Below are 71694 nucleotides of genomic sequence, written 5' to 3' on the forward strand. Positions count from 1 at the left end.
GACACAGATTCCCCCTTCAAAAGTCGGTCTATTATGTGTCCACTGTCCTCACTCCTTGCAAATCACGGTACCCGCATTATCAAAAGATCGCGTACGCGGTATTCATGGCATCCCGGAAGCTACGACACTACTTTCAAGAGTGTTCAATAACAGTAGCCTCGGAAGTACCACTTAACGATATTATAAACAACCGTGACTCAACGGGCCGGATTGCAAAATGGGCCATTGAGCTCCTCCCGTTCAACATAACTTATAAGCCACGGCGAGCCATCAAGTCGCAAGTCTTGGCCGACTTCGTCGCAGAATGGACGGAGGCCAAACTCCCTAAAGAGTACGGCACATATTCAAATTGGATCATGCATTTCGACGGCTCCAAGATGTTGGCCGGACTGGGCGCTGGCATCGTTTTGACGTCCCCCACAGGAGACACAGTTCAATACGTACTCCAGATTATGTACACGGACTCCAACAACGCAGCCGAATATGAGGCCCTTTTACATGGTCTCCGGATGGCAGTATCCATGGGCATTTAACGCCTAGAGGTGTGCGGGGACTCGAACCTCGCAATATCCCAAATAAATGGAGAATTTGATGCCAAGGATCCAAAAATGGCAGCTTACTGTAACGCCGTCCTAAAAATGTCAGCTCGGTTCGAGGGGCTTGAATTTCACCATATAGCCCAGGAAAATAATCAGGCGGCAGATGTCCTGGCACGCATCGGCGCAAAACGCGATGTAGTCCCCCCCAACATTTTCTTGGAAAGGCCGTTCAAGCCATCCGTAGTATGGGAAGGGGAGCCGAACAATAACACCCCGGACCCAACCGCACTGCCTGACACCGAACATTCTGACACAATCGGAGGCTCTGCCAATGAAATAACACCTTCAGCCCACGTAATAATGGTTGTCATCGCCCCATGGACAGAACCATTCCTCGCCTACCTCACTAGGCAGGAACTCTCCGAGGACCAAAATGAGGCACGCTGCATAGTGCGGCGATCCAAAGCCTACAGAGTCCACGAGGGAGAGCTTTATAAGAAAAGCACTACCGGACTCCTTCAAAGGTGCATCTCCGAAGAGGAGGGGCGGAACCTTCTGGCTGAAATTCATGCCGGACTGGGCGGTCATCACGCTGCAGCTCGGTCCCTTGTAAGCAAAGCCTTCCATGCAGGCTTTTATTGGCCGACGGCCCGGGCAGACGCTCAGGACTTAGTCCAACGATGCACCGGTTGCCAGCTCTTTGCAAACCAAAGCCATATGCCACCCACCGCCCTCCGAACTATCCCCATTACTTGGCCCTTCGCGGTCTGGGGGCTTGACATGGTTGGACCCCTTAAAGGCGGAACCCACAAGCAAAAATACTTATTGGTCATGGTGGATAAATTCACCAAATGGATAGAAGCCAAGCCTGTTAAGATGGCCGAATCCGGACCGGTGATAGACTTTATATCCAGGGTCGTACACCATTACGGCGTTCCCCACAGCATCATCACTGATAACGGCACGAACTTCACGGTTGACAAGGTAAAACTCTGGTGCAAAAACATGGGCATCAAGCTCGATTATGCTTCCGTCTATCACCCACAAACTAACGGCCAGGTCGAACGTGCAAATGGTCTTATCATGAGCGGCATTAAACCCAGATTAGTGCAGTCCCTCAAGGAATCTAACACGCACTGGGTAGAGGAGCTTGACTCTGTACTCTAGGGGCTGCGGACCACGCCGAATCGCACCACCGGATACACACCATTCTTTATGGTGTACGGCGCAGAGGCAGTTCTGCCCTGCGACATAATTCATGACTCACCTCGAGTGCGCATGTATGAAGAAAGAGAAGCCGAGCTCGATCGGCAAGACAGCTTAGACGCATTGGAAGAGGAGCGTGACATGGCAAAAGCCCGTTCCGCATTCTATCAACAGCAGGCTCGAAGATACCAAAGCAGAGAAGTACGGGCCAAAAATTACAACGTTGGCGAATTAGTTCAACGACTACAGGACAAGAAAAAGGACAAACTCAAGCCCAAGTGGGAAGGTCCCTTCATAATTGACCAAGTCCTAACTGGTGGAGTGTACCGCCTGTGAGATGCATCGGATAACCGACTCGAGCCGAACCCATGGAACGCAGCCCGTCTTCGAAGATTCTATGCCTAGCGTTGGACTCTGTGTTCGTCTCCTTCCTCTGTCCATTTTTTTATATATTTCCTGTCTTACATTTCTCTTCTTCTCTCTCCCTCTCTTTCTTATAGCCTTTAAAGGCTCATAAAGTGATGCGCTATCCGCGCTCATTAAACCTAGGGGCTTCTTTAAACAGAAGCTTATTTATACGGGCTTCATACCCAACACATGTGTCACACTTTCGCATGTACCTTTTATTCACCATTATATGCATCGATATGACTTGAGTTTTGGCCAAGCTGGGTTGCCTGGCTCCTGTGCTTACCCCTACGTTCCCGATTGTTCGGCTAGGTGGTAAAGGGAGCACCTCTGCGATTGTTACTGCCGGGTCAGCCGGATGTGTACCTCAGACTGGGTGAAGCCGAAAGCTAGCGTTCTTAAGGGAATATTCGGTCGGTGAACTAAAGATGATTTTTTTTTTTTATTTATCTATATGCCCCAGATGTTTTTCCTGCGTTTCTTTTCGCAGCATGGACATGCACTTTAGGGCATGCCTCCCAGGGAAAGGAACCCCTAACAGAACTATTCTCCCTGGAAGATGTTTCTTACTAACCATGTAATATAACATAACTAGTCGGGCACTGGTCTGTTCACGCACTAATGACCCCTACGCCTAGTCTCCATGCATTCCCCGGTTCGTATATAACTGCATGGGAATTCGGACACACTCCGGACCGTCAGGTCCTGAGGCTGAAGCGAAAAGGTCGGCCATGACAACCGATCTACAATCCGGCTAGAAGGCATCATAAATGTCAATTACATTACATAGTCATTTTGACTGATTGTATTCCTCTTCAATACCATCTAGCAGGCTATCTAATTTACAGTACTGCTGGGAATAATTCGCGGCCAACTCTACTTGGCTGTATACTAAGCTTACAGGGATCTCCTTCCCATCGGGCCCTACAGGACCGACCTCGGCCATATGGTTGGGGTCAGCCTTTGCGTACCGCGTCTTCACCATGGCCCAGGCCTCCCTAGCGCCTTGATGGCAGACTGATATCTTCCACAATCGGAAGCGCCGCCATGCTCCCTTTTGCTTCTCGCAAGCTCTCCAAGACCTTCGGGCATGGAGACGGGTGGCCACAGGACCTGGGCGACGCCTCGCATCGCCTGCCAAACTCGATCGAGCAGTTGCGAGAGCTCGGGAAGAAGGTCACCCGTAGAACCAGGCATCTCCTCTGCAGGACGATCTGTGAGCACACCTACAGACATTGCTCTATTAGTTGACTTCCCCGCCGAACTTTCTTTCAAAAGGTTCGTTCAAGCACTTACTAAATATGCCGCGCCGAAGCCGCTGATTCTCCTTCACGGAGTCTGACAGCTGGGCACGAACATCCTTCAGCTCGACGCACAGCTTGGTGTTGGCATCTCGGAGATCGTTCTTCTCCCCCATCACCTTTAACAGCACCCTCTCACTAGCCTTTAGCTGGCGTAGGAGGTGTTGCCTTTCCGGATTCAATCCGATGCCATCTGCAATTTCATTTGTCAGATTCACACCAAAGCCGTGCTTCGCAAAATACTTCTTTCGAAGTGTATATTACCAGAGGGGGTCTCCTTAGGCTCCCCTGCCGCGGCTAGTGCGGCCTCAAGTTGGGCTTTGCACTCTTCCAGCTCCTTAGACAGTTGGGAATTCTTTTCTGTAAGAACCTGCATAACAAATGATCCTTAAATCAGTTATTTTAACTGTTTCAAGTCTCGGGGGCTACTGGTATATATATAATTACCAAAATTTTCTTACCCGTATGTCTTTTACATATTGCTCTGTGGCTCTGGTTAGACCATTTTGAGTGGCACGGAGGTACGCATCTCCCGACTTAAAGGCATCTAACGCCTCTTGGGAGAAACAAGCGTCACGAAGAATTGTCCGGCGACGCCTGTGGTTCATGGCACTCTCCACCTCAGAGTTGGTGGCAGACAACCTGTCCACATCCTCCATCGGAGGAGCGTCCGGTGCGCGCCTTGTGTTCGGCCCCGCTTCCGGGCCAGGCTTTGGAGCCTGGCTGGTGGAGGCGCGATTGGCGGTCTCTCCGAATATAGTTCGGCGAGGTCTTTTTGTCCTAAAGAGAGCACAAGTGTTAATATGCCCTGAAAGTACGGCACCTGGGATAAGGGGGTGCGCCATACCTTTGCGCTGACGCCCCGGTCCGGACTGCACCTCTTTTCTGCCCACGGGGCCCTGCGGCCCCTCGTTGGCTTGTCGCCGCAGGTTCGGCCTCCCGTTTCTGGGAGGCCGGGATTAGCGCTGGATAATCGGTCGTAATGGCCACTAGGGCGTTGTCCTTGCTCAATTGATGGAACACTCCATCAATCAGATCCACTGAAAACTCCGGATCCTCTTGCGAGTCCGGGTCGAGGGACCGTCCTGGGTCCTCGGGTTGTGGAGGAGGGTTGTTTATTTCTTTAACAGCCTGGCGCAGTTCCTGCGTCGAAATCACTAAGATTAAATATTTAACAGTGGGGATATAAAACGGATGGGGAAGATGTGATCACTCACCCAGCTTGGAGGATTGTACATGGAAAATCCACCCTTTGGGTCAACACGGAGAAAATCCTCCTCTTCTCCCTTGTACAAAGCGGACAAGGTCTTTATTAGAGCCGTAGCCAAATCCGGCCCCTTACGGCCGTAGCGGGTGGTGTCGTCCTCCCCGTTGAAATCCCACATGGGGTGGCCTCTATACTGTAGCGGTTGCACCCCCGCATGATGCATGCAGCCATGACCCCGATCATGGTTAGTCCGGAATGAGCTAACAATCTTATCTGGCCCATTAGGTAAACAACACCCCTGTCACTTTCCCTCTGAGGGCTCCGTGGGCGCCAGCTTAGGTGCTTCTTTAAGGGAGCACTGTTGAATTCAGGGAGGCCGATCCGGACAGGATCCAGCAGCGGGACATCTTCTATGTAAAACCATTCCGAGGGCCAGTCTTCGGACGCCTTCTTTGGGGTTCCAAACAGATAGCCAGTCCCGGCGATGCGCCATACTTTGTCTCCACCCACTTGATACATAGACCCCTTCTTGGAACAAGGCACGAGGCAAAATAGCTCCCTCCACAGTCTGAAATGAGCTTCAACACCCAAGAACAGCTCGCAGAGGGCTACAAAGCCCGCGATATGCAATACTGAGGTGGGCGTGAGATGATGTAGCTGGAGGCCGTAGAACTCCAGCAGCCCCCGGAGAAATGGATGGATTGGAAATCCGAGCCACCTTATTAAATAAGGGACGAGGCACACCCGCTCTCCTTTGGAGGGATTAGGGGCGCTCTCCGCTTGCTCTCCGCCGTTGTAGACGGCAAGACCTGATCGAACCGGGATCATATAGGCCGGGGGGAGAAATCCCTTGGTCTGGAGCATCACTAACTCGCTATGCGGGGCGGAGCATCTTTCCCAATATCCAGGCTTAGGGCTGGAAGGGCGGGAGGAGGAGTCGCGACGGCTGGCCATGGTGGAATGGATCTTTGTCGAATGCACTCTGATGAACACTCGGGGAGGGGGAAGGTGTGGTTTGGATCTAAATCCTCGTCTCCTTAAATAGGTCAGCTTGTTTGCGCAGCTAGGGGTGTGAATGTAAAAACGCTCAGACCTTTTATATTCGTTTGACACGTGGGGAGCGGCCATTATTGGGCACAGAAGCCAAGGAGCGCAACATCTACAAGAAACCGGACTTTATTCAACAGGTACATGGAATTTGGAGGAGAACCCACCTTGCAATGCCAAAGACAATCTGCGCGTCGGACTCATCGTCATTGAAGCCTGGTTCGGGGGCTACTTAGGGAGTCCTGGATTAGGGGGTGTCCGGATGGCCGGACTATACCTTCATCCGGACTCCAGGATTATGAAGATACAAGATTGAAGACTCCGGCCCGTGTCCGGAAGGGACTTTCCTTGGCATGGAAGGCAAGCTTGGCGATACAAATATTTATATCTCCTACCCTTGTAACCGACTCTATGTAACCCTAACCCTATCGGGTGTCTATATAAACCGGAGGGTTCTAGTCCGTAGGACAACATACACATCAACAATCATACCATAGGCTAGCTTGGGTTTAGCCTCCTCGATCTCGTGGTAGATCTACTCTTGTACTACCCATATCATCAATATTAATCAAGCAGGACGTAGGGTTTTACCTCCATCGAGAGGGCCCGAACCTGGGTAAAACTTCGTGCCCCTTGCCTCCTGTTACCATCCGGCCTAGACGCATAGTTCGGGACCCCCTACCCGAGATCTGCCGGTTTTGACACCGACAGGATCCATTCCTCATTCTGGGTGCCTATGGCCACGCTCAATTTTTTCGGAGCGGTCTCTGTTTGGTTACAGTCCATTCAGAATCGCCTCTCTAAATTCGATTGGGAGGCATTTGGAGCTCTTCTATGCACTCGCTTTGGTCGTGATAAACACCAACTCCTAATCCGTCAGTTTTACACTGTTCGTCAAACGTCCACCGTGGCTGAATACATTGAGCGATTTGAATTAATTGTTAATCATTTAGCTTCATATTCAGAAACCATTCATCCTTACTTTTACCTGACTCGTTTTGTCGAGGGCTTGAGGGCGGACATTAGAGCAGTGGTGCTGATCCAGTGGCCACCGGACTTGGATACAACCTGCTCACTGGCTCTGTTACAAGAAGAAGTCATGGACTCGGCGCATCCAGCGCATCCACCATGGGGCGCGCCGCGCGGCGCTGATGTTCCTCCACGACCCAGCTCGCCGCTGCCATTACCTCTTCCACCGCGACCGCCACCTGCACCGACTTCGACGCCTACAACGGATCATAGAGGGGTGGAAGGCGCGCACGCTGACAATTCCAAGGTCAAGGCGCTTCGTGAATATCGCCGTGCTCGCGGACTCTGCTTCAAGTTCGGAGAGCGGTGGGGGCACGATCACACGTGCCCCACTACGGTGCAGCTCCACGTGGTGGAGGAACTCTTGGAGCTCTTCGGCATCAATGTTGTTCCAGACAATGAGCAGCCGGAGGTCGCAATGGCCATTTCCAAGCATGCCCTCATTGGAGATAAGTCACCCAAGGCGTTTCAGCTACACGTGTGGCTCCAAGGTCATGAGATTCTCATCCTGGTGGACTCGGGCAGCTCTACCTCATTTGTGGATGCCGCCCTAGCCACCCAATTGTCAGGCGATACTCCTTTAGCTCGTGTTGGGCGTGTCAAGGTTGCCGGTGAGGGCGAATTGCAGTGTCAGGCAGCCATTCCTAAATGCAAATGGTCATCACAAGGCCATGAATTCACCACAGGCTTCAAGGTATTGTCTCTGGGCATGTACGATGCAATTCTGGGAATGGATTGGCTCGAAGAGCATAGTCCAATGACAGTGGATTGGAAAGGGAAACACATTGCTATTCCTGATGCAGCCGGGACTGTTCACCTTCATGGACACCCATCAACTGCTTCGTGTGAAGTGATCAACAACATGCAGCTCAACAACTTGTGTCGTCAGGGCGCTGTCTCGCATATGGTGCAGCTGTATCACGTCACTCTGGGTTCTGGCGAGGAACAATAAGCTACACCTGAATGTATCCAAGCTGTCCTGAACCAGTACCCTGAAGTTTTTGAAGAACCTACTGGTCCGCCACCCAAACGCAGCTGTGATCACCACATCCTCTGATTCCGGGTGCACAACCAGTCAATATTCGACCATACCGTCACAAACCAGAGCACAAGACCGAAATTGAAGAATATGTAGCTGAGCTGCTCAAACAAGGCGTTATCAGGAAGAGCACAAGCCCGTTTGCATCCCCAGTGATACTAGTAAAGAAAAAAGATGGTACTTGGCGTTTGTGTATCGACTACCGTCATCTGAATGCCATGACTTCCATTGCCAAATTCCCAATTCCAGTGATTGAAGAACTACTCGATGAACTCCACGGAGCTGTCTGGTTTTCCAAGCTTGATCTCCGAGCCGGATACCACCAAATTCGCATTGCAGAAAGAGACGAATTCAAGACAGCTTTTCAAACACATTATGGGCTTTTTGAATTCTTGGTGCTCTCTTACGGCCTGGCTGGTGGTCCAACCATGTTCAACGATGCAGTGACGGGCACCCTCCAACCCCTCCTGCGCAAGTGTGTTCTATTGTTCTTCGATGATATCCTCGTCTTCAGCCGCACGCTCGAAGACCATACAGCACACCTTGCGCAAGTTCTTCAGCTGCTAAAAAGGGACCAATGGAAGGTCAAAGCATCGAAATGTTGTTTTGGTCAGAAGAAGTTGTCGTACTTGGGACATGTTATCAGTGCTGACGGAGTAGCGACAGAACCCAGCAAGATTCAGATCCTCTCTGACTGGCCTACACCAACAGACATTAAAGAAGTGTGCCGCTTCCTCGGACTCGCGGGCTACTACCGCCGGTTCGTGCGTCACTTTGGAATCATGGCTCGGCCTCTATTCAACTTACTGAAAAAGGGGACCCCATTTGTGTGGACACAAACGACCGAAGAAGCATTCCAGCTGCTTAAACAGGGACTCATCACAGCACCGGTGCTTGCCCTCACGGATTTCTCGAAACCATTTGTGGTTGAGACTGACGCATGTGATGCGGGTGTGGGAGCAATCCTCCAACAGCAAGGACACCCCATTGCGTACATGAGCAAGGCGCTCTGCCCCCGGTTCAGAGGTTTGTCAACTTACGAGAAGGAGTATCTCGCTGTTGTGGTAGCTGTTAACCAATGGCGTCCCTATCTGCAACACAGTGAATTTGTGATTCAAACTGATCAGAAAAGCCTTGTGCACCTTGAAGAACAACGAATCACGACCCCGTGGCAGCAGAAAGCGTTCAATAAGCTGTTGGGGCTACGCTATACAATCAGGTACAAAAAGGGAGTAGACAATGGAGCAGCAGATGCCCTCTCTCGAGCCACTCACTCTGAGCAGCTACAGACACTCTCTACATGCCAACCAAGCTGGATGGAAGATGTGATTAATAGTTACAATGCTAATCCCCAAGCACAAAAGCTGCTGGAACAACTGGCCATCCGAGCTGACCCCAAAGGCCGTTTCACCTTGGAGCAAGGCATTCTGAGATTCAGAGGAAGAATTTGGCTTGGGGGTTCTACGTCAATACAACAACAAGTGATTGTTGCCTTCCATGACACGCCTATCGATGGTCACTCCGGATTCCCGGTCACTTGGCGGCGTGTGCGCCAGCTGTTTGCGTGGCCTAAAATGAAGACACATATTCAACATTATGTCAGATGTTGCAACACCTGTCAGCAAGCTAAACCTGATCGAGCAGCTTACCCTGGATTGCTAGAACCTCTTCCAGTTTCAAAAGAATCTTGGGAAATGATCAGTATGGACTTCATCGACGGGCTGCCTCAATCACGAAGTGTCAACTGCATTCTGGTCATTGTGGACAAACTGACAAAATTTGCTCATTTTCTGCCTCTGGCACATCCCTACACAGCTTCAAAAGTGGCTCTGCTGTATATGAATCAGGTCTACCGACTCCACGGATTCCCTGGTCCAATCATCTTTGATCGCGACCCGGTTTTTACTAGCCACTTCTGGCAGGAATTGTTCAAGTATGCTGGCACAGGGCTCCGCATGAGCTCAGCCAATCACCCGCAGACGGATGGCCAAACTGAACGTGTCAACCAGTGCCTGGAAACCTTTCTTCGATGCTTCACACACGCCTATCCTTGACGCTGGAGCTTTTGGATCCCACTAGCTCAATTTTGGTACAATTCGTCATATCATTCAGCTATTGGTATGTCACCCTTCAGAGCTATGTATGGGCATGAACCACGCCAATAGGGCATTACTGCAACCAATGCCTGCTCGGTTCCAGCCTTGCGTTCGTGGCTTGATGAACGTGCAGTAGTTCAGGAGCTACTGCAACAGCACCTCCACCGTGCTCGACAATGCATGAAGCAGCAAGCAGATAAGAAGCGGTCAGTCCGAACCTTCTCTGTGGGTGATCATGTCTACCTGAAGTTGCAGCCTTATGTTCAAACATCAGTGGTTGCACGCGCCTGTCACAAACTGGCTTTCCAATTCTTCGAACCCTACAAAATCATCAACTGCATCAACCCTGTGGCATATAAACTTCAGCTGCCGGAGCGCTCACAAGTGCACCCTGTGTTCCACATTTCCCAATTGCGCAAGGCTCTCCTCCTAGGTACATCAGCATCTCAAGATCTACCTGTGCACTCTACCATTCCTGCCGTGCCTGCAGCGATTATTGATCAGCGTTGGCGCAAGCGTCGTGGTGCCATGGTGGAGCAAGTCCTCATACGCTGGTCCAACCCAGCAGCCGTCGCTGACTCATGGGAGGATCGTGTGGCGCTCCAAGCTCGCTTCCCATCTGCAGAGGCTTGGGGTCAAGCCTCAGCTCAAGAAAGGGGGGATGTCAGCGCCCCTGGCAACGGGACCCCTCCTGTCAGCTCGCCCGCGCCTCCAAGGCTGACACGTCCTCGCAAGCCCTGCCCAAGAGTCAGTGGGCCTAAGTGGGTGTGACCAGGCCCAGCCCTTATGTGCTCATACTTATAACGATGAGGCAGAATAGAAGGGCATCCAGTGGATCACGAAACCTGGCGGTGGCGGCTCTCCTACATGTTCCCCTTTCCTCTTGTATGAACCCTAGCTCGATGGAAATTGCTTGTAATCACCACTACTCTGTACTCTGAGAGATTGCTACCAGTTCAATATATCGATCCCTATCCTTGCTCCTAACACTATGCAACCAGCCAGCCACATGGCCAGGCCAACAAACGCGGCGACGGATGGAGCTGTTCGAGAGGAAACACATGAGGCAATTCTCGTGCCCCTGACCAACGCAGGTGGAAAAACTATTTTTTCTTATAATCTCGGAGGTGGAAAAAGTAACAGGAGTATCTCCGCGCATCGCGTTGTGTTGACTACCACCTAGGCTTTGCCTACTTTGGGGGTGTTTGGTTCAGGGACTTTTTAGTTCCAGAGACTAGAAAAAGTCCCTAAAAAGTCCCTAAAAACCAAACAGGAGGGACTTTTTCTACAAGGACTATAAAAAGACTCTACTAGAGAGTCTTTTTTGATTAGTCCCTGGGACTAGAAAAGGTCCTAGGACTTCTCAACCAAACACCACCTTTGTCAGACCACTAGTGCAGCCGAGTCTGAAAGAAACGGCACTCAAGACTTGTTGGTTTATTGATGGATTGAAAACCCTGTCGGCAGGCAGACTTGTTGTAGCTCTAATCGCACTTGCGAGACATTCAAAGGTTCATTTCCCCCGACAGGGACTCTACATTCAGCTATGACAAGCTTGCCCTCACAACTCCCTCGCTCACACGGCTCAAAAAAAAACTCCCTCTCTCACCAGTCGTTTACATATCGCATTTTTTTCTGCTGGTACTCTGAAAAATCTTTTGGTCCACGGAGAAAAAAACGGAATGTTTTATTTGATATTTAATAAAAAACTGTGAAACGCAAAAAATGTTCACGGGTCTGAGAAAAGCTTACGAATTAGAAAAATATTTGTGATTTTTTTCAAAGATATCATGAAAAAGAAATAAAATCACGTATTTGAAAAAAGTTTGTGAGTATCAGAAAATTCACGAATTTCAAGATTTGTTCCCTCATTTGAAAATGTTCACAAATTTGAATTTTTTTTCATGAACTTGACCGTTAATTTTATTTAAAAAGTTAATAAATTGGGAAAACATCATGAATTTGAAAAAAGTTCAAGAACTTAAAAATATTAATGAATTTGAAAAGTTCACCAAATTGAATTTTTTAACAAATTTTTAAAAAGTTCATAGAATTGAAAAAATCACGAACTTGGAAATAGAAAATAATGGAAAAAGAAATGAAAAGTAAAAGACGAAGGAAAAAAGAGAAAGGTAAAAAAACGAAGAAAAAAACAAAGAACCCAAAGCCTAAAAGACGCACCAAGAAAAACCGGGCGAACCTCTATAAGGTTCTAAAAAACTGGTGGGGGCGATAATGGTCTGGCAACCTACATATAGTACTCCCTCCGTTCCAAATTACTTGTCGCAGATATAGATATATCTAGATGTATTTTAGTTCTAGATACACTTATTTCTTTGACGAGTAATTTGGAATGGAGGGAGTATATCCTAACGAACTAGGGGATGTGTACTGAGTTGCGAAAACAGTTACATCTGGTGCTTAAGATACCAAAATAGATATCTGACTATGTCTCGCTTATAGCGAAGGCGGGAGCCCACAGGACACTATCTTTTTTATCTTCTGTTCGTTCATGTTTTTTCGTTTTTTCTTTCTTTTATTATTTTTGCTTACAATTACAAATATTCTAAACATATATATATTACAAAAAGCTTTACATGAAACATTTTAAAAACTATTAACCAAGCATTTGGAAAATGTTAAACGTGTATTGATAAAATGTTTCTCATGTATACAAACAATCTATACAAAAAATATATAATGTGTATGAAAAAGTTGACCATTTTTAAAAAATGTTAATAAAGCATTTGAATTTTTTTAATCAGGTATTTGAAAAATGTTAATCAAACATTTAAATAATATTAAATTTATATAGATTTTTTTGTCGTGAACATGAAAAAAATACAATGTGCATGAAAAAATTGTCAACCATGTATTTATAAAATATTAAACGTGTATACAAAATGGTTCCTGGTATATACAAAAAACATAACATATATTAAATAAAAGTAGACATAAAGATATATTTTTTAAAATATTTTTGTACTTAAAAATGTTAAACATGTCTATAAGAACATCCGGCTGGGTGACTTTTTTTGTCCGGGTAGGCAGTTCAGACATTTGGGGGGTTATGGGGCGTCCGGTTGTAGATGACTAGATGCTATAAGATATCTCTAACCTATCCCCTGTAATTTAGAGGAGGATATGCTCCTCTAAAAAGTGTTGTTTCTAACCGATCCACTAAATTTAACTCTTTATTTTTGACAGATTCGATTAATTTTGGGCCATCGAGTGAAACTTCACTACTCGATTATTTTATTAAATGACATCTTGGTTACATACGTCACGAGTTCTTCGTTAAGAGAACCGATTCAAGAAAAACTATAAGAAAATTTACACATTTCAATAGAAACACCACTTCGAACCGATTCAAGAAAAACTATAAGAAAATTTACACATTTCAATAGAAACACCACTTCGCCAATTGCGTCTGCTAGTCCAATCATAGCTTTCTCCATATCTTCATTGTTTACATTGTTGATATTCTCTATTGGCTTCTCAAGCTTGCACACTTCTTTATTCTCCACCTCCTCAAATTTGGACATTGCATCCTTTCTAGTCTCAGACTTCGACATTGCGTCCTCTCTAGTCCCATTTCTAGCAACTAGTGCACTAACATCTACTTCCTCCGTCCGGGTTTATTAGGCCTAAAGACAACTTCTCTTAGACCAAGACACATAGTAATTTGCTCACATTAATTCTTCCATTCCACTCTCAATGAACTCTCTCACATGCATGCAACCAATGAAAAAGCACGCATGAAGTGTATTAATTTTTCAGCCATGGCACCAACAACAATAGCTTTCAATGCAACCAATGAAATGATTGCATGCATGCACCTTTCCAACGCGAGGCCTTATAAAAGGGGACATGCTTATGATGCTGAGAGGCCTAATAAACCCGGACGGAGGGAGTAGGAAACTGGAGATGACACCCATGCACAACGGGAATTGTGAAAGGATCGTTATGGTTGACTAGAGGGGGGTGAATAGGCAACTACCAATTTTTAGCTTTTCTTTACCAAATTAAACTTTGCATCAAAGTAGGTTGTCTAGATGTGCAACTAGGTGAGCAACCTATATGATGCAATAACAACAAGCATACAAGCAAGCAAGGGTAGAAACAATAAAGAGCTTGCACAAGTAAAGGTAAGAGATAACCAAGAGTGGATCCGGTGGAGACGAGGATGTGTTACCGAAGTTCCTTCCTTTTGAGGGGAAGTACGTCTCCGTTGGAGCGGTGTGGAGGCACAATGCTCCCCAAGAAGCCACTAGGGCCACCGTATTCTCCTCACGCCCTCACACAATGCGAGATGCCGTGATTCCACTATTGGTGCCCTTGAAGGTGGCGACTGAACCTTTACAAACAAGGTTGGGGCAATCTCCACAACTTAATCGGAGGCTCCCAACAAGACCACGAAGCTTCACCACAATGGAATATGGCTCCAAGGTGACCTCAACCGTATAGGGTGCTCAAACACCCAAGAGTAACAAGATCCGCTAGGGATGAGTGGGGGAATCGAAAATCCCTTGGTGAAAGTGTAGATCGGGGCCTTCTCAACCACTCCCGAGCAAATTAACAAATTTGATTGGCTAGAGAGATAGATCGGGCGGAAATGAAGCTTGGAGTATTTAATGGAGCTTGAGCAATAAATGGAGCTTGGGGGAGGAAGAGGTAGGTGAAAAGGAGGAAGGGGACTCCCTTTTATAGTGGGGGCAACAATCCCGTTGCCCCCCCACCAACCAGCCCCGCACAGGGCGGTACTACCGCTGAGAGGGGGCAGTACTACCGCCAGGCGACGGTACTGCCGTGCCAACCAGCGGTACTGCCGCGCTGAGGAGACTTAGTAGGGAACGGACCCAAATGCGGTACTACCGCGGTGGTAGGGCGGTACTACCGCTCCTGGAACGGTACTACTGCCACTACAACCATGACTAGTGCCGCAAAACCCGACACGAGAAAAAGACCTCTCGAATCGAGGCGGTAGGAGTCAGACTACCCAGCGGTACTACGGCAGAGGGGTCAAGGGCGGTAGTACCGCTGTGGAGCGGTACTGCCGCTTGTGACCCTTCGGCCGTAGTATCGTAGGCAGTGCGGTACTACCGCTGGGGCGCGAGAGAGAGGGAGAAGGGATCTCTCAAGGAAGCTGAGGACCAGGCGGAGGTGCCAGGCCCCCAGCGGTACTACTGCTGTGGAGCCACGGCGGTACTACCGCTGCAAAGCGGTACTGCCGCTTGTGGCTTCTCAGCGGTACTACCGCTGGGTGCGCGGTACTGCCGCTTAGACCTAGACAGAACAAGGAAGAGAGGAGAGATCTCTTCAATGGACAGGAAAAGCTCGGAGGGTGAGAAGCTGATGTGTACGTGATGATTCCACCCAAGCAAAACCCCAGCGGACCCCCTCTTGATAGTACGGTGCCCTCTACGCAACTAGTCCACCGAGAAAGAAACGAAAGAGCTACACCGTCTTGAAATACACTCCGAGGGGAAGAACGCGTCTCGTGCCAGGGGAGAATTTGTGAATTAAACAAAGCACAAGATTAATCTGCAAACATGTTGTCATCAATCACCAAAACTACATTGAGAGAGATATGCCGTAACAAATTGGATGCGGTAATTCCTATGAGATTTGATGGTCTAAAAATTTGGTATTCTGATTACCAATGTGATAATTTAGAGTCAAGCACGTACATAATTTAATATATTTGATTAATATATAGTTGTTGGAAATTTATTTAATATAAGTATTGAAAGTGCAGGTTATCGACCAGAGAGGGGTGAATGGGAGAATTTTACAAATTCGTCAAAGATGGGAGATTTTGACAAATAACATGGGGACGAGAGATGTAATAGGATGAAAACTAAATCGTCACAATGAAGCAAGACATGCACAATAATAGATACAGATTAAGAACATGCAAACATACATACAATCAGACATGCACAATAATAGATACAGATTAAGAACATGCAAGCATACATACAATCAAAACGTATGCATGATGAATTGAAGGAATGAAATGCATCAAAATGAAAGTCTTATGTTCAAAGTCGTTAGTATGCAAGACACAAATTCTTCAAGTGCAGAAGTACAAAAAGTAGAGGGTTGAGGAATTTGAAACCAGGCTGGCTCGGTGAAGATACATGATTTGTTTGACCAGTTCCAGTTGTTGTATCAACTATGCGTCTGGTTAGGGAGACTGAGATTGGACTAAAAAACACTAAGTCTTCACCTTATTCCAGCTGTTGTATCAAAAGGCACTAAGTCTTCACCTTATTCCTCTTGAGCTAAGGTCATTTAGACCCCGCCCAATCACTCATGGTAAGTCTTCAAGGTAGACTTCCAAAACCTTCACAAACTCGTTCTATGGCACTCCCACAAATTCTTCTTGGATGCACAGACCATGACACCTAACCGTCTGGTAGAATGATGGTCTTCAAAGGTAACAGGTGTCGGATCACACAGGGTAATCTCTTTAGTGACACTCAATCACTTTGGCTTTGAGTGTTTGGGTTTTTCCTTACCCGGGGTTTTCTCAAGTTCGCCAGAGGAAGGGTTGCCCTCAAATGACACTTGTCAATCTCTCTCTTGAAGCAGCCAACTAGCTATCGGTTGGGCGGGCTATTTATAGCAGGGGCAACCTGCCAAGATAAGACATAAACATCCTTCGAAGACGACCATTGTCAGGATAAGGATCCACTCAACAGTTGGCAATCGCGTAGCAACAGCCAGAATGACAAATTCATCAGAACTCCCATTTTCCTCACATGGTATGCAAAATCGCACTAGCGAAGTCCTAACTCTTCAGCCAGTCCAGTTTCGCCAACGACCAGAAGAACTTCGTCTCTATCGTTAAAGAACTCGACTACATCACAAGAGATTTCTAACGTCTTCACTCGAAAAAATAGGTATATTTTTGGGTTTGAGCATCACTTCGTAAATATGTCTATGTATCACCTAGACCCCCTTTAACAGTATGGTGTTTCCTATGACTCAAGTAGAAAGAAATTATGAAAACAAAGTCTTCAAGCTTTCAATTCTTCACATCAATTTCTTCAAAGATCACACCAAATTCTTCACTGAAGAAATACAATTTTAGGGGTCGTCTTTTGTCGATTAAACCAAATCTCCAAGGACTACATCTCCTGTGTACACTCAAAACACATTAGTCCTTTAATCCATTTGTCTTTAATACTCCAAAACCATCAAGGGGGCACTAGATGCACTTACAAGTATAACATGCAAGATGCTTGTTAAGGTGAATATTTTCTCGTGCATAATGACATAGTGAGTTGGCATAGTTGCATGTTGAGAGAATTAAATTTAGTGGGGCATGCATGATGGCATGATGAGGTGGCATAGTTGCATGTGAGGATAATTGAGTCAGTGGAGATTAACTATTTAGGTATATATGATATATGATTTCTCGTCGTCAATAGATCAATGTACTCTTCTCACCGATACCAAAATGTGTATCCTTCCTACATACAATTTTGTGCAAATAACGTATTTGAAATTGCAACGAGTCCGAAGAACAAACGTAGAAAATGGCATCCACTGGTCCTTTTCACACTTGTAAAAAACCCATCCAGGATATTCGGCATGCCAGCAGTAATCACGTTTACTAACCGGTAGAGGCACGCCGACAAGTTGTTGGCCGAGGACTGAGTCCCCCCTCCCCCCCCCCCCCCCGACGAGGGGCGAGGCGGTACCGGCGGGCGGTCTACGGTTGAGATGCGAACACCGATAGGAGTAGGACATACCGAGAAGCGGTGCAGAGCGGTCGAGGTGGCTGCGCGGGCGGCAACGAGCGTAGATCCGTCGATTTGGGCGTCGACGATGGAGAATCGACCAAATTAACCGGCGACAAGGAGCACGGCGGGTGCTACGGGGGTCAGTAGTAACATGTGGTGGCCGATGAAGGCAAGTAGGGCAGCGTCGGAATGGATGCAACACATGGTAGGGAGGGTACGGTCGAGGGGGTACTTTTACTCCTCCGGTGAGCGGTCGAGTATATTTAGGAGTCAGGCGGGCACGAACGATAAATTTTACTTAAACATTGTAAGGGATCAATTAGATGCAGTTTAGAAGAGGAAAAGTTTCCTCCCCTAACCCTAGGCGACTAGGGCAAACTTTCCCTCCAGACTTGTGAGCCGGTGGATTAGCCTCCCCTTCGCCTGCCGTTCCGGCGGCCGGTGGCGGGTAGGAGAATTTCAGTGCCTCCGCTTCATTTAGTAGCTTAGGTTAGTGTATTTTAGTCCCCACATGTGCAGAGTTCAGGCGGTTGGCAGCGCTTTTTCTTTGAGTTTGTCTTCGGGCTTCGACCCTCCTCGAGTTTATCCGTTTGGACGAGCCGACGGAGCTCCGCGTAGATCCTGCCGTCTTCTTGGGTTAGTGAGGTTAGGGTTTCTCGTCATGTTGCGTGACTTGGTGTCAGATGCTTCAGATCTAGCAAGGGTTCAACAGTGGTGACCGTGGCTCCAGGGCGCTGCACGTGCATTAAGACTTTCCGGCTGTCATCGACAAGGACAAGCCGGCTCCGGTAAAAAGCAGTGACAGCGGCTCGTTCTGACGGTAGTACTGGTCGTTTGATGGTCTAGAAATTTAGACGTAATTTTTGTTATGTTTGAGATACTTTGTACTATAGATGATTTTTTTATAATAGATATAATTCATTTATGTTGGTAATTGTTTAGGGATCAATTAGGGACACTTAATTGGTTGGTTTGTGAGTAGTATACATGTGGTTGGTTTGTATCGATTTTGGTCCGGTTTTTCATTGATTAACTGGACAAATCTCTTTTTCTTAATTAATCGATGAGGCAAATCTTTTGCCTCCGTTTTGAAAAAAAGGTTAGAGCAACTTCAATGGGGCGACCCATTTCGTTCGCTCGCGTCCGTTTGGGTCGGCGTCCGCGCCGACCCAAATTCAAATCGTGTCCGCCTGGCGTTCGCGCCGACCAATTTCTGGCCCAAAATTGCGCCTGAAATGCGTCGGCGCGGATGCGCCGCGCGTCTCCTCACCGTGCGCCGCGTCCTCATCTGGCGGCCACCCAACCGCCACCGGTCGTCTTATTTATGACGACCACCAACAGCGGGCCCACGCGTCAGCCAGTGGAAGCGTCCTTTTTAACCACGCGTGCGGCGTGGTCGGCCTCATCCACTTCTCCCGTCCACATCTGCCCCCCACCACTCCCTTTGCTTCCTCGCCGGCGATCGCAAACCCTAGCCATGGGCCTCTTCGGCAGCATCAATGGCAAGGGCATGGGCACCCCGGCGCCTCGTCCTCCCGTGCTCCCCTTCCCCCTCCTCCTTCTCCGGCGGTGACACATTTCCGCCCTGGTCGCCGGCGCCTGCACATCCCGGTGCACCAAGCACGGTGGCACTGGGAGTACAGGCAGCCATTGCCGTACCCCAACAACACGCTGCCGCACCGTTGGCATCTGGATCCGCAGTGGATCCCGGTGCCGGCGGTTCCTCGTACCCAACGGGCGCACGACGACGAGGTGCGCAGGCTTGCCGCAATGTCGACGCGGCTTGCCGCAATGCCGCCGCCCCAGCAGACGCCGGAAGAGGCTGCCCTGGCAGCGTACCAGGCGGCGTTCGGGTGGGCTGGCCCTGCTTCGGTCTTCATCGACCTCACCGACGACGGCAGCGTCGACGGCAAGGGCAAGAGCAAGGCCGACGACGTCTACGGCAGCGTACCGGGCGGCAGCAGGCGGACGCGGACTTTTTTAATGTTTTATTTAATGTTTATTAGATTTAAGTGAAATTTGGCCGGCGTTTGACCGGCCACTTTATGTTTAATTATGTTTATTTCGTGCAACTTATTATTATTTTTCCATGGTGGCACATTTGGGTCGGCCTTCCCGTTGGGCGGTCAAGCTGGCCTATTTTAAAATGCGGACACGCACGTCCGCCTGGCCGATTCAAATGGATAAAAAACAGACAAAACGTGCATTTGTTTGGATCGCCTCGTTGGATTTGCTCTTGGAGATGCTTAGAGAAATAGAGCAGGGCGGATGGGCAGGGGATCCGGCTGAGAAAGCGAGAAAATAAAGAAGCGGAAAACCAGGGGAAACAGTGAAGGAAAGCAGTTGTCGCTGGTCAGAGCAGTCATCGCTCCTATTTCCACACTAGACAAAATGGGGGCAGGGCAAAGCACCAGCGCGGCGGAAACAGTACCGCGGCACAGACTGCGCCATCACCACCAGTCCATCTCGCCCCCAGCCCAGAGGCTCCTCCACTCGCCTTTCCCCTCCCCTCCTCCGCCGCCGCCTCTCCCTCGGCGCAGCATCACCCCCTCGATCCCACGCTCCCCCGGCCAGTTCGCGGTCTCCCGCCGCGATTCCGCGCGGTGGGACGGCCGATCCGGCCGGGCCCTGTTCGTGTGGTGTGGGCACGTACTTCGCTCGGACTTGCGGGGAGAATCGGCGGCCGGATCGCACTATGGGCAGGTTGGTGGCCTGTTTGCTTCAGTTATTGCTAAATTGTGCGTGTGATTTCGTGGTAGCCATGTGAGGGCGCTTGTGCTTCCCGGAATTGCATGCGTGTCTCGCGGCTTCAGTTTGTGCTGCAGTTCGTGGAATGTGCGATCCGGTTCTAGGAGGTCCGAATATAGGTCGTTTTTGGTGAGATTTTTTCGCTAGTGGGTTTAGTGTTAGTCTACTGTCTAGTTGATCGTACAAGTGTTCTAGGTGATTTTATAAGTTAGGCCAACAGAAATAAAAATGGTACTAGAGAAGATGTGATACGTTTTACTGTTTGGAAGAGAAGGGCTAGAAGGATTTATGCATCCAATGTCATGTTCATACTTCTGGACCGTGTAGCTAGTACGATCACTGGAGGCAATGTTGCTTATGGCATATATGATACAGTAATGTAGGGTTTTCTATATTTCAGTGGTTTAATTTCTGGCATGCATCATTTTTTCTGGATGACAATTCATGAACAGTGATTTCCATGTTGAACTATTGGTGAATCTTGGGTGCTATCTCGCTGATATGTGCTTGTTTACTCCTTTTTTCACAGGGATCTTCTACTGGATAGTGTGGTATTGTGCTGAAATCACCGCGGACACTCTTTTGTGATTGTCTCTGATACTGATTGGTGTATTGCGCCTCTTCTTCTTCATCATCAATGGGCATTGTGAAGGTTGCAAGTGGTGCGCCTATAGCGAAGAGTAGTTACAGCCGTGAAAACGAGGACCTTACACAAGAGGAGAGATTACTGCTTGAGAGCTTTCCTAGTCATGATTCTGCCGATGACTGCGAACATGCAGAGGTCGATTGTGAGCTTGCAATGTCTGGAGGCCAGTTGTGCAATGTGCCTTATGGGCTTTATGATCTGCCTGAGTTAAATGACATACTGTCTCTGGAGACGTGGAACTCATGTCTAACAGAAGACGATAGATTCCGTCTAGCAGCATACCTCCCGGACATGGACCAACATGACTTGTTTACAACAATGACGGAGCTCTTGAGTGGCAGTGCTATGTTCTTTGGGAGTCCACTTAGAGGTTTTTTTGACAGATTGAATGGTGGATTTTATTCTCCAGAAGTTTCTCGGGCAAGAGAATTACTGATGAACTTTCAGAGACGAAGGTATTATCATTTTCTGAAGTTGTATCATGATGGCATTGTTTGGAAGTTTGCGTGCATGGACAAGCTGTGGAGAAGAAGTCTTGTGGATACTAGTCTTGAGGAGAAGATTCACATTTGGCACAACTGGATACAAGAGAAGCTTCTCACATTTGCAGATCCAAACAGTTCTCCTTTGAATGCAAGACTATCAAATATTGGTGAGGTTGAAGCTGCCAGTTTTGCATCATTGAAGCGAGCTAAACTTATAGAAGGGACATCAAGTACCAATTGGTCAGCCAAATACAAGGAGATAGTCCATGAAGCAAAACCAGTGGAAATTAGCTCATCGAACAGTCGCATTTTTCACCTTCAAGATGTGCCAGGTGAAAAATGTAGCAAACCACCAAAAGTCGTGCTTAAAGCAAATGCCGACAGTGATTTCCTTGCTGATGGCAATGCAGGAATATGTCATACACCAGGACTGATCCCACTCGCTCAGCTGGGAGTGCAGGTCTCCACCTTTTCTCCTTATGCTTTTTCACAGCATGTACATAATTTTTCTGTGAATCCATCTTATCCTTTATACATAAACACAAGGAGAAATTCTTTAGGCAGTTCAAGCTCAAAAGCCTGGCAGTTGGAGGGTGCACTAGAAACTTACCCTATCTTGGTCAAAAGCCCATTTGGAGTCCAGCATGCTGTTTTGGAGGATCTCAAAACAGGCAACCATTCTGCAGCGTTGAGTGGGTATCAGTCAGCAGCTAATAAACCTATCACAGCATATTCAGATGAAGGAAACGACACAAGAGAATCCCTCCATGAGAAGAACCTTTTGAAGAACTTTGGTCGGCCGGGTGCCATGGTTCCTGAAAGTTCTCCTGGTCTGTATATGAGAACCGCCATTGGCCACGAGACGAACGGATTGATGAAAATGTCCAACCCAGGAAATGCTGACATTATTTCTGAGATGCTTACCCTTGGTGCAAGCACAAACCCACCTTATAACTTCCCGATGCAGTCTGAAACAGTGCTCAAACAGCATCATGATGGGCTGAAGATGAAGGCACCTCCTTTCATGAACTCTGCTACAAGAGTTGAAGGACATAGATTCCCTTACACATACGCAAGGAGGAAGCCACACAGGGCGGTCGACCTCGTGGATCCTGTTGAGACGCCGACCATGGTGGGTTCAGAGACAGCGAGTGGGCTGGCTAGCATGGCAAATGTAAAGGCGAAGGGCATCAAACTTTGAAGTTTGCGAGCAACAAACAAGGAGATCTGATTATAGAGATGGGGAGTTGGCTTAACATCTAGCTAACATAGTAAATAAGGGTAATGTTTTGCTTTCTGTTGCGAAGTCGAATTGGCTGAAGCCTCCCTTTGTTACAGTATCATTCGGTATCTCAAGAGGACAAGTAGATAACAATCCTGTTAGATGAAATATGCAAAGCAGTCGAGTCTCACACCTAATTATTTCCCAATGACTCTTTGCTGCAATCATATAGTAAATTCTTATGGGCTTCAGATTTCTCTGTGATATCTATATATTTCTGATGTAGTATTATCTCTTTTCTCAATTTTCGTTCCGTTCAGTCAACACAGTCTCTAATATATGTTAGCCATTTATGTGAAATGTAATTGTACTCAACTTTGACGAAAAATGAAAACTGGCAGCGTAGTTTCTACGTGACAAGCAAATTGACAAGTGTGCTATACTTCACTACAATCTATGTATGACTGAATTTTCACAGATTCGTCAGTTCAGAATTCGAGATTTGAAATTTGAAATTCGTGTTATCTCTAGCATCAACCAGAGAGGATACTAAAGTATAAACCAAACCATGCCACCATCTTATATTACCATATCAATGGATTAAGGCATATGCCAAAGAAAAAACTTGAATAAAATCATATTATACCCTGAATTCTTTTTATGTTGCGCGATCCAAAAGGAAGATGAAGCCGAAATAGGGTTTCCTCCTGCTTTCTCTCCCTAATAATAAAGCACGGATTGACTTTGTCGGGTTTACCGTCACAATACGAATTTTTTGGAATAGCAGAGGTCTTAAGGACTTGGCTAAGAGAAGGTTTCTAGTTGATGCTTCGATAGAACACAAGTTGGATTTTATCGCTATTTCTGAGATTGGTAGGGACAACTTCACACCCCAGTTTCTGAGTACTCTATCGGGAGGTGTGGACTTTGATTGGCATTGTCTGCCTCCAAGAGGAAGATCCGGTGGGATTCTACTTGGGGTCAAGTGTGACTCCTTAGAAGTCCGGGATGTGGTTATGGGTGATTTTGCGGCTAAGTTTAGGGTCAGATCGAAGACTGATGGGTTTCGTTGGGCCTTGGTGGCGGTATATGGTGCCGCGCAGTCTGAATTCAAACCAGACTTTTGGCGGATTTAGTCCGTATTTGTGGTAGCGAGCAGCTCCCAATTCTAGTTGGGGTGATTTCAATATTATCCGTAGACGGGATGAAAATAACAGTGATAACTTTGACGGCAGATGGTCGTTCATGTTCAATACTATCATTGAAAGCTTGGATCTTAGAGAGATAGAGCTATCTGGTCGAAAATTCACTTGGGCCAATTCATTACCAACCCCGACGTTTGAGAAGCTGGATCGTGTCCTCGCTAGCGTCGAATGGGAACAGAAATTTCCCCTGGTAACGGTCCATGCGTTATCCCGAGCCGTTTCCGACCATACTCCATTGCTCGTTGACTCAGGAGAGGCAACGCATGTGGGGAACAAGAACACGTTCTCTTTCGAATTAGCGTGGTTTGAGAGAGAAGGGTTCATAGATCTGATAGCCAGAGAATGGGCTAAGGATTCGGGTGGGAGGTCGAATGTTGACAGATGGCAAAACAAAATAAGACATCTAAGGCAATTCTTACGTGGATGGGCTAAACATTTAAGTGGAATTTATAAGATTGAAAAGGATAGACTCCTTGACCTTATTCAATCCCTAGATGTAAAGGCCGAATCCTCCATTCTAGATACCAGAGAGCTGGAAACTAAAATGGAGGCGGAGTTACGACTGAAAGAGCTTCTTCGAGAGGAGGAATTTAGTGGGCATTGCGTGCGGAAGTCCGCAAAATCGTCAAAGGGGACGATAATATCCAATTCTTCCACATGATTGCAAATGGCAAACATCGAAAGAAGAGAATCTTTCAGCTCGAGCAGGATGAGGGGACGATTTTAGGGCAGGAAAATTTAAAATTATACATCACGAACTATTATAAACAGTTGTTTGGGCCTCCAGAGGATAATTTCGTTTCCTTGGATGAGTCGAGGATAGAGGGTGTCCCTCAGCTTGTTGTTGATGAGAATGAAATTTTAACCGCCCCGTTTTCGGAGAAAGAGGTGTTTGAGGCTATATCACAAATGAAGAATAATAAAGCTCCAGGCCCGGATGGTTTTCCGACGGAGTTCTACAAGAAGTGTTGGCACATTATCAAAGGGGACTTGATCCCGTTGTTCCATGATTTATTCAGTGGGCAATTACAGTTGTCTCACTTAAATTATGGAACAATAACTTTGCTTCCTAAGAAAACAGACGCCATGCGGATCGAGTAATTCAGGCCAATCTGTCTTCTTAATGTCAGCTTCAAGATTTTCACCAAGGTGGGGACGAATAGGCTTACACAGATTGCGTGTACTGCGGTGCAGCCTTCCCAAACTGCTTTTATGCCGGACAGAAACATTCTAGAAGGGGTTGTAGTTCTGCATGAAACACTCCATGAGATCCACACAAAAAAACTAGATGAGGTGGTTTTCAAAGTGGATTTTGAAAAGGCGTATGATAAAGTCAAATGGCCCTTCTTTCAACAGGCTTTGCGCATGAAAGGATATGATCAGGCCTGGAGGAACTAGGTTGATTCTTTCACGTAAAAAGGGAGTGTTGGTATTAAAATGAATGACGACGTAGGTCACTATTTCCAGACACACAAAGGCCTGAGGCAAGGTGACCCGATGTCACCGATTCTTTTCAACATTGTAGTTGACATGTTGACAATCTTAATAGGAAGGGCGAAGGAGAATGGCCAAGTAGGTGGCCTAGTTCCGCATCTAGTAGATGGCGGGGTGTCAATCCTTCAGTACGCTGATGGCACTATCATCTTCATGGAGCACGATCTGGCTAAAGCAAGAAACATGAAGCTTGTGTTATGTTTGTTCGAGCAATTATCGGGGTTAAAGATTAACTTCCATAAAAGTGAATTGTTCTGTTTTGGAAGAGCCAAAGATGAACAAGATGCGTACAAACAATTGTTCGGATGCGAATTGGGATCTCTATCCTTCACTTATTTGGGTATACCAATTCACCATCGCAAGCTTTCCAACAGAGAATGGAAGTGCCTTGAAGCGGTTTGAAAAGAAACTAAGTTGCTGGAAGGGCAAGCTTATGTCATACGGAGGTCGATTAATTCTCATGAATTCGGTCTTTACAAGTATGCCTATGTTTCTTTTGTCCTTTTTTGAGATACCAGTGTTGGGGAACGTAGCAGAAATTCAAAAATTTTCCTACGTATCACCAAGATCTATCTATGGAGAGACCAGCAACGAGTAGAAAGGAGAGAGCATCTACATACCCTTGTAGATCGCTAAGCGGAAGCGTTCAAGTGAACGGGGTTGATGGAGTCGTACTCGTCGTGATTCAGATCACCGATGATCAAGTGCCGAACGGACGGCACCTCCGCGTTCAACACACGTACAGCCCGGTGACGTCTCCCACGCCTTGATCCAGCAAGGAGAGAGGGAGAGGTTGAGGAAGACTCCATCCAACAGCAGCACAACGGCGTGGTGGTGGTGGAGGAGCGTGGCAATCCAGCAGGGCTTCGCCAAGCACCTACAGGAGAGGAGGAGGTGTCACGGGAGGGAGGGAGGCACCAAGGGCTCAGGTATGGATGCCCTCCCTCCCCTCCACTATATATAGGGGCAGGGGATAAGGGGGAGGCGCAGCCTTGCCCCTACTCCAAGAAAGGGGTGCGGCTAAGGAGGGGGGAGGAGTCCATCCTCCCCAAGGCACCTCGGAGGTGCCTTCCCCCTTTAGGACTCTCCCCTTTTTCCTTTATCTTGGCGCATGGGCCTCTAGGGGCTGGTGCCCTTGGCCCATGTAGGCCAAGGCGCACCCCCTACAGCCCATGTGGCCCCCCGGGGCAGGTGGCCCCACCCGGTGGGCCCCCGGGACCCTTCCGGTGGTCCCGGTACAATACCGATGACCCCGAAACTTGTCCCGATGGCCGAAACAGGACTTCCTATATATAAATCTTTACCTCCGGACCATTCCGGAACTCCTCGTGACGTCCGGGATCTCATCCGGGACTCCGAACAACATTCGGTAACCACATACAAGCTTCCTTTATAACCCTAGCGTCATCGAACCTTAAGTGTGTAGACCCTACGGGTTCGGGAGACATGCAGACATGACCGAGACGTTCTCCGGTCAATAACCAACAGCGGGATCTGGATACCCATGTTGGCTCCCACATGTTCCACGATGATCTCATCGGATAAACCACGATGTCAAGGACTCAATCGATCCCATATACAATTCCCTTTGTCTAGCGGTATTGCACTTGCCCGAGATTCGATCGTCGGTATCCTTATACCTTGTTCAATCTCGTTACCGGCAAGTCTCTTTACTCGTTCCGTAATACATCATCCCGTGATCAACTCCTTGGTCACATTGCGCAAATGATGATGTCCTACCGAGTGGGCCCAGAGATACCTCTCCGTTTACATGGAGTGACAAATCCCAGTCTCGATCCGCATAAAACAATAGATACTTTCGGAGATACCTGTAGTGTACCTTTATAGTCACCCAGTTACGTTGTGACGTTTGATACACCCAAAGCACTCCTACGGTATCCAGGAGTTACACGATCTCATGGTCAAAGGAAGAGATACTTGACATTGGCAAAGCTCTAGCGAACGAACTACACGATCCTTGTGCTATGCTTAGGATTGGGTCTTGTCCATCACATCATTCTCCTAATGATGTGATCCCGTTATCAACGACATCCAATGTCCATAGCCAGGAAACCATGACTATCTATTGATCACAACGAGCTAGTCAACTAGAGGCTCACTAGGGACATATTGTGGTCTATGTATTCACACGTGTATTACGATTTCCGGATAATACAGTTATAGCATGAATAAAAGACAATTATCATGAACAAGGAAATATAATAATAATACTTTTACTATTGCCTCTAGGGCATATTTCCAACAGTCTCCCACTTGCACTAGAGTCAATAATCTAGTTCACATCGCCATGTGATTAACACTCACAGGTCACATCGCCATGTGACTAACACCCAAGAGTTTACTAGAATCAGTAGTCTAGTTCACATCACTATGTGATTAACACTCAATGAGTTTTTATGTTTGATCATGTTGCTTGTGAGAGAGGTTTTAGTCAACGGGTCTGAACCTTTCAGATCCGTGTGTGCTTTACAAATCTCTATGTCATCTCCTAGATGCAGCTACCACGCTCTATTTGGAGCTATTCCAAACAACTGTTCTACTTGGAGCTATTCTAAATTATGCTCCATTATATGTATCCGGTCTCTCTACTCAGAGCTATCCGGATAGGTGTCAAGCTTGCATCGCCGTAACCTTTACGACGAACTCTTTTACCACCTCCATAATCGAGAAAATTCCTTAGTCCACTAGTTACTAAGGATAACTTTGACCGCTGTCCTGTGAGCCATTCTTGGATCACTCTTGTACCCCTTGACTGACTCATGGCAAGGCACACTTCAGGTGCGGTACACAGCACAGCATACTGAAGAGCCTACGTTTTAAGCATAGGGGACGACCTTCGTCCTTTCTCTCTATTCTGCCGTGGTCGAGCTTTAAGTCTTAACTTCGTACCTTACAACTCAGGCAAGAACTCCTTCTTTGACTGATCCATCTTGAACACCTTCAAGATCATGTCAAGGTATGTGCTCATTTGAAAGTACCATTAAGCGTTTTGATCTATCCTTATAGATCTTGATGCTCAATGCTCAAGTAGCTTAATCCAGGCTTTCCATTGAAAAACACTTTCAAAATAACCCTATATGCTTTCCAGAAATTCTACGTCATTTCTGATCAACAATATGTCAACAACATATACTCATCAGAAATTCTATAGTGCTCCCACTCACTTCTTTGGAAATACAAGTTTCTCATAAACCTTGTACAAACCCAAAATCTTTGATCATCATCAAAGCATACATTCCAACTCCGAGATGCTTACTCCAGTCCTTAGAAGGATCGCTGGAGCTAGCATACCTTTTAGCATCCTTAGGATCGACAAAACTTTTCTGATTGTATTGCATACAACCTTTCCTTACGAAAACTAGTAAGGAAACTTGTCTTGACATCCATCTGCCAGATTTCATAAATGCAGCTAATGCTAACATGATTCCGACGGACTTTAAGCATCGCTACGAGTGAGAAAATCTCATCGTAGTCAACTCCTTGAACTTGTCGGAAAACACTTCGCCACAAGTCGATCTTCATAGATGGTGACATTACCATCCACGTCCGTCTTCTTCTTAAAAGATCCATTTATCTCAATGGCTTTCCGATCATCGGGCAAGTCCACCAAAGTCCATGGATCCGTTCTCGGATTTTATGCCCTCGAGCCATTTATCGGAATCCGGGCCCACCATCACTTCTCCATAGCTCGTAGGTTCATTGTTGTCTAGCAACATGACCTTCAAGACAGGATCACCTTACCACTCCGAAGTAGTACGTGTCCTTGTCGTCCTACGAGGTTTGGTAGTGACTTGATCCGAAGTTTCATGATCAATATCATAAGCTTCCACTTCAATTGGTGTAGGTGCCACAGGAACAACTTCCTGTGCCCTGCCACACACTAGTTGAAGAGACGGTTCAATAACCTCATCAAGTTTCCACCATCCTCCCACTCAATTCTTTCGAGAGAAACTTTTCCTCGAGAAAGGACCTGATTCTAGAAACAATCCCTTATTGCTTTCGGATCTGAGACATGAGGTATACCCAACTGTTTTGGGTGTCCTATGAAGATGCATTTTGTCCGCTTTGGGTTCGAGCTTATCAACCTGAAACTTTTTCACATAAGCGTCGCAGCCCCAAACCTTTAAGAAACGACAACTTAGGTTTCTCTAAACCATAATTTATACGGTGTCATCTCAACGGAATTACGTGGTGCCCTATTTAAAGTGAATGTGGTTGTCTCTAATGCCTAACCCATGAACGATAGTGGTAATTCAATAAGAGACATCATGGTACGCACCATATCCAATAGGGTGCAACTATGATGTTCGGACACACCATCACACTATGGTGTTCCAGGCGGTATTAACTGCGAAACAATTTCCACAATGTCTTAATTGTGTGCCAAAACTCGTAACTCAGATATTCATCTCTATGATCATATCATAGACATTTTATCCTCTTGTCACAATGATCTTCTACTTCACTCTAAAATTACTTGAACCATTCAATAATTCAGGCTTGTGTTTCATCAAGTAAATATACTCAACATTTACTCGAATCATCTGTGAAGTAAGAACATAATGATATTCACTGCATGCCTCAGCACTCATTCGACTGCACACATCAAAATGTGTTACTTCCAACAACTTGCTATCTTGTTCCATCTTACTGAAAATGAGGCTTTTCAGTCATCTTGCCCATGTGGTATGATTTGCATATCTCAAGTGATTCAAAATCAAGTGAGTCCGAACGATCCATTTGCATGGAGTTTCTTCATGCATATACACCAATAGACATGGTTCGCATGTCTCAAACTTTTCAAAAACGAGTGAGTCCAAAGATCCATCAACATGGAGCTTCTTCATGCGTTTTATACCATTATGACTTACATGGCAGTGCCACAAGTAAGTGGTACTATCATTACTATCTTATATCTTTTGGCATGAAAATGTGTATCACTACGATCGAGATTCAATAAACCATTCAGGTTTAATACTAATCTTGATGGTAGAGGGAGCGTGCGATGCTTGATCATATCAACATTGGAAACACTTCCAACACATATCGTCAGCTCACCTTTAGCTAGTCTCCGTTTGTGCCGTAGCTTTTATTTCGAGTTACTAACACTTAGCAACCGAACCGGTATCCAATACCCTGGTGCTACTAGGATTACTAGTAAAGTACACATTAACATAATGTATATCCAATATACTTCTATCGACCTTGCCAGCCTTCTCATCTACCAAGTATCAAGGGTAATGCTGCTCCAGTGGTTGTTCCCCTTATCACAGAAGCACTTAGTCTCGGGTTTGGGTTCAACCTTGGGTTTCTTTACTAGAGCAGCAGCTGATTTGCCGTTTCATGAAGTATCCCTTTGTTCCCTTGCCCTTCTTGAAACTAGTGGTTTCACCAACCATCAACAATTGATGCTCCTTCTTGATTTCTACTTTCGCGGTGTCAAACATCACGAATATTTCAAGGATCATCATATCTATCCCTGATATGTTATAGTTCATCACGAAGCTCTAGCAGCTTGGTGGCAATGACTTTGGGGAAACATCACTATCTCATCTGGAAGATTAACTCCCACTTGATTCAAGTGATTGTTGCACTCAGACAATCTGAGCACAAGCTCAATGATTGAGCTTTTCTCCCTTAGTTTGCAGGCTAAGAAAATCGCCGGAGGTCTCATACCTCTTGACGTGGGCACGAGCCTGAAATCCCAATTTCAGCCCTCGAAACATCTCATATGTTCCGCGACGTTTCGAAAACGTCTTTGGTGCCTCTACTTAAACCATTTAACTGAACTATCACGTAGTTATCAAAACGTGTATGTTCGATGTTCGAAACATCCACAAACGACGTTTGGGGTTTAGCACACTAAGCGGTGCATTAAGGACATAAGCTATCTACTGTCTGCATAATTGCTACTTTCAACTTTCAACTATATTTTCTCTAGGAACATATCTAAAACAGTAGAACTATAGCGTGAGCTACGACATAATTTGCAAAAGGTCTTTTGACTATGTTCAGGATAATTAAGTTCATCTTATGAACTCCCACTTAGATAGACATCCCTCTGGTCATCTAAGTGATCACATGATCCGAGTCAACTAGGCCGTGTCCGATCATCACGTGAGACGGACTAGTCATCATCGGTGAACATCTTCATGTTGATCGTATCTACTATACGACTCATGCTCGACCTTTCGGTCTCCGTGTTCCGAGGCCATGTCTGCACATGCTAGGCTCGTCAAGTTAACCCTAAGTGTTTTCGCTGTGTAAAACTGTCTTACACCCGTTGTATGTGAACGTAAGAATCCATCACACCCGATCATCACGTGGTGCTTAGAAGCGACGAACTGTAGCAACGGTGCACAGTTAGGGGAGAACACTTCTTGAAATTTTGGAAGGGATCATCTTATTTACTACCGTCGTCCTAAGCAAACAAGATGCATCAACATGATAAACATCACATGCAATCAAATAGAGTAGTGACATGATATGGCCAATATCATATAGCTCCCTTTGATCTTCATCTTCGGGGCTCCATGATCATCTTGTCACCGGCATGACACCATGATCTCCATCATCATGATCTCCATCATCGTGTCTTCATGAAGTTGTCACGCCAACGACTACTTCTACTTCTATGACTAATGCGTTTAGCAATAAAGTAAAGTAGTTTACATGGCGTTCTTCAATGACACGCAGGTCATACAAAAAATAAAGACAACTCCTATGGCTCCTGCCGGTTGTCATACTCATCGACATGCAAGTCGTGAATCCTATTACAAGAACATGATCAATCTCATACATCACATATATCATTCATCACATCCTTTTGGCCATATCACATCACATAGCATACCCTGCAAAAACAAGTTAGACGTCCTCTAATTGTTGTTGCATGTTTTACGTGGCTGCTATGGGTTCTAGCAAGAACGTTTCTTACCTACGCAAGACCACAACGTGATATGCCAATTGCTATTTACCCTTCATAAGGACCCTTTTCATCGAATCCGTTCCGACTAAAGTGGGAGAGACTGGCACCCGCTAGCCACCTTATGCACCAAGTGCATGTCAATCGGTGGAACCTATCTCACGTAAGAGTACGTGTAAGGTCGGTCCGGGCCGCTTCATCCCACAATACCGTCGAAACAAGATTGGACTAGTAACGGTAAGCATATTGAACAACATCAACGCCCACAACTACTTTGTGTTCTACTCGTGCAAAGAATCTACGCAATAGAACTAGCTCATGATGCCACTGTTGGGGAACATAGCAGAAATTCAAAAAATTTCCTACGTATCACCAAGATCTATCTATGGAGAGACCAGCAACGAGTAGAAAGGAGAGAGCATCTACATACCCTTGTAGATCGCTAAGCGGAAGCGTTCAAGTGAATGGGGTTGATGGAGTCGTACTCGTCGTGATTCAGACCACCGATGATCAAGTGCCGAACGGACGGCACCTCCGCGTTCAACACACGTACAGCCCGGTGACGTCTCCCACGCCTTGATCCAGCAAGGAGAGAGGGAGAGGTTGAGGAAGACTCCATCCAACAGCAGCACAACGGCGTGGTGGTGGTGGAGGAGCGTGGCAATCCAGCAGGGCTTCGCCAAGCACCTACGGGAGAGGAGGAGGTGTCACGGGAGGGAGGGAGGCACCAAGGGCTCAGGTATGGATGCCCTCCCTCCCCTCCACTATATATAGGGGCAGGGGATAAGGGGGAGGCGCAGCCTTGCCCCCTACTCCAAGAAAGGGGTGCGGCTAAGGAGGGGGGAGGAGTCCATCCTCCCCAAGGCACCTCGGAGGTGCCTTCCCCCTTTAGGACTCTCCCTTTTTCCTTTATCTTGGCGCATGGGCCTCTAGGGGCTGGTGCCCTTGGCCCATGTAGGCCAAGGCGCACCCCCTACAGCCCATGTGGCCCCCCGGGGCAGGTGGCCCCACCCGGTGGGGCCCCGGGACCCTTTCGGTGGTCCCGGTACAATACCGATGACCCCGAAACTTGTCCCGATGACCGAAACAGGACTTCCTATATATAAATCTTTACCTCCGGACCATTCCGGAACTCCTCGTGACGTCCGGGATCTCATCCGGGACTCCGAACAACATTCGGTAACCACATACAAGCTTCCTTTATAACCCTAGCGTCATCGAACCTTAAGTGTGTAGACCCTACGGGTTCGGGAGACATGCAGACATGACCGAGACGTTCTCCGGTCAATAACCAACAGCGGGATCTGGATACCCATGTTGGCTCCCACATGTTCCACGATGATCTCATCGGATAAACCACGATGTCAAGGACTCAATCGATCCCATATACAATTCCCTTTGTCTAGCGGTATTGCACTTGCCCGAGATTCGATCGTCGGTATCCTTATACCTTGTTCAATCTCGTTACCGGCAAGTCTCTTTACTCGTTCCGTAACACATCATCCCGTGATCAACTCCTTGGTGACATTGCGCAAATGATGATGTCCTACCGAGTGGGCCCAGAGATACCTCTCCGTTTACACGGAGTGACAAATCCCAGTCTCGATCCGCATAAAACAATAGATACTTTTGGAGATACCTGTAGTGTACCTTTATAGTCACCCAGTTACGTTGTGACGTTTGATACACCCAAAGCACTCCTACGGTATCCAGGAGTTACACGATCTCATGGTCAAAGGAAGAGATACTTGACATTGGCAAAGCTCTAGCAAACGAACTACACGATCCTTGTGCTATGCTTAGGATTGGGTCTTGTCCATCACATCATTCTCCTAATGATGTGATCCCGTTATCAACGACATCCAATGTCCATAGCCAGGAAACCATGACTATCTGTTGATCACAACGAGCTAGTCAACTAGAGGCTCACTAGGGACATATTGTGGTCTATGTATTCACACGTGTATTACGATTTCCGGATAATACAGTTATAGCATGAATAAAAGACAATTATCATGAACAAGGAAATATAATAATAATACTTTTATTATTGCCTCTAGGGCATATTTCCAACAACCAGTTGGAGTCAGGAAAAGGCTAGACTTCTATCGATCTAGATTCTTCTGGCAGAGTGATGAATTAAAACGAAAATACAGACTCACTAAATGGGATATTATTTGCAGGCCGAAAGACCAAGGGGGTCTCAGTATTGAAAATTTAGAGGTGAAGAACAAATGTTTACTCAGCAAATGGTTGTTTAAACTATCTGTAGAGACAGATGCCACGTGAGCGCAGTTATTGCGGAACAAGTACCTTACTTCCAAAACATTGTCCCAGGTGACAGTGAGGCCGACCGATTCACCTCTTCGAAAAGGACTGATGAGAGTGAAATCAGCCTTTTTCAACAAAACTAAATTTATAGTTGGAAACGGTACTACCACGAGGTTCTGGGAGGACACATGGCTTGGGGAGACGCCACTTGCACTCCAATATCCATCTCTCTATAATATTGTGCAGCGAAGAGAAGCTTATGTTGCCACAGTATTACAGTCCAACCCTCTAAATATCCAATTCAGAAGGACGCTAGCGGGAGATCATTGGGAAACTTGGCTCCACTTAGTGAGAAGACTAATGGAGGTCGAGCTTTCTCAACAACCCGACAGGGTGAGCTGGAAACTAACAAAGAATGGAGAGTTCTCGGTTAAATTCATGTATGTGGATGTTATCAACTCTAGTGCTATTCCTTGTTCGAAACATGTGTGGAAAGTCAAAGTGCCTCTAAAAATCAAAGTGTTTATGTGGTTTGTACATAAACAAGTTATTCTAACTAAGGATAATCTGGTCAAACGCAATTGGACATGATCTACAAGATGTAGTTTCTATGACAAGGATGAATCTATCAAACACCTCTTTCTCAAATGCCCCTTGGCAAAAAATTTGTGGCGGACGGTGCACTTAGCTTTTAATATTACTCCGCCGAATACCATCAACACGTTATTTGGGACGTGGTTAGATGGGTTAGACCCCGTATTCGCGAGACATATTCATGTAGGAGTATGTGCGTTATTATGGGCTATTTGGAACTGCAGAAACGATTTGGTTTTTAACATAATAACAAACATTCATTTCTTGCAGGTTATCTTCCGTGCCACTGTTAGGGAATATAGTAATTTCAAAATTTTCCTACGCACACGCAAGATCATGGTGATGCATAGCAACGAGAGGGGAGAGTGTTGTCTACGTACCCTCGTAGACCGAAAGCGGAAGCGTTAGCACAATGCGGTTGATGTAGTCGTACGTCTTCACGATCCGACCGATCAAGTACCGAACGCACGGCACCTCCGAGTTCATCACACGTTCAGCTCGATGACGTCCCGTGAACTCCGATCCGGCAGAGCTTCATGGGAGAGTTTCGTCAGCATGACGGCGTGGTGACGATGATGATGTTCTACCGACGCAGGGCTTTGCCTAAGCACCGCTACGATATGATCGAGGTGGATTATGGTGGAGGGGGCACCGCACACGGCTAAGAGATCAAGAGATCAATTGTTGTGTCTATGGGGTGCCCCTGCCCCCGTATATAAAGGAGCAAGGGGGGGTTGCGGCCGGCCAGGGAGAGGGCGCGCCAGGAGGAGTCCTACTCCCACCGGGAGTAGGACTCCCTCTTTTCCTAGTTGGAATAGGATTTGGGAGAAGGAAAGAAAGAGGGGAAGAAGGAAAGAGGGGGCCGGCCCCCTTGCCCTAAACCAATTCGGTTTGGGCCTTGGGGGGGCACACCCCACACTTCCCTTGCTGCCCTCTATTTCCACTAAGGCCCATGTAGGCCCATTAAGCCCCCGGGGGGTTCCGGTAACCTTCCGGTACTCCGGTAAAATCCCGATTTCACTCGGAACATTTCCGACATCCAAATATAGGCTTCCAATATATCAATCCTTATGTCTCGACCATTTCGAGACTCCTCGTCATGTCCTTGATCACATCTGGGACTCCGAACAACCTTCGGTACATCAAAACATATAAACTCATAATATAATTGTCATTGTAACGTTAAGCGTGCGGATCCTGCGGATTCGAGAACTATGTAGACATGACTGAGACATGTCTCCGGTCAATAAACAATAGCGGAACCTGGATGCTCATATTGACTCCTACATATTCTACGAAGATCTTTATCGGTCAAACCGCATAACAACATACGTTGTTTCCTTTGTCATCGGTATGTTACTTGCCCGAGATTCGATCGTCGGTATCTCAATACCTAGTTCAATCTCGTTACTGGGAAGTCTCTTTACTCGTTCCGTAATACATCATCCCGCAACTAACTCATTAGTTGTAATGCTTGCAAGGCTTAAGTGATGTGCATTACCGAGAGGGCCCAGAGATACCTCTCCGACAATCGGAGTGACAAATCCTAATCTTGAAATACACCAACCCAACAAGTACCTTTGGAGACACCTGTAGAGCATCTTTATAATCACCCAGTTACATTGTGACGTTTGGTAGCACACAAAGTGTTCCTCCGGTAAACGGGAGTTGCATAATCTCATAGTCATAGGAACATGTATAAGTCATGAAGAAAGCAATAGCAACAAACTAAACGATCAAGTGCTAAGCTAACGGAATGGGTCAAGTCAATCACATCATTCTCCTAATGATGTGATCCCGTTAATCAAATGACAACTCATATCTATGGTTAGGAAACATAACCATCTTTGATCAATGAGCTAGTCAAATAGAGGCATACTAGTGACACTCTGTTTGTCTATGTATTCACACATGTATTATGTTTCCGGTTAATACAATTCTAGCATGAATAATGAACATTTATCATGATATAAGGAAATAAATAATAACTTTATTATTGCCTCTAGGTCATATTTCCTTCAGCCACTACACTCATCCGTATGTGGTCGCTACTCACTCTGACGGAGCCCAGGGAGCGTTTGGTTACTGGATTTATCTGATGAAAGATGGTAGTTCGGGATATCTTCAACCGGTTTGGATGACGGTCATGTAATAGGATAGGTTTTTAGGTTCCTATCTTATATTTTTGCCGGCTGGTTGTGGCTTATCCTATCATGATGCTTTTGCTCTTTGTGAGCTTTTTTGTTTTTCTTACCCGAAGACCTTTGTGGACCTTTTTGCTTATTATTAATAATATGGCCGTATGCATCATTCTAATGCAGAGGCCGGGGCTTGTTCCCCTTTTCGAAAGAAAAAACAATATGTTTTTTTCCATGATTTTACGCTTTCAGTTCGACTTTAAAACATATATGCGAGGTGGTATTAATTCGGAGAATCAATTCGTGTGCATAATCATCGCGCCGCCGCCTGCTGTCGTTTCGCTCGGGAACGAGCGAGGCACTGGCTCGCCAGCCGCCTCGTGCTTCGTGCGCATGGGCCTGCCCCAGGCGCCCTGGCCCAGCTCTGTCCGCGTGAACACCCAGATCCACAGCCGTTTGGCCCATTGGCCCAATGTGAGCACTGCTCGCTAATCCTTACCCAGTGCACATTTTGCTATCCCCTGCATGCTCCTTGTGTAGGCCAGTTCTGCAGGATTCGGCCCGACTATGTTTCTTCTCTGTCCGCTGCAATTTCTGCCGGTGTTTGTGAAAAGGGAGAAGGTTCTGGTTAATAGATAGTCCCACATCGTCTTCTTGTACTCAATCTCACCCGTTTAAATATGTTTACGAGTTAACGGCAACAAGCAGCATTGAAAGAGTTGGTCAAAAAAGGAATCAATGGGCATCCTGAAAGGGTGAGGAAAGAGAGGAGGGACAAGAACCGGGGTGAGCTGCACACCGGCGGGGTCGTGCTGCTGCTCGTGCAGATCAGAGGGCTGGGCGTCGGCTGCCTCGGGCGATCTACAACACACGCGTCCACTGAGTCCCACATCACCGCCTAGGCCTACCCTCATCCCTTAGTTTTTTACCCACACGTAATCCTCCGATTCATGCGCCGCGTGGTTCCAGGCTTGCTGCACGTCTGGTTGATGGGAATTAGCAGGCCCATACTACATTAGCCTTCTTTTCCTTCAAAATACAAAAGCTCAGGTTTTATGCACCGGTACTAAATGTTTTAACCACCGAATAAAATACCGAAGCACCGAATTAAAATGGGATTGGTTGCAAATCATCCATGAGAACAGACCAAGATAGCCCATCGAACGCAATGCATTGGGTATTATGGCCCTTGTGAAACTGTAGTACATACATGCTGAATGTCAAAACGTTTAGTACAAACTATACTTTGCTTGCTCTTGAGAAGATAAAACCGACATAAAACTGATTATTATTCCGCCATAATTAAAATCTAGACTCCCAAGTCCCAAGAAATTATCATGCCCGTGGCGGGTAACAGCGAGCCGACTGCGACAAGGGTTGCAGCAGTGGTCGTTGGTGTCGGCGAGCTGGCTGCAGCGACAAGGCGCATGAGGATAAATGCAAAACGACAAGTGTGTGAAGTGGACAGTGATTAACAGCTACATGGAGAGTGATAAGAATGCAGACCTGTTTTTTTTGTTTTTTCCTTCCTACATCCGGATGGCGCCTAGCACTGGCCAAAGAGATATCATTGTGGTGTCAACTATAATTAAAATGGGTTTACAGGCTGTGCATAACAGTATATTTGTAGCGCCCTTGGGATTATTATGCACTAGCATATTAAATTACTCCCAACCTAATAATAAATAACGGATAGAGGAAGTAGTAATAACAGTAAGTGTGATGACATGTGCGGTACCTACAACCAAAGTGTTGATGAAAATACAACTCCCATAAAATTATATACATGTCAATATTTTCTACCATTGCAACCACGAACCTAGCTATTTTCTGCCATTACATTTTGATCAATTCTCTCAAATACTAGATTCGTCGAAGATTAAAAGGCCCTTGATCCAATTCTCTGGAACCAAGGCACTATGCAGCTTTTGACAGAATTTTTATCCCGTTGCATCGCACGGGTCATTTTCCTAGTATATTATAAAGCCTGGACCAAAGCACACAAGTAGCAACAAGGTTCAACGCACATACAAACACACACACCAAAGTACAATAAGCACACCAGAAGTCTAGCTGGGGAGCAACACAATAATCCCCAAATAAGAAGCCAAAAGACAGCTACACTAATCCAGCTTCGGGGGCGGAGGGGGGAGCGGCGGTGCAGACAAGCGGGCGGCGATGGACCGGAGCCAAGCGATGGCCCGATCGATGAAGACCCGATCCTGGCGCCGACTAAGCGGTTGCCATAGCTGTAGAAAACCATAGAGTTTGTATACTGCATCAGTCGCGCGAAAAGGAATAACATGCTCAATCACAAGCTTAGCACGGATATTCCAAAGCGTCCAAAGGAGGGCACCAATGGCCACCCAAAGGGCCGGCCGCCCAACCGTATGGATGGGCTCAAGCACCTCCGCAAACATATCGGGGAGGTTGGTATGGCACCATCTGCCACCTGCAACCTCCCGAAAGCAACCCCAGAGGAATCTCGCCGCCGGGCACACGAAGAATATGTGGTTAGAGTCCTCCGGGGTCAAGCACAAAGGACACATCCCGTCGGAGGGGCCGTTACGCTTCAGCACCTCCGTACCGGATGGGATTCGTCTGCGCACTAATTGCCAAAGGAAGATCCTAATCTTCAACGGCAGCTTAATCTCCCAAAGGAGGTTCAATTCTATCGGTCCCGGAGTGGGCATAATCGCATGGTATAGCGATTTCGCTGAGAACCGCCCACTGGGCTCGAGGTACCAATGGACTACGTCCTCCTCCTCGGATGGGGAATGGAGGGCAATGCATGCTATGAGGTCCTCCCACATATCCAGCTCGCCGGGACCGAAGGTCCTTCTAAAGGCTATCTGCGTGAGGTTCGACAAGGCTGACGCCACCGTCAAACACTTGTCGGCGCAGATATTGAAGAGGGCCTGGAAGCGGGAAGCGAACGGCAAGGAACCGCACCACCGGTCCAACCAGAAGAGGGTGGCGGTGCCTCGGCCCACCTCCATTGACTATTTGATCCGAAGCACTGGCATCAACTGCACAATCGTTTGCCAGAACTGTGATTTGCCGGCTCTTTGCGCAAACGCTAGGGGTTGGCCCCGCAGGTATTTAGCTCAAATAATGTCAAGCCACAGGCCACCCTCACCAGAGGCGATCCTCCATAGCCATTTAGCTAGAAGGGCAATATTTATCCTTTTGGATGAGATGATCCCAAGACCCCCTAGTCCTTGGGCTTGCAGATCTCCGTCCACTTCACCATAAGGAACGCCAAAGAACAATAGGCTTCGGAGGCATTTGGAAAGCTCAAACCAAAACCTCTTCTAGTGATAGAATAGGAACCGAGGTCTCTAGGATTCCATTATTTTCCCATGCCTACTGCTCTTAAGCTTCTTTTCTTAACCTTCCTCTCTCATAGCGAACATCTCTTATCACCTCAATATATGTACATATATTTTAGTTTTTCTGCTAAAGTGATTCAGCAACAAAAAAGAGGAAGAGGAAGGAGCGCATAAGAATGATAGGAATGAGAGGAACCGATAAGTTAGGCTTTCCTATATCTTCTCATTCCTACTGCTCTTATGCCCTCTCTATCTTACTCTTCCTAGCTCGCATTCGACTCACATTGAATATGTGCACACATGTATGTGCTTTCTAAGCTAAAGCAACCAAGCAAGCCAAAAAGGGAAGAGGAAGGAGTGCTTGAGAACAATAGGAATGGGGGGAAACACCAAATCGAGTTCTCACCTCCAATACTAGAGGTGAAAACAAGACAAGTCATACTTTCTTCCATCTTTTCATTCCCACTGCTCTTCTCTCTTCTCAATTAGCCTTCAAGGTCTCAGATTGTCTAAGTATGTCGCACAATTCTAAAAAAGCACTTAAGAAATGTACACACAAATGTACGACTTTTTCATTATTATATTGTGCAAGCCAAAAAGAAGCGGAAGGGGTGCTCAAGAACTATATAAATGGAAGACATCAGGAACCTTAAGGGAATCAAGTAATGAAGACACCGAGTGCATCCAACATCACTAGACAGTCGATGTCAATGGGTCCTATTGTCTTGTGCCATTAATGTAAAAAGGATGTATATGGAGATTTTCAACTTCTAGACATTCGAGAAGCAATTCATTTATACAGTAGAAGCTATAAGTCAGAAATAGTATGAACTTGAAAATTTAAGCCCGGTAACAAACTTCATAAACTTAAAAATGACGGGGAAAAAGATTGGGGAAATGATCCAATTAATGAGTCGGCTGATCCCACTTGCTGCATCGTTCACACGCCGGGCCGTCCGATTCGTTTTGATCGGTCCGAGCAAGTGAAGGCGCGGAGGAGACAAGAAACTTCCCGAAACGCTATCTTCTCGCTCGACCTTATCCACTCGTTCGACATGTCTTCCTCGTCTCTTCTTTTTCCCAATTCTCTCCCTACTCGGCAACATACAGGGCGACACTCTCTCCTTTTCCTCCTTCGTGCTTCCATGGACAGCCGACACCACGAAGACGCTGCTGTGAGGAGGCGCTGCTAGCAACAAGTAGCAAGCACCAGATGCAACAAAGGTCTTGTTGCAGGATCCATGGAGTGTGTATGAATAAACTGGTGATGCCCCTATCACATACGGAACCTCATCAACCAAGTCCATGGAGTGCCTGCTTCAAGGTGCATGTGTTGTAGGCTAGGCCCCGGACGCTATAGGTGTGTGTCGCTCATCGTTGATTTGTGGACGAAATCAACGGCCTGATGCTACAATTTCTTTAGATGGAATTTTTGCAACAAAGGTCTTGTTGCAGGAATGCAGAGAAGAGGTCGGAGATGTTGTAATTTTTGCAAAGGATCTTGTTGCAGGAATATAATGAAGAGAATTTTTTATGCAACAAAGGTCTTGTTGCGGGAATAGAGAGAAGAGTGTTTTTTTCAACAAAGGTTTTGTTGTAGGAATAGAGAGAAGAGTTTTTTTTTGCAACAAAGTTCTTGTTGCAGGCATGTAGATCACCCTGGTTGTTCAGGTATTTCGGTTTGGGTAGTTCGGTTTATGGGTAATTTGGGTACTCAAAAATGGGAATCGAAATTTTTTCTGCAAAAATAATACCCGAACCAAAATTACCCAAAATTTCGGTTCAGGTAATTCGGGTACCCAAATATCCCGAAATATTCGGAGCACGCATCAGCTTTTGGTATGAATAATTCGGGTAGTATAGGTATTTTAGTTAGTATGGGTAACATGACAGTGTAATAGTAGCATGAATAATTTGGTTAGTATGAATAATTCGAGTAGTATGGGTATTTCGGGTTTTCTAGACTGGGAACTGAACCCTAACTCAAAAACCATATAGCCAGGAGATGAGAATCGAACCCTAACCCAATACCCGAATTACCCAACAATTCGGGTAATTCAGTTCGGGTTCAAATAGCGGGTTAGGTTACTCATACGCCCAGGGTGACATGTAGAGAAGAAGCCTTAGGTGTTGCAACTTTTGCAACAAAAGTCTTGTTGCTGAAATACAAAGAAAAGGTTAGAGAGACTTTTGTAACAAAGATTTTGTTGCAATGTAGTTTTGCAACAAAGGTATTCTTACAGGAAAATAGAGAAGAGGAAATCGAATGGCTTGTGACATGGAAAATGTTCAGCGTCAACCGGCTGAAAACAATCGATGCGTCTGCCACCTCCTTTAAGCGCCACGAGCCCTCAAGGCCCCACTTAAAGAAACACGAGACATATCTCTTTGTTTAGAAAAACATCACGTTTCTCCCTCAATCTCTCATCTACTCCCTCCGTCCTAAAATAAGTGACTCGACTTTGCACTAACTTTGTACTAAAGCTAGTACAAAGTCGAGTCACTTATTTTGGGACGGAGGGAGTATATGTTTTCTGCAACATTACCTATGTTGCAAAAATTCTTCCACAACACTACCCTTGTTGCAAAGAAAAGTGAAGATAGAGAAAAAAATACCGCAACACAACCTATATTGCAAAAAATCCCGCAACATAATCTATGTTGCAAAAAAACTTGCAACACAACTTATGTTGCAAAAAAAATTCTGCAACGCCACCTATGTTGTAAATTTCTGCAACACGATCTTTGTTGCAAAGCAAAAGATGTTCAATCGCTATTGATTAGATTCGATGACCCACGAGGTGACGAGTCATTTAAAAAGATCCATCGGCCGACGCGTAGCAGCCCTCTTGTGACATAGTACAATCAGATGGTTTGCGGTTCGACCTGATCTATTAAAAATCAACCGGCGGATGCGTAGCAATCGGCTATTTGTCCCCCTTCGAGACCTACTCTAAGCCGTCAGATCCAATTGAACGGTTAAGCTTGTCAGAGCTCTCAATTTTTCGTGGTACAAAAATTCCCCTCCGCGGCCAAACTCAAAACGGAATGGCACCGCCGCCTCGCCTCCTCCCTCTCCTCCTTGGTCGCCTCCTCGTCTCCGGCGACCTCCTCCGCAACACCGCCCACCTCCGCCGCATCGTACCCCTCCTCCCTTCCCACCCCCACCTCGCCGCCTCCCTCTCCAGCCTCTACTTCCCGCTCTTCCCCTCCTCATGCATCTTCCTCCACAACCTGCTCATCCGAGCCTCCGCAACCTCCCCGTCTCCTCGCATCGCCTTCGCCGCCTTCTCCTCCATTCTCCGCTCTGGTGATACTCCCGACCGATTCACCTTCCCTTCCCTCCTCAAGTCGGCGTCCAGGCTCGCCTCTTTCCCGCGCACGGGCGCGCAGGTGCACGCGCAGGCTGTCCGGCGCGGCTTCTTGATCGACGTCTTTGTCGTCAACGCGCTCCTCGCGATGTACGCCGCCTTCCGAGACACGGTTTCCATGCGGGAGGTGTTCGACTCGTGCTCAGGGGTCACCGACGTGGTGTCTTGGAACACGGTGCTCGGTGGCTATGTGAAGTGCGGGGACATCGGGAACGCCCGGATGATGTTCGAGGAAATGCCGCAGAGGAATGGGGTGTCCTGGAGCGCGATGGTTGGGGCATACGCCGGTTCTGGCGAGTTGGATGTGGCCAGGGAAATGTTCGATGAGATGCCGGCCATTGGGAGGAACATTGTGACATGGAACTCGATGATAACAGGATTCGCGCGGCATGGGCTACTGCCACTGGCTAGGAAGATGTTTGATGAGATGCCGGTACGGAATCTGGTATCGTGGAACACAATGATCCGGGGGTATGCAGTGAACGGTGAGATGGATGGTGCACGGAAGCTGTTTGATGTGATGCCGGAGAAAGATGTGATTTCCTGGACGTGCATGATTTCTGGGTATGCACAGGCTGGACGCTACACGGAAACCCTTGAGCTGTTCAGGGAAATGCAGAGCGAGAGCAGTGCCCGTCCTAATGAGGTGACCATGGTGAGCGTGCTCTCAGCATGTGCACATTTAACAGCTCTGGAAGAAGGGAGGTGGGCTCACACTTACATTGACAAGCACAAGATGGTGCTCGACAATGACTTCAATCTCGGTGCTGCTCTCGTTGACATGTATGCTAAGTGTGGGAAAACTGACATGGCTGTCAAAATCTTCCACTCCTTGGACCAGAAGAATGTCTCTGCCTGGAATGCGCTCATCACTGGGTTGGCAGTGAATGGTGATGTTCAGGATTGCATTGATGTGTTTGAGCAGATGAAGAGGTCAGGAGAGAAACCGAATGACGTAACGTTCGTTGGTGTGCTGACTGCTTGTGCCCACAGCGGGCTGGTGGATGAGGGTCGACGGTGCTTTCAGAGCATGTCATCATCTAATTGTGGAGTGCAGCCAGAGGCAAAGCATTATGGCTGCATGGTTGACATGTTAGGCCGGGCAGGGCTTCTTGAAGAGGCAGAGGAGCTGATAAGGAGCATGCCGATGGCCCCAGATGTCATGATTTTGGGCGCACTACTAGGTGCCTGTCGAATGCACAAGAGATTTGATGTGGCTGAAAGAGTCCAGAGTGAAATTATTGGTCTCAACACACGGCAGGCTGGCTGCCATGTCTTGATATCAGACGTTTATGCTGCTGCTGGCAAATGGGGAGAGGCTTTAGATGCAAGGCGTGTTCTTCAGAAGTGCACAATCAGGAAATTGCCAGGATCATCCAGCTCGATGCGATAGGTATGAATTTATTGCAAAAGCTTAAGCCATTGCATATAGGGCTGCATTCTCTAGCATTAAATGGTGTCCTTCCTATTGGTATTGGGACTAGACCATTTGAAATTTCTGTTAAAAGTGTTCAACTGCCCTGTGTGCTTCATATCTGAATTTGAGATCAAACAGAACATATGCTTGTCCCTTCTTGCAGATAACCGTTTCTCTGTTCTGGAGTATTGGTCATCTGTAATTCTTGTAGAATAGGAATTGAACTTACCAAATTTCACTGATGGGATTAGCTTCTCAAAAATTGGTTGTATCATCCTCGCAATCTGTACAGTAACATTTCCAAATTTCAGCTGATGTTAATGTGAATATGATCTGGTTCTTTTCGATCCTGCTGAATTCTAAGCAAAAATTAGTGAGTTGCCCTGGCTGACGCCAGAAGAAATAGTAAAGCTGCAAACACAAATATCATGTATCTTTTTTGCTATGGTTAGTTGGAGGATCACGCCAAGACGTCTGAGTAATATACGCAAGCACATATATACTCATGTGGATGTCTGAGGGAAAATCATTGATTTTTTTCCTAAAGATATGATTCTATAATTACTTTGAGGGGAGATGGACTTTGGAATACTGGCCACGAAATATATTTGAGAGAATACAGGACGTATTCATTCAGAATTATACTTTCCAACTGAGAAACTGCTGCAACGTTCAACAGCATGTAGCTGTATTCTTTTAACTGTATAAACTGCAGGTTCTTCTCGTATTTCTTCTAGCAGAACTCCCATTCTTCTAGCGGTATATCTAGGACTACAAATTTTCCGAGAATATTTAGGACTAATGCCAACGGACACCATCTTAAAATGATGTCAACCTTCAACGTTCAACAGCATGGAGCCTGTGCTGACACCGCCAAGAGCCAGAGTGGAGTCAGAGGTCAGGATTTTCTGAATCTTCATGCAACTTACTCGAGGAATGGAACGACTAACTCCCTGTCAACAGAAACAACAACAGGAATTGGCATATTCATTCGACTTGAAAGAGTACAGCGACAAGGCAATTTCCATTATTCATTCAGGCTACCAGCCCAGGCAAGTTTTTAGAAGAGCAAGTTTTCTCTTTGATGTTCACCAAAACATATCAGTGACCTGGTGAACCCTCATTTACCAGTTGCTTTCTTTTTCTAGAAGAAAAGGAGTTCAATGTCGGGGCACATAACTGCGCAGCTCAGGCTCATTTCTCAGATTGTAACGATGGCACAAAAGTTGGCTTGTAGCTCAATTGAGCACTGTCATGGAGCCAGGGATTCTTAAAATAAAGCTCAGGCGCCACCAAGAAAAAAGTCGTCAGCACCAGACTTGGCTTTAGATGCAAGGCGTGTTCTTCAGAAGTGCACAATCAGGAAATTGCCGGGGTCATCCAGCTCGATGTGATAGGTTTGAATTTGTTGCAAAAGCCTAAACCATCTCATATGGGATTTGAATTTAAACGGTGTGCTTCATATTGGAATTGAGACCATTAGAAATTTCTGTTAAACGTGTTCAACTGCTCTATGCGCTTCATATCTGAATTTGACATCGAACAGAGCTTCTCTTCTTGCAGATAACTCTGTTCTGTAATGTTGGGCCATCCGTAATTCTTTTAGAGTAGGACTTGATGAGATTCTCAAAATTAGATCCTGGCAATCTTTACAACAAAATTTGGTTCTTTTCGATCCTGCTGAATTACTCATGAGGGCAAATCAATTGACTTTCGAATACTGGCCAGGAGATACAGAATTGTACTGGTTGGGCCATCCAGGAGGCTTCTTGTGTAGATCACATTTCAAGTACTCAGTTTCAGCTGCTCGACTCTAATTCACAACTGAAAGAGATATAAATTCTAATCATAAGAACAAGTCAGCACCAAACTCGAGAAAGAGAAGGCCAGCAGAAAGCAAAGTGAGCAAAAATTAACTCGAAAGCACTAAAGATGATATATATAAGCAACGATTACGATACGCAGTTCCGGGGACTCCACAGACCACTCCCCTAGCCCCATTAGGGCAGGCTAGGCACAGTAAACCACAAAAGACAAACCGACCACGCGACAGTAACCCAAAAGATAAGCTAGCTCTAGTACTCGGATAGCAAGCAAATGCACACGCCTAGTCGACCTCCTCCATCTTGCTCTCGCCGGCGTCCTCCTCCAGCGGCGGCATGTCCGTGTCAGCCTCAGCAGCCTCCTCGTCCTCGTCGATGCTCAGGCCCAGCTTGAGCATGCGGTGGATCCTGGTGCCGAACGTGTTGGGGTCGTCGAGGCTGAAGCCAGAGGTGAGCAGGGAGGTCTCGAACAGCAGCATCACCAGGTCCTTGACAGACTTGTCGTTCTTGTCCGCGTCGGCGCGCTTGCGCAGCTCCTCCATGATGGCGTTCTCCGGGTTGATCTCCATCGTCTTCTTGCTGGACATGTAGCCGCCCATGCTCGTGTCCCTCAGGGCCTGGGCCTTCATGATCCTCTCCATGTTGGCGGTCCAGCCATACTCGCCGGTGACCAGGCAGCACGGCGAGTCGACGACGCGGTCAGAGACAATCACCTTCTCGACCCTGTCGCCCAGCACCTCCTTGATCACCTTGCAGAGCCCCTCGAACTTCTCCTTGAGCTCCTCCTTCCTCTTCTTCTCTTCCTCGCTGTCATCAAGCTTCAGGCCCTCCTTGGTGGCAGAGACCAACTTCTTTCCCTCAAACTCCTTGAGCTGGCCAATGGAGTACTCATCAATGGCGTCAACCATGTACAGCACCTCGTAGCCCTTCTTCTTCAGCTTCTCAAGGAAGGGAGAGTTCTCCACAGCCTTCTTGCTCTCACCGGTGATGTAGTAGATGTCGTTCTGGCCCTCCTTCATCCTCGTCACATAGTCCTTGAGGCTGGTAAGCTCATCGCCACTCTTGGTGGAGTGGTACCTCAGGAGCTCAGCAAGCTTGGTCCTGTTGGTGGAGTCCTCATGGACGCCGAGCTTGAGGTTCTTGGAGAAAGCCTCATAGAACTTGTTGTAGTCCTCCTTGTTCTCAGCAATCTCAAAGAAGAGCTCGATGCACTTCTTCACAAGGTTCTTCCTGATGACCTTGAGGATCTTGTTCTGCTGGAGTGTCTCACGAGAGATGTTGAGGGGAAGATCCTCAGAGTCAACAATGCCCTTGACAAAGCTCAGCCACTCTGGGATCAGCTCCTCACAGTTGTCCATGATGAAGACACGGCGCACATAGAGCTTAATGTTGTTGAGCTTCTTCCTGGTGTCAAAGAGGTCAAAGGGGGCCCTCTTGGGAACGAAGAGGACGGCCTTGAACTCAAGCTGACCCTCCACCGAGAAGTGCTTGACGGCAAGGTGCTCCTCCCAGTCGTTTGTCAGGCTCTTGTAGAAGGCAGCATACTCATCCTTGGTGATCTCCTCAGGCTTCCTCATCCAGATGGGCTTCTGCTTGTTGATCAGGTTCCACTCGTGAGAAACCTCCTTGATCTTCTTCTTTTTCTTCTCCTTTTCTTCCTTCTCTTCATCAATTTCCTCAACCTTGCCCTCCTCAGTATCCTTCTTCTCATCCTCATCTTCATCGTCAGAAATTTCCTTCTCAGTGGTCTTCTCCGTCCAGAGAGAGATGGGATAGCTGATGAACTCAGAGTGCTTCTTCACCAGATCCTTGAGGCGACGCTCCTCAAGGTACTCCAACTGCAGAACAATAGTTAAATTGTCAGGGACAAGTCACATGCCTCAGTTAAAAATACCCATTAGCATCAATGCAAGGTGCTACATCCCAAAAACATAGCACTATGATTTTGAATGTCCCAAAGTAAAAATAGCACATGAGTTGAGGTCGGCCCAAATGGCCTAAGCCACTTGGCACAAATGCAGTACTAACAAAAACAGTAGTAGTAGAAACTAGCTAGCATCAACAATCTAGGATGGCACTAATTATACTGGTCCAATTTCATGCAATGACAACAGTGATGGCTCATTTTAAGGGATTCATGCCAGCAATTATACTTACTGAATCTAGAACAACGGTAAACAATCAAATTCAACTGCAACAGACATATATGATCACAACAAAGCCATAGTAACAATTATACTAACTGAATCTATAAGAAGGGTAAACAATTAAACTCAACAACAGACATGCCAAAAACATAGCACTATGATCAGTATACAACTCAAAGTTTCACCAGCAAATGAATTACCCTACAGAACCCTCCCAATACTGTGCATCATTAATCAACAAGAACAGGTACGCCCTTCCATTACAACCCCAGAGCATAGAAACAAAAGTAAGACATGAACAGCATTTCAATCTAACAGTACATTCACAGAAACATGGGAAGTTTGAACAAAAGTAACATGAACAGCATTTCAATCTAACAGTACCCTACCAAGTGCACCCAGAACATATTAAAATGTGAACAGAACGGGTAGCATGAGAAAGTAAATAATGGGAAGACTTTTGAGTTTTGTACCTGATCATCCTTGAGGTAGAGGGTGATCTTAGTACCCCTTCCAAGGGGCTCTCCAGTAGTATCACGTGTCACAGTGAAGGAACCACCAGCCTGGGACTCCCACACATACTGCTCGTCATCGTTGTGCTTGCTGGTCACAACGACTCTCTCAGCAACGAGGTAAGCAGAGTAGAAACCGACACCAAACTGACCAATCATGGACACATCAGCACCAGCAGTCAGTGCCTCCATGAAATCCTTGGTGCCAGACCTTGCAATGGTACCAAGGTTGTTCACAAGGTCTGACTTGGTCATACCAATACCACTGTCAATAAGCGTGAGTGTGTTCGTGGCCTTGTCAGGGATTATGTGGATGAACAGCTCTGGCTGAGCATCCAGCTTGCTCTTGTCAGTCAGGCTCTCAAACCTGATCTTATCCAACGCCTGCACAACAAAGCACCCAAATACACAATGTAGTGTGAGTCTCACAGATTAAACTAGTAAATAATGCAAACATAAATCAAAGTTTTGACTAATAATGCATTACAGTAGAATCAGCCTGTATTTTTTATTTAACATAGATGTAGATTACATACGCAATAACCTACCAACCATCCAAATCTAGTTTGAATCAGAAAAGCTATGCTACAACCATGCAAAGCTACTTAGGAATTCGAATTTAAACACAGATCCAACAAAATTAGCACACAGGCAATCTAGTCATGGGATTGTTTTACATTTTATAAAGCCTGTCCGCCTATAGGAAAATTTATAATTCAAGTGAGCGTTTCCTAAGCCTTTATAACAGTCCAATAATCTCTAACCATGAAGATCTGCACGTGCGACTGTACAGAGAATAAACAAACATATATTCCAGTGAGCGTTTCCTAAGCTTTTAGGACAGTACAATTAGCTCAATCATGTAGATCTGCACGTGCGACAGTACATACAGAGAACAAACAAATGCACATCTACGTTATACTACTCACTAGCACATACATGGAAACTTACGATGCAAGTAATGATGTTTCCTAAGCTTTTATAACAGTCAATTAGCTCTAATCATGGAGACTCGCACGTGCAACAGGACAGAGAACAAACAAATGTGTAGCCACGTCCTACTCACAGACAACAGAACATCGCACAAACCGCAGGTTCGTCGATGGATTTGAAATCCGATGCACTAACCGGCGCGAACCGACAGACGCACCCGACCTACTGAACATCGGTACGGCAAAGGGCCCTATCGCGCACGGATCTAAACAGAGCCGCGAATCACAGCATTACAGGGGAGCGGCGGAGCGCGGGGGAGGGAGCTTACATCCGAGGCGTTGGAGATGAGCTCGCGGAGGAAGATCTCCTTGTTGGAGTAGAAGGTGTTGATGATGAGCGAGAGCAGCTGGTTGATCTCGGCCTGGAAGGCGAAGGTCTCGGTCTCCGAAGCCATGGCGCCGCCGGCACCGGAAGCTCCTGGAACGCGCGCGCTGGGGTTGGGAGGAGAGGAGATGGCTTAGGGTTAGGGCTCTGGAGCAGGGGTTCTCGGGTTCTGGGACGCAAGGTTGGAGGGGACGGGCGCCGGGGCCAGGGTTATATAGTCGGAAGAGGGGTTCTCGAACGTTCTGCCAGGTGCGGGAAGGGGAGACGACGGGGGGTTGGGGGGACGACGGGTCGTTGGGCCCGGCGACTTGGGATGGTGTGGCCCGCATGTCAGTTGGCTGGGCTTAGGCGCCTTGCGGTTTTGTTTTTTTTATTGTGCTCCTACTATAGTACTCTGGAACGTTCCGGAGATCGGAGGGACCGAGGGAGTGAGTTTAATAAAGGACCCCAGAGACTCTAAAAAAAGGACTCCGTAATTGGAACTCATTTTCCTTTTGCGGTTCCATATTTAGCACGCCGAGCCATGCCAATTGCCAATACCATATGGCTGCTAACACACCGTAAATAAATATACAGTAAGATTTTCTACGTGTTTTCTCATGGTGTTGGTTTAGTGTTTGTTTTCCTGTTCGTCTGAGTAAAACTGATTATTTGTTCTGCGATCAGATAAATTCATTCATGCTTTTAATAATTTTGAATATAAAAAAGTGCAAAGAGGTCCAGAGGTTAAAAAAAACTCAAATAATAAGTGTCACACTCACACGCGTGACACGAAGCACTCCGGTCCTAACGATTTTTACAACTAAAGTTGTCGTCCGAAAAAAAAAACTGAAATTCGCCATCCGAAAAGAATTTTGTTATTCTCATGTCCTCAAATTTGCCAAAGAAAATATTCAGAATTGCCATGTGTTCATGCCACAGTGACACTTATCAAGGTCTTAAAAATAAAGCTAAGACTTTCACCGAGGACATGCGGAAACATATTTCTTTTTTCTTGAAACAAAGGCATAAGATTTGCCTCATCAATTAAATAAAAAGAGAACAAAGTTTAGAGTTTTACAACACCCACAAATACGACATAGCAATTACTCGCCCATACAAATATCTCCTAATTTTTTTGTGCCCGCGGTCACCCAAAGCTTGGCCTCGTGGACAATGGCAGTGAGAAGAATGGTCGTTGGCGCACTCTTATGACGAAACACCCGTGCATTTCTTTCATTCCAAATGGTCCAGGAGACAAGTATGGTGAGAGAGGCCAAAGCTTGCCGGTTGGGGTTGCGATTGTCGGTTCTCTTGTCCCATCATTCGTAGACAGATTCATACATGTGCCACTCGGATGTATCTATGTGCGCGAGACCAAGCCTCTCAATGAGAGACTTCCATATCCGAATTGTAAAGCGGCACTTGAAGAAAATGTGGGCACCTGTTTCTTGCTCCCTGTTGCAAAGTTTGCAGAGGCAACAATTTGGCCAACCTCGTTGCTGTAAACGATCGGCAATCCAAATCCTATCTTGTATTGCCAACCATGCAAAAAAATTAACCTTTGAAGGTGCCCATGCCTTCCAAGCCATACGGTCCAAGGGGGAAAGAGTCAAGCCTAGGAATTGAGCCTTGTACGCAGTGGCCGCCGTGTATATCCCGTCGTTCGCGTGCTTCTAGATGATGGTATCTTCAGTTTGCTCATGAAGGTGGACATCATTCAGGAGCATCCAAAAAGTGAAAAATTCCCGAATGTGGGCTACGGTTACAACCGCGACTTGGTTGATCTTGAGTATCCAAGCGTTCCCCTTGAGGGCCTCACGGACCTTCCAACTCTTTCGTTTCGAGGCCTCAAAGATGAGGGGTGCAATATCCTTAGGTTTGTGACCAAGGAGCCACGGGGAATCCCAAAAAGGCGTTTTGGCACCATCTCCCACCATGATAGTCGTAGAAGCATAGAAAAACTCGAAGTCCTTGACGGTGCAGGGGTTTCTCAGGCCAACCCATAATTTGCGGGGCTCGTTCCATTCATACCACAACCATCAAAGTCGCAAAAGCACGTGCGAATTTGTCGGTGTTGAGCACCCCCAGGCCACCGTATTCTTTTGGTCTACAAACCACCTTCCAGTTGACCTTGCATTTGGCTCCCGTTGTCTTGTCCGCACCGGACCAAAGAAAAGCCCTCTCAATTTTGTTAAGGCTATCGAGGCAGCCCTGAGGCACAACGAGGGGCGTGATGGAGAACACCGCTTGGGAGGAGATGACCGACCTAACAAGAGTCGTACGACCGATGGTAGTAATGTTTTGGCCCTCTCAGGAAACCAATTTTCCGGTCGCCTTATCCTCAAGGTATTGGAAATCCATCTTCTTAAGTTGCCAAACTGAAAGTGGGAGGCCTAGGTATTTGATCAGAAAAGTGGCCCGTTGTCGGTGTCAAAACCGGCGGATCTCGGGTAGGGGGTCCCGAACTGTGCGTTTAGGCGGATGGTAACAGGAGGCAGGGGACACGATGTTTTACCCAGATTCAAGCCCTCTTGATGGAGGTAAAACCCTACGTCCTGCTTGATTAATATTGATGATATGGGTAGTACAAGAGTAGATCTACCACGAGATCAGAGAGGCTAAACCCTAGAAGCTAGCCTATGGTATGATTGTTGTTCGTCCTACGGACTAAAACCCTCTGGTTTATAGACACCGGAGAGGGCTAGGGTTACACAGAGTCGGATACAATGGTAGGAGATCTACATATCCGTATCGCCAAGCTTGCCTTCCACGCCAAGGAAAGTCCCTTCCGGACACGGGACGAAGTCTTCGATCTTGTATCTTCATAGTCCAGGAGTCCGGCCGAAGGTATAGTCCGGCTATCCGGACACCCCCTAATCCATGACTCCCTCAGTAGCCCCTGAACCAGGCTTCAATGACGACGAGTCCGGCGCGCAGATTGTCTTCGGCATTGCAAGGCGGGTTCCTCCTCCAAGTACTTCGTAGAAGATTTTAAACACAAAGGTAGTGTCCGGCTCTGCAAAATAAGTTTCCACATATTGCCATAGAGAGAATAATATTTACACAAATCTAATCTGCTGACGTATTCCGTAGCATGACATCACACCACGGTAAAGTCTTTATTTACTGTTCTACCTCAGCGCGTTTAGCGAGGCGGTTTCCTTGGCACGTCTTGTCAAAGCAGAGGTCGTGTCCCCTTATTCCGGGATTCTCATCAATACGGGCGTGGGTAACCCAACCGCGCCATTGATTATGATGCTTGGGAGATAAGCGAGGTTTACCAGGCTGGTGGGGACGCATAGTCGCGCCCACCCATATAAGTGAAGGAAATATGCCATAGAGGCAATAATAAAGTTATTATTTATTTCCTTATTTCATGATAAATGTTTATTATTCATGCTAGAATTGTATTAACCGGAAACATAATACATGTGTGAATACATAGACAAACAGAGTGTCACTAGTATGCCTCTACTTGACTAGCTCGTTAATCAAAGATGGTTATGTTTCCTAACCATGGACAAAGAGTTGTTATTTGATTAACGGGATCACATCATTAGTTGAATGATCTGATTGACATGACCCATTCCATTAGCTTAGCACCCGATCGTTTAGTATGTTGCTATTGCTTTCTTCATGACTTATACATGTTCCTATGACTATGAGATTATGCAACTCCCGTTTGCCGGAGGAACACTTTGTGTGCTACCAAACGTCACAACGTAACTGGGTGATTATAAAGGAGCTCTACAGGTGTCTCCAAAGGTACATGTTGGGTTGGCGTATTTTGAGATTAGGATTTGTCACTCCGATTGTCGGAGAGGTATCTCTGGGCCCTCTCGGTAATGCACATCACTGAAGCCTTGCAAGCATTGCAACTAATAAGTTAGTTGCGGGATGATGTATTACGAAACGAGTAAAGAGACTTGCCGGTAACGAGATTGAACTAGGTATTGGATACCGACGATCGAATCTCGGGCAAGTAACATACCGATGACAAAGGGAACAACGTATGTTATTATGCGGTCTGACCGATAAAAGATCTTCGTAGAATATGTAGGAGCCAATATGAGCATCCAGGTTCCGCTATTGGTTATTGACCGGAGATGTGTCTCGGTCATGTCTACATTGTTCTCGAACCCGTAGGGTCCGCACGATTAAGGTTACGATGACAGTTATATTATGAGTTTATGTATTTTGATGTACCGAAGTTTTTTCGGAGTCCCGGATGTGATCACGGACATGACGAGGAGTCTCGAAATGGTCGAGACATAAATATTGATATATTGGAAGCCTATATTTGGATATCGGAAGCGTTCCGGGTGAAATCAGGATTTTACCAGATTACCGGGAGGTTACCGGAACCCCCCGGGAGGTATATGGGCCTTAGTGGGCCTTAGTGGAAGAGAGGAGAGGTGTCCAGAGATGGGCCGTGCGCCCCTCCCCCCCTTTGGTCCGAATAGGACAAGGAGAGGGGGCCGGCCCCCCTTCCTCCTCTCTCTCCTCTTTTCCCCCCTCCGCGAATCCTATTCCAACTAGGAAAGGGGGGAGTCCTACTCCCGAAGGAGTAGGACTCCTCCTGGCGCGCCACCTCTTGGCCGGCCAGCCCCCCCCCCCTTGAGCCTTTATATACGGAGGCAAGGGGCACCCCTAGAGACACAAGTTGATCCACGTGATCATATTCTTAGCCGTGTGCGGTGCCCCCTTCCACCATAGTCCTCGATAATATTGTAGCGGCGCTTAGGCGAAGCCCTGCGACGGTAGTACATCAAGATCGTCACCACGCCTTCGTGCTGATGGAACTCTTCCCCGACACTTTGCTGGATCGGAGTCCGGGGATCGTCATCGAGCTGAACGTGTGCTAGAACTCGGAGGTGCCGTAGTTTCGGTGCTTGATCGGTCGGGCCGTGGAGACGTATGACTACATCAACCAAGTTAACGCTTTCGTTGTCGATCTACAAGGGTACGTAGATCACACTCTCCCCCCTCTCGTTGCTATGCATCACCATGATCTTGCGTGTGCGTAGGAAAATTTTGAAATTACTACGAAACCCAACAGTGGCATCCGAGCCTAGGTTTTATATGTTGATGTTATATGCACGAGTAGAACACAAGTGAGTTGTGGGCCATATAAGTCATACTGCTTACCAGCATGTCATACTTTGGTTCGGCGGTATGGTTGGACGAAGCGGCCCGGACCGACATTACGCGTACGCTTACGCGAGACCGGTTCTCCCGACGTGCTTTGCACAAAGGTGGCTAGCGGGTGACAGTTTCTCCAACTTTAGTTGAACCGAGTGTGGCTACGCCCGGTCCTTGCAAAGGTTAAAATAGCACCAACTTGACAAACTATCGTTGTGGTTTTGATGCGTAGGTAAGATTGGTTCTTGCTTAAAGCCCATAGCAGCCACGTAAAACTTGCAACAACATAGTAGAGGACGTCTAACTTGTTTTTGCAGGGCATGTTGTGATGTGATATGGTCAAGACATGATGCTAAATTTTATTGTATGAGATGATCATGTTTTGTAACCGAGTTATCGGCAACTGGCAGGAGCCATATGATTGTTGCTTTATTGTATGCAATGCAATCGCGCTGTAATGCTTTACTTTATCACTAAGCGGTAACGATAGTCGTGGAAGCATAAGATTGGCGAGACGACAACGATGCTACGATGGAGATCAAGGTGTCGCGCCGGTGACAATGGTGATCACGAGGGTGCTTCGAAGATGGAGATCACAAGCACAAGATGATGATGGCCATATCATATCACTTATATTGATTGCATGTGATGTTTATCTTTTATGCATCTTATCTTGCTTTGATTGACGGTAGCGTTATAAGATGATCTCTCACTAATTATCAAGAAGTGTTCTCCCAGAGTATGCACCGTTGTGAAAGTTCTTCGTGCTGAGGCACCACGTGATGATTGGGTGTGATAGGCTCTACGTTCAAATACAACGGGTGCAAAACAGTTGCACATGCGGAATACTCAGGTTATACTTGACGAGCCAAGCATATACAGATATGGCCTTGGAACACGGAGACCGAAAGGTCGAGCGTGAATCATATAGTAGATATGATCAACATAGTGATGTTCACCAATGAAACTACTCCATCTCACGTGATGATCGGACATGGTTTAGTTGATTTGGATCACGTGATCACTTAGAGGATTAGAGGGATGTCTATCTAAGTGGGAGTTCTTAAGTAATATGATTAAATTGAACTTAAATTTATCATGAACTTAGTCCCGGTAGTATTTTGCAAATCATGTTGTAGATCAATAGCTCGCGTTGTTGCTTCTCTGTGTTTATTTTGATATGTTCCTAGAGAAAATTGTGTTGAAAAATGTTAGTAGCAAAAATGCGGATTGGACCTGTGATCTGAGGTTTATCCTCATTGCTGCACAGAAGAATTATGTCCTTAATGCACCGCTAGGTGACGGACCTATTGCAGGAGCAGATGCAGATGTTATGAACGTTTGGCTAGCTCAATATGATGACTACTTGATAGTTTAGTGCATCATGCTTAACGGCTTAGAATCGGGACTTCAAAGACGTTTTTGAACGTCATGGACCATATGAGATGTTCCAGGAGTTGAAGTTAATATTTCAAGCAAATACCCGAGTTGAGAGATAAGAAGTCTCCAACAAGTTCTATAGCTAAAAGATGGAGGAGAATCGCTCAACTAGTGAGCATGTGCTCAGATTGTCTGGGTACTACAATCGCTTGAATCAAGTGGGAGTTAATCTTCCAGATAAAATAGTAATCGACAGAATTCTCTAGTCACCGTCACCAAGTTAGTAGAACTTCATGATGAACTATATTATGCAAGGGATGACGAAAATGACTCCCAAGCTTTTCATGATGATGAAATCAATGAAGGTAGAAATCAAGAAAGAGCATCAAGTGTTGATGGTTGACAAGAGCACTAGTTTCAAGAAAAAGGGCAAAGGGAAGAAGGGGAACTTCAAGAAGAACGGCAAGCAAGTTGCTGCTCAAGTGAAGAAGCCCAAGTCTGGTCCTAAGCCTGAGACTAAGTGCTTCTACTGCAAAGGGACCGGTCACTGGAAGCAGAACTACCCCAAGTGATTGGCGGATAAGAAGGATGGCAAAGTGAACATAAGTATATTTGATATACATGTTATTGATGTGTACTTTACTAGTGTTTATAGCAACCCCTCAGTATTTGATACTAATTCAGTTGCTAGGAGTAGTAACTCGAAATGGGAGTTGCAAAATGAACAGAGACTAGTTAAGGGTGAAGTGACGATGTGTGTTGGAAGTGGTTCCAAGATTGATATGATCATCATCACACACTCTCTATACTTTCGGGATTAGTGTTGAACCTACATAAGTGTTATTTGGTGTTTGCGTTGAGCATGAATATGATTTGATCATGTTTATTGCAATACAGTTATTCATTTAAGTTAGAGAATAATTGTTGTTCTGTTTACATGAATAAAACCTTATATGGTTACACACCCAATGAGAATGGTTCATTGGATCTCGATCGTAGTGATACACATAATCATAATATTGAAACCAAAAGATGCAAAGTTAATAATGATAGTGCAACTTATTTGTGGCACTGCTGTTTAGGTCATATTGGTGTAAAGCGCATCAAGAAACTCCATGTTGATGGGCTTTTGGGATCACTTGATTATGAATCAGTTGATGCTTGCGAACCATGCCTCATGGGCAAGATGACTAAGACTCTGTTCTTCGGAACAATGGAGCGAGCAACAGATTTGTTGGAAATCATACATACTGATGTATGTGGTCCAATAAATATTGAGGCTCGCGACAGGTATCATTATTTTCTGATCTTCACAGATGATTTGAGCATATATAAGCATATCTACTTGATCAAACACAAGTCTGAAACATTTGAAAAGTTCAAAGAATTTCAGAGTGAAGTGGAGAATCATCGTAACAAAAATAAAAGTTTCTACGATATGATCGCAGAAGTAAAATATTTGAGTTACGAGTTTGGCCTTCAATTAAAAACAATGTGAAATAGTTTCACTACTCACGCCACCTGGAACACCACAGTGTAATGGTGTGTCCGAACATCATAACCGTACTTTATTAGATATGGTGCGATCTATGATATCTCTTACCGATCTACCACTATCGTTTTGGGGTTATGCATTAAAGACAGTTGCATTCACATTTAAAAGGGCACCATCTAAATCCGTTGAGACGACACAATCTGAACTGTGGTTTGGCAAGAAACCAAAGTTGTCATTTCTTAAAGTTTGGGATTGTGATGCTTATATGAAAAAGTTTCATCCTGATAAGCTCAAACCCAAATCGGAGAAATATGTCTTCATAGGATACCCAAAGGAGACTATTGGGTACACTTTCTATCACAAATCCGAAGGCAAGACATTCGTTGCTAAGAATGGATCCTTTCTAGAGAAGGAGTTTTTCTCGAAAGAAGTGAGTGGGAGGAAAGTAGAAAACTTGATAAGGTAATTGTACCTTCTCCCTTATTGGAAAATAGTTCATCACAGAAATCTGTTCTTGTGACTACTACACTAATTAGTGAGGAAGCTAATGATGATGATCATGTAACTTCAGATCAAGTTACTACCGAATCTCATAGGTAAACCAGAGTGAGATCCGCACCAGAGTGGTACGGTAATCCTGTTCTGGAAGTCATGTTACTAGACCATGACGAACTTGTAAACTATGAGGAAGCGATGATGAGCCCAGATTCCGCAAAATGGCTTGAGGCCATGAAATCTGAGATGGGATCCATGTATGAGAACAAAGTATGGACTTTGGTTGACTTGCCCGATGATCGGCAAGCCATAGAAAATAAATGGATCTTCAAGAGGAAGACGGACGCTGATAGTAGTGTTACTATCTACAAAGCTAGAATTGTCGCAAAAGGTTTTTGACAAGTTCAAGGTGTTGACTACGATGAGAGTTTCTCACTCGTATCTATGCTTAAATCTGTCCGAATCATGTTAGCAATTGCCGCATTTTATGAAATCTGGCAAATGGATAACAAAACTGCAATCCTTAATGAATTTCTTAAAGAAGAGTTGTATATGATGCAACCAGAAGTTTTTTTCAATCCTAAAGGTGTTAACAAAATATGCAAATTCCAGCGATCCATCTATGGACTGGTGTAAGCATCTCGGAGTTGGAATATACGCTTTGATAAGTTGATCAAAGCATATAGTTTTATACATACTTGCGGTGAAGCCTGTATTTACAAGAAATTGAGTGGGAGCACTACAACATTTCTGATAAGTATATGTGAATGACATATTGTTGATCGAAAATAATGTAGAATTATTCTGCAAAGCATAAAGGAGTATTTGAAAGGAGTTTTTCAAAGAAAGACCTCGGTGAAGTTGCTTACATATTGAGCATCAAGATCTATAGAGATAGATCAAGACGCTTGATAAGGTTTTTCAATAAATACATACCTTGACAAGATTTTGAAGTAGTTCAAAATGGAACCGTCAAAGAAAGAGTTTCTTGCCTATGTTACAAGGTGTGAAATTGAGTAAAACTCAAAGCCCGACCACGGCAGAAGATAGAAAGAGAATGAATGTCATTCCCTATGCCTTGGTCATAGGTTCTATAAAGTATGCCATGCTGTGTTCCAGATCTATTGTATACCCTACCACTGAGTTTGGCAAGGGAGTACAATAGTGATCTAGGAGTAGATCACTAGACAGCGGTCAAAATTATCCTTAGTGGAATAAGGATATGTTTCTCGATTGTGGAAGTGAAAAAAGGTTCGTCGTAAAGGGTTACGCCGATGCAAGTTTTGACACTAATCTAGATGAATCTAAGTCTCAATCTAGATACATATTGAAAGTGGGAGCAATTAGCTAGAGTAGCTCCGTGCAGAGCATTGTTGACATAAATATTTGCAAAATACTAACGGATCTGAATATAACAGACCCGGTGACTAAAATTATCTCACAAGCAAAACATGATCACACCTTAGTACTCTTTGGGTGTTAATCACATAGTGATGTGAACTAGATTACTGACTCTATTAAACCCTTTGGGTGTTGGTCACATATCGATGTGGACTATGGGTGTTAATCACATGGCGATGTGAACTATTGCTATTAAATCACATGGCGATGTGAACTAGATTATTGACTCTAGTGCAAGTGGGAGACTGAAGGAAATATGCCCTAGAGGCAATAATAAAGTTATTATTTATTTCCTTATTTCATGATAAATGTTTATTATTCATGCTAGAATTGTATTAACCGGAAACATAATACATGTGTGAATACATAGACAAACAGAGTGTCACTAGTATGCCTCTACTTGACTAGCTCGTTAATCAAAGATGGTTATGTTTCCTAACCATGGACAAAGAGTTGTTATTTGATTAACGGGATCACATCATTAGTTGAATGATCTGATTGACATGACCCATTCCATTAGCTTAGCACCCGATCGTTTAGTATGTTGCTATTGCTTTCTTCATGACTTATACATGTTCCTATGACTATGAGATTATGCAACTCCCGTTTGCCGGAGGAACACTTTGTGTGCTATCAAACGTCACAACGTAACTGGGTGATTATAAAGGAGCTCTACAGGTGTCTCCAAAGGTACATGTTGGGTTGGCGTATTTTGAGATTAGGATTTGTCACTCCGATTGTCGGAGAGGTATCTCTGGGCCCTCTCGGTAATGCACATCACTGAAGCCTTGCAAGCATTGCAACTAATAAGTTAGTTGCGGGATGATGTATTACGAAACGAGTAAAGAGACTTGCCGGTAACGAGATTGAACTAGGTATTGGATACCGACGATCGAATCTCGGGCAAGTAACATACCGATGACAAAGGGAACAACGTATGTTATTATGCGGTCTGACCGATAAAAGATCTTCGTAGAATATGTAGGAGCCAATATGAGCATCCAGGTTCCGCTATTGGTTATTGACCGGAGATGTGTCTCGATCATGTCTACATTGTTCTCGAACCCGTAGGGTCCGCACGCTTAAGGTTACGATGACAGTTATATTATGAGTTTATGCATTTTGATGTACCGAAGTTTGTTCGGAGTCCCGGATGTGATCACGGACATGACGAGGAGTCTCGAAATGGTCGAGACATAAATATTGATATATTGGAAGCCTATATTTGGATATCGGAAGCGTTCCGGGTGAAATCAGGATTTTACCGGATTACCGGGAGGTTACCGGAACCCCCCGGGAGGTATATGGGCCTTAGTGGGCCTTAGTGGAAGAGAGGAGAGGTGTCCAGAGATGGGCCGTGCGCCCCTCCCCCCTTTGGTCCGAATAGGACAAGGAGAGGGGGCCGGCCCCCCTTCCTCCTCTCTCTCCTCTTTTCCCCCCTCCGCGAATCCTATTCCAACTAGGAAAGGGGGGAGTCCTACTCCCGAAGGAGTAGGACTCCTCCTGGCGCGCCACCTCTTGGCCGGCCACCCCCCCTTTGAGCCTTTATATACGGAGGCAAGGGGCACCCCTAGAGACACAAGTTGATCCACGTGATCATATTCTTAGCCGTGTGCGGTGCCCCCTTCCACCATAGTCCTCGATAATATTATAGCGGCGCTTAGGCGAAGCCCTGCGACGGTAGTACATCAAGATCTTAACCACGCCGTCGTGCTGACGGAACTCTTCCCCGACACTTTGCTGGATCGGAGTCCAGGGATCGTTATCGAGCTGAACGTGTGCTAGAACTCGGAGGTGCCGTAGTTTCGGTGCTTGATCGGTCGGGCCGTGGAGACGTACGACTACATCAACCAAGTTAACGCTTCCGTTGTCGATCTACAAGGGTATGTAGATCACACTCTCCCCCTCTCGTTGCTATGCATCACCATGATCTTGCGTGTGCGTAGGAAAATTTTGAAATTACTACGAAACCCAACAATAAGGGGATAAGCATCCATCTTTTCATCCACGCCTTCTTCCTCCTTTGCCTATCCATTTCCGCGCACTCGAGCTACAGCGCCCAAGTCCGCACACCCCACCTCAACCTTCTCCAGCCATGTCCGGAGCGGGAGGCAAGTGGATGGTCTCCTCCGTCACGGAGGGACACATCAAAAGACCGAGGAAGGCCAGATACTTGTCTAACGACATTGCGCACCGGCTTCCCGAAGAGGGGCAGCTCATCCCCACCCCTAGGCCCCATGAGAGGGTGGTGTTCCTCCCTCATTTTCTCCGCGGACTGGGCTTTCCTCTCCACCCATTTGTCCGGGGGCTCATGTTCTACTATGGCCTGGATTTCCATGATCTGGCCCCGAACTTTGTCCTCAACATCTCGGCGTTCATCGTCGTGTGCGAGGCTTTCTTCCGCATCCGCCCCCATTTCGGCCTATGGCTCAAGACTTTCAATGTCAAGCCGAAGGTGGTGCGCGGCACCCAGGCGGAGTGCGGATGCGCCATGGTGGGCAAGATGCCCAACTTTCTATGGCTCGAGGGCTCCTTCATGGAGTCCCTAAAGGGGTGGCAATCGGGGTGGTTTTACATCACCGAGCCGCGCGACCCTGAATGGGTCGCAGCCCCCGAGTTTCATTCCGGATCCCCTACGCGGCTCGCCTCCTGGAAAGAGACGGGCCTGTCGTGGGGTAAAAAAGGAGAGCTGACTGGACTCCAAACATGCGTCCAAACCCTGGTGAACAAGAAGCTCAAACTCGTCAACGTAGTCCAGGTTATGCTCATCCGCCGGATTCTCCCGTGTCAACAACGGGCCTTCAACCTGTGGGAGTTCGACCCAGCGCGGCATCAAACTCTGAGCAGGCTCTTCGACACGACGTACGAAGATGCCTAGAAGGTGCTTTTCAAGGGCGCCGAGGCCCCCGCATTCGCTACCGAGGATCGCGGATTCAGCACGCAGCGTCACGCTCGCGCGGTAAGCTGTTTTTTACCTTTTACAGGGTATTTAGTTTTTCATAGTTTGACTCCATGCGGGATCTAAGCTCTCTTGCCTTTGACAGGATTGGCAGGAGACGTCCGGACAGATCAACTGTCCGACTTCTTTGCCCGAAGGCCCAGCGGACGCTCGTTTGGCGAATATGCTTGTTCCGGCACCCTATGTGGTGCCGGAGAAGAAGGCCAAGAAGAAGGCCACGGGGACTCGAAAGAGTGCCCGGCGCTAGGAGGTGTCGGATTCATCATCCGACGACTCCAAGGCGCACTCCTCCCACGAAGACGAGGAGGAGGAAGAAGAGACCTCTCCCCCTCCAGCGGGGGAAGGGAAGAAAATGAAGGCCGCCCCAACTGGGGAGGCCGAAGGGTCCAAGAAGAGGAAGACCCCTCCTCCGGACTACTCCACCAACGCCGACGACGGCGAAGAGGAGTGGCTGCACAGGGCCAAGCCCCTGGCAAGATCGTAAGTATCCGGATACCAGAGTGATTCATAGTATTCCCCCATTGTGCAGCTTTTCCTTACGTCGAACATGTTTATGCAGTCCACCCAAAGACCGGCTTGACGTGTCATCGAGCGGTTCCCTGGATTCGTCGGATGTGAATTCGCTTCCGACGGCTACCTCCCCCCATCCTACGGACGACGCCGAGGCAGCGTCCCAACAGGTTCCGAGCTAGGAGGAGGTGGTCCTAGATGCGCCGCAAGGCGACCTCCCGGACTCCAGGCGTGAAGGGGATAGAACCCCCAAGGGTTCCAAGTCCAGCTTTGAGCCGGACACCGCGCCGGAACCTTCAACGGTTCCGGACTCCGGTAGGCAGCCTCCTTCCAAGAGGAGCAAGCCTACCGAGCCGGTGACCTCCGTCCAACCGGAGGCACCGGACAATTTGCTGGAGGTGCTTAACGGCGCCTCCATCGACGAGGAGCACCGCACTATTATGAGTGCAGTGATCCAGAAGGTTCAGTCCGCCAAGAGCGGACTGACTGAAGCCTGTGCCAGCCTTCCAACAGGCTCCGAGGTAAGTAAAGAATATGTAAAAATATGCCGGCTTCGCTGCTAGCATCCGCCGCACTGACTGCGGAGGTGGGCACGCTGAAGCAGAACCTCGAGCGGTCCGAGAACGAGCTCGGCCATGCCAAGAGGCAACTCGAGGAGACGGAAGGTAAGAAATACCTTATTGAAATATGTGAATGGTGCCATTGCAAAAAGTGACAGGATTAACGCAGCTATTGTAGGGGCCACAACTGAGGTGGCGACCCTTAAGCAAGCGCTGTCCGAGGCCGAGAAGAGGGCGGCCACGGAGCGCACTGAGCGGGAGAAGCATGAGACGCAGGTTGGCGAGGTGCGGCAAGAGCTCCAGGCTCTCATGAAAAAACATGAGAGTTTGGAGCTTGACTCAAAGACGCGAGAGTCTGAGCTCGCGGCGGCCATTGAAGATGCCAAGTCTGCCAAGGTCGAAGCCCAGAAGGCCCTCCAGGAGGTTGAGGCAATAAAAAAGATAGCGGCGGGTAAGGCATTCTTTATGCAAAGCAAGCACATAAAAGTGAATTACTTCTTACTTACCCAAATCCGAAGCTCTCCAGGAGCATTCGCAGACTTGTCCCATAGCGTGTCGGATGCCGCCGCCTTCTACCGAGCCGAGGAGGGGAGCTCGACGGAGAAGGTGTTCTGGTCTCAATATGCTGAGGCCGAACACCCGATGCCCTTAAGCGACCAGCTGAAACAGCTGGTTGAGCTCCATAAGGTGGCCGAACAAGCCATGAAGGGCCTCATAGTCTGGCTGTGGCTTGGAGAGGTCATGTCTGGGAGCTACTTTGGGCTGGTGAGGCGGCTGGTGGAGGCCTGTCCAAGGCTCGAAGTCATCAAGTGCTCTGTATGCATCGAGGGTGCCCGTAGGGCGCTTGCCCATGCGAAGGTGCACTGGGGCAAGCTGGATGCTGAGAAGCTTGTGAAGGACGGGCCACCGCCGGGCAAGGAGCATCGCAAGCCCGAGATGTATTATGAGAGCGTTTTGAAGGGTGCCCGCCTTGTGGCGGATGAATGTTCCATGAATGTAATTTTTCAGTAAACTCGCTTGTTTTGTCCTGTGCGCTAAGCAATGCTTTTTGAATTTAAAATATTACCTTCTGTGCGGCCATTTATTAAATTTGAGAGATGGCGAGTCGCCGGCTTCTGCCCTCATGGCACGAGTGTTGGGGTGTTCAGGATAAACATGAGCGCTCTTTTTCCCATTCTTGGGTTCTTCGAGGGAGGTGCTCAACACAATGAACAAGGCAATCGGACTATAATGCTTGAACACTCTCACTTAGCCATAGAATTCTATAATTTTAAATTTCGGCGAAGCCCCTAGTGTTCGGAAGACCGAGTTCGGGGCGCTATCCACGCCTAGGCCGGACAAAGCCGACTCCTCGCTCTAAGCGGCATAAGTCTTTAAGGACTCGAAAACCTCTTGAACAGCGACCAGCTCTCGCCTCATCATGACGGTCAGTTTTAGCTTTCTGTACTGAGGTGCTTAGCCCAACTCAACTGGGGCACAATCGCAGTAGTTCTCCTAGTGCTACCTTAGCCGATATAACGGAACGTAAGGTACCAAAACATAGGAGCCGGGCAAACCCAACTATTGACCCAAGACATGATTCGGAGCCAATGCATATAATGTTATAAGTTCGGGGTGCCGCACTTGTGAAAGTGTTCGGACTTCTCACACTGTATTGTGGGGTACTTAAGCCCCTGTCATATTGGCCGTACCAAAGTGTACGGGTGCAACATGTCATTAATGAACACATATTCGTAAAAAAAGTAATGCAATAATGGACGGAAGCTATGCATTGTTTATTTAAAAAAGCTGCGTTCAAAGCAGAACGATACAAATACTGTAATAAGCAAAAGATGGGACTATTTAACATGTCCTTTCCAGGGGTAAGCTGCGGAATGTTATGTGAAACAGGTATACCGCTCGTTATAGAGACCACCTTAGAGTTCCATAGTGCGGCGTAGTTTTCTGCTTCCCTGGTTGTATCGTCTGTGCGGCAATTGTACTGCCGGACAAGCCTTCCGAAGAATGGAGTCCTAAAAATAAGAGAAAATTAAGAAATCGGCAGCCCCTAGTGCGGTTTAAGCCGCGTTTACACTTGCTCGGAACGTGCCCGGTGGTCTTGTTGTAGGTTACTCCGGACGCGCTTGACGGTGTCTAGACGTTTAATGGCCGGACTGGAGAATTGCCTTGAGAGGCTGCTTTGTACTTCCGTTGTGATAGCCGCCGTATGCTCCTCCGTTCGGAGAGAGCGTTCGGTGTTTCCATTGACCGTGATGACTCCTCGAGGGCCTGGCATCTTGAGCTTGAGGTATGCATAGTGCGGCACCGCATTAAACTTGGTAAATGCGGTTCGCCCGAGTAGTGTGTGATAACCACTGCGGAACGGGACTATGTCGAAGATTAACTCCTTGCTTCGGAAATTATCCGGAGATCCGAAGACCACTTCAAGTGTAACTGAGCCTGTACAGTTGGCCTCTACACCTGGTATGACGCCTTTAAAGGTCGTTTTAGTGGGTTTAATCCTCGAGGGATCGATGCCTATTTTCCGCACTGTATTCTGGTAAAGCAGGTTCAGGCTGCTGCAGCCGTCCATAAGGACTCTAGTGAGGTGAAATCCGTCAATAATTGGGTCTAGAACCAATGCGGCGAATCCGCCATGACGGGTGCTAGTGGGGTGGTCCCTTCGATCAAAAGTGATCGGGCAGGAAGACCATGGGTTGAACTTTGGGGTGACTGGCTCCATCGCGTATACGTCCCTTAGCGCACGCTTCCGCTCCCTCTTGGGGACGTGGGTTGCGTATATCATGTTCACCGTCCGCACTTGTGGGGGAAAACCTTTCTGTCCACTATTGTTCGACGGTCGGGGCTCCTCCTCGTCATCGCTATGCAGCCCCTTATCTCTGCTTTCGGCATTTAACTTGCCCGCCTGCTTGAACACCCAACAATCCTTGTTGGTGTGATTGGCTGGTTTTTCGGGGGTGCCATGTTTCTGGCATGAGTAGTCGAGTATTCGGTCCAAATTGGACGGGCCCGAAGTATTTCTTTTGAATGCCTTTTTCCGCTGAACGGGTTTAGAGCCTCTGAATCCGGCATTAACTGTCGTATCCTCAGCATCGTCGCCGTTAATGCGGCGCTTTTGCTTGTTGCGACGCGACCTGCCACTGTTGTCCTTGGTATCCGAATTACCAGGGCTCTTGGTCATGTTATTGCTGCGAGCTAGCCAGCTGTCTTCTCCCGCGCAAAAGCGGGTCATAAGTGTCGTGAGGGCTGCCATAGATTTCGGCTTTTCCTGTCCTAGGTGCCGTGCAAGCCACTCGTCGCGGATGTTATGCTTGAAGGCTGCTAGGGCCTCTGCGTCCGGACAGTCGATGATTTGATTTTTCTTGGTTAGGAACCGTGTCCATAATTGTCTGGCCGATTCCTCTGGCTGCTGAATTATGTGGCTAAGGTCATCGGCGTCTGGTGGTCACACATAAGTGCCCTAGAAATTGTCGAGGAATGCGGTTTCCAGGTCCTCCCAACAACCAATTGATTCTGCTGGCAAGCTGTTAAGCCAATGCCGAGCTGGTCCTTTAAGCTTGAGTGGGAGGTATTTGATGGCGTGTAGGTCATCACCGCGGGCCATGTGGATATGAAGGAGATAGTCGTCGATCCATACCGCGGGATCTGTTGTGCCATCATATGATTTGATGTTCACGGATTTGAAACCCTCAGGGATTTGATGATCCATTACTTCATCTGTGAAGCATAGTGGGTGTGTGTCGCCTCTGTATTGGGCTATATCACGACGCAACTCAAATGAGCTTTGTCTACTGTGTGCGGCCCGGCCGGATTGACTGTATCCGGAGTGACGATTATCGTCTCGTGCCGTGGGGCGCCCACGCGATCCGTAGATCGATCTTATTTGCCTTGCCTTGTCCTCCAATATATCTCGCAGGTCTAGCGCATTTTCCCATGCCTTGGTATTTTTTGAGCGGCGCCGGGGTGCGGCTTGAGTGGAGGGCCGAGAGGCTTCTCTGTCGCGGCCACGGGGTGGCCGATCGGCCGCATCATGCGCTGGTGATGTAGGTTTAGGTGCTTCCTCCTCTAGTCGGGGTAGCAACCTGTGCTTTGGGTAGCTCTTGGAGGGGCGTTCGAGTTCATACCCTTCGGCCGCAAGGACTTCAGTCCATCTGTCGGCTAGCAAATCTTGACCAGCTCTAAGCTGTTGCTGTTTTTTCTTGAGGCTGCTCGCCGTGGCCATAAGCCTGCGTTTGAAACGCTCTTGTTCGACGGGATCCTCCGGCACGACAAATTCGTCGTCGTCGAGGCTTGCCTCGTCTTCGGAGGGAGGCATATAATTATCGTCCACACCTCTCTGTCTGTCGCTCTCTCATGAGGGATGGCTTCTCCATCCTCCTATGCTGAATTTTGCTGGAGGTGGTTGTCTTCAGCACTGTCCGGGGTGTTATTATCTCCCGTGCCAGAATCACCATTTTTGCTTTGGCGGGATTTAGAGCGGCGCCGCTGGCGCCGGCGCTTAGGCTGCTTCTTGGAGGGGTCATCCTCCGCTGTTCCATCGCCATTGCCTTCTTTTGGGGTGTCCACCATGTATATATCATACGACGAGGTGGCTTTCCAGTGCCCTATAGGCGCTGGTTCTTGATCGTCTCCTGCATCGGCGTCCATACTGTCGATGTCTTCGGAGTCGAAGTCGAGCATGTCGGTTAAATTATCGACAGTGGCTACGAAGTGGGTGGTGGGTGGGCTTTGAATTTCTTCATCATCCGCATCCCAACCTTGCTGACCATAGCTTGGCCAGGGCTCTCCTAAAGAGAGAGACTTTAGTGAATTCAGAATATCGCCGAAGGGCGAGTGCTGAAAGATGTCCGCGGCGGTGAACTCCATGATTGGCGCCCAATCGGGTTCGATCGGTAGGGGCGCGGAGGGCTCGGAGTCTGGAGAGGAGTCCGGCTCCTTGGAGTCACAGGCTTCGCAGAGAATAGGGCTGGTGTTCGGCTCGATCGCCGTAGAGATTGCAGCCCCCGAGGCGGTGTCCAACCACCCATCCTTGATTGGCGCAGTTGGCTCCAAATTAAGGGTCGGAGCTGATGCGGGTGCGGCCTCCAGGGCACTGTTCGGCGGTAGAGCTAGATCATGCCCATCGTGACAGTGCGGCGCGCTCGGCTGCGGCTCGAATCCGTCGAAGATCAAGTCTCCGCGGAGGTCCGCCGTGTAGTTTAAACTTCCAAATCTGACCTGACGGCCAGTGGCGTAGCTTTCGATCTGCTCCAGATGGCCAAGCGAATTGGCCCGCAGTGCAAAGCCGCCGAATACGAAGATCTGTCCGAGGAGAAAGGTCTCACCCTGGATCGCATCGCTGTTAATGATTGGAGAAGCCATCGGGCCTAAAAGTGACGACACAGAGGAACTCTCAATGAAAGCACCAATGTCGGTGTCAAAACCGGCGGATCTCGGGCAGGGTCCCGAACTGTGCGTCTAGGCGGATGGTAACAAGAGGCAGGGGACACGATGTTTTACCCAGGTTCGGCCCCTCTTGATGGAGGTAAAACCCTATGTCCTACCACGAGATCAGAGAGGCTAAACCCTAGAAGCTAGCCTATGGTATGATTGTTGTTCGTCCTACGGATTAAAACTTTCCGGTTTATATAGACACCGGAGAGGGCTAGGGTTACACAGAGTCGGTTACAATGGTAGGAAATCTACATATCCGTATCGCCAAGCTTGCCTTCCACGCCAAAGAAAGTCCTTTCCGGACACGGGACGAAGTCTTCGATCTTGTATCCTCATAGTCCAGGAGTCCGACCGAAGGTATAGTCCGGCTATCCGAACACCCCCTAATCCAGAACTCCCTCACTCATCTTGCCGGCATGCTCTGAAGGATTTGCTCAAAGTCAATGTGGTTGCAACGAATAGGCACAACCGAGCTTTTTTGGAAGTTGAAGCAAAAGCCCGTCACGTCCCCAAAGCCTCTCAGGATAGAGGCGAGATTGTCGATGTCTCGTTTGATGGGAGCCACAAAGACCGCCGCATCGTCCGCATAGAGGAGGTGTGGAAACAGATTTCGTAGGAATGTGGAAACGCCATTACGCCAGTAATAATTTCCAGATGCGTTCAATCCAGCGGTCCAAGTCGACGGGGACGAAAGCAGACAGCTACAGCCGGGGGAGCTGCAAACACACACACACACACATTCCTGAAGACCGAAGAGCGTTCCACTACGTGAAGAAAAGTCAGCAAACAAGTTATGATTTCGAGTGGGCTCGGAACATGCGGCAAATAAAAAGAGGAAAAGGGAAAAGACACATGGATGCCTTGCTTGGTGGGGTGATAGAATCAGTCCTTCCCTCCACTGGGAACTGGGACCAGTTCGATTCAACATCCAACTGTAAAGAAAAAGAGCACAGCACAGTACAGGATCTTCCATTCTCTTCACAGAACATCTGCTAGCGTTGCTAACCTGGTACCTTAAACGTGCAGGTCCTATCATCTACTTA

General features: G+C 47.1%; 4 protein-coding genes across 10 annotated transcripts in view; 2 read left to right on the top strand and 2 right to left on the bottom strand.

Annotated features, from left to right (window-relative positions):
* Positions 1–20017: 20017 nt before the first annotated feature.
* LOC123151006 (uncharacterized) lies at positions 20018–22978 on the top strand. Its single transcript, XM_044570798.1, has 2 exons — positions 20018–20329; positions 20904–22978. Exon 2 carries the CDS (start codon positions 21012–21014, stop codon positions 22704–22706), a length of 1695 nt encoding a protein of 564 aa, XP_044426733.1. The 5' UTR covers positions 20018–20329; positions 20904–21011; the 3' UTR covers positions 22707–22978.
* Positions 22979–43740: 20762 nt separating this feature from the next.
* On the top strand, positions 43741–46547 carry LOC123151010 (pentatricopeptide repeat-containing protein At2g45350, chloroplastic). 6 transcript variants are annotated; one of them, XR_006475448.1, is made up of 3 exons: positions 43741–45471; positions 46211–46392; positions 46459–46547. XR_006475448.1 is itself a non-coding variant. In XM_044570802.1 (3 exons), exon 1 carries the CDS (start codon positions 43756–43758, stop codon positions 45469–45471), a length of 1716 nt encoding a protein of 571 aa, XP_044426737.1. In that variant the 5' UTR covers positions 43741–43755; the 3' UTR covers positions 46347–46392; positions 46459–46547. The 6 variants fall into 6 exon arrangements, 3 of the variants coding, with proteins under 3 accessions (XP_044426737.1, XP_044426738.1, XP_044426736.1); XR_006475450.1 differs by having other exon boundaries at positions 46471–46547; XR_006475449.1 differs by having other exon boundaries at positions 46236–46392.
* Positions 46548–47407: 860 nt separating this feature from the next.
* LOC123151009 (heat shock protein 81-1) lies at positions 47408–51529 on the bottom strand. Its single transcript, XM_044570800.1, has 3 exons — positions 51239–51529; positions 49939–50361; positions 47408–49156 (listed from the first exon to the last, which is right to left on the bottom strand). Exons 1-3 carry the CDS (start codon positions 51362–51364, stop codon positions 47603–47605), a joined length of 2103 nt encoding a protein of 700 aa, XP_044426735.1. The 5' UTR covers positions 51365–51529; the 3' UTR covers positions 47408–47602.
* Positions 51530–71477: 19948 nt separating this feature from the next.
* LOC123151013 (sodium/hydrogen exchanger 6) overlaps positions 71478–71694 on the bottom strand; it is a 7616-nt gene continuing 7399 nt past the window's right edge. For both annotated transcript variants that reach the window (XM_044570805.1, XM_044570804.1), the window contains exon 22: positions 71478–71694. This exon is cut by the window's right edge. The gene's annotated coding sequence lies outside the window, so the exon portion shown is untranslated.

Source organism: Triticum aestivum, chromosome 7A (assembly GCF_018294505.1).
Source record: "Triticum aestivum cultivar Chinese Spring chromosome 7A, IWGSC CS RefSeq v2.1, whole genome shotgun sequence".
Classification (NCBI taxonomy): Eukaryota; Viridiplantae; Streptophyta; class Magnoliopsida; order Poales; family Poaceae; genus Triticum; species Triticum aestivum.

Excerpts from the sequence above, each read along its gene's own strand:
- LOC123151006 (XM_044570798.1), top strand. The coding sequence starts at position 21,012 with ATGGGCATTGTGAAGGTTGCAAGTGGTGCGCCTATAGCGAAGAGTAGT.
- LOC123151010 (XM_044570801.1), top strand. The coding sequence starts at position 43,756 with ATGGCACCGCCGCCTCGCCTCCTCCCTCTCCTCCTTGGTCGCCTCCTC.
- LOC123151009 (XM_044570800.1), bottom strand. The coding sequence starts at position 51,364 with ATGGCTTCGGAGACCGAGACCTTCGCCTTCCAGGCCGAGATCAACCAG. Across the intron at positions 50,362-51,238 it reads TCATCTCCAACGCCTCGGAT|GCGTTGGATAAGATCAGGTT; the intron begins GTAAGCTCCCTC and ends TTTGTTGTGCAG. Across the intron at positions 49,157-49,938 it reads TCTACCTCAAGGATGATCAG|TTGGAGTACCTTGAGGAGCG; the intron begins GTACAAAACTCA and ends ATTGTTCTGCAG.